This window comes from Pyxicephalus adspersus, chromosome 6 (assembly GCF_032062135.1).
Source record: "Pyxicephalus adspersus chromosome 6, UCB_Pads_2.0, whole genome shotgun sequence".
Taxonomy (NCBI): domain Eukaryota; kingdom Metazoa; phylum Chordata; class Amphibia; order Anura; family Pyxicephalidae; genus Pyxicephalus; species Pyxicephalus adspersus.
Window position 1 is genome coordinate 35678376 of NC_092863.1, and position 72089 is coordinate 35750464.

The 72089-nt window shown below is 38.2% G+C and overlaps 2 protein-coding genes and 2 long non-coding RNA genes across 5 annotated transcripts in view; 2 read left to right on the forward strand and 2 right to left on the reverse strand.

Moving 5' to 3' along the window:
- Positions 1-1139: 1139 nt before the first annotated feature.
- NDRG2 (NDRG family member 2) lies at positions 1140-33629 on the forward strand. 2 transcript variants are annotated; one of them, XM_072415241.1, is made up of 17 exons: positions 1187-1272; positions 16727-16797; positions 16883-16924; positions 17782-17887; positions 18943-19063; positions 19734-19796; positions 19886-19946; positions 22258-22344; positions 22995-23051; positions 23144-23247; positions 23645-23689; positions 23777-23828; positions 23909-23956; positions 25622-25657; positions 27480-27531; positions 29381-29414; positions 30829-33629. In XM_072415241.1, the coding sequence occupies exons 2-17, from the start codon at positions 16735-16737 to the stop codon at positions 30998-31000; spliced, it is 1143 nt and encodes a 380-aa protein (XP_072271342.1). In that variant the 5' UTR covers positions 1187-1272; positions 16727-16734; the 3' UTR covers positions 31001-33629. The 2 variants fall into 2 exon arrangements, with proteins under 2 accessions (XP_072271341.1, XP_072271342.1); XM_072415240.1 differs by lacking the exon at positions 29381-29414 and having other exon boundaries at positions 1140-1272.
- Positions 33630-44221: 10592 nt separating this feature from the next.
- LOC140333523 (uncharacterized) lies at positions 44222-56318 on the reverse strand. Its single transcript, XR_011921383.1, has 3 exons — positions 56189-56318; positions 55607-55768; positions 44222-44367 (listed from the first exon to the last, which is right to left on the reverse strand). It is a non-coding gene; the product is annotated as an uncharacterized lncRNA (long non-coding RNA).
- Positions 56319-66457: 10139 nt separating this feature from the next.
- Positions 66458-70696, reverse strand: LOC140333525 (uncharacterized). Its single transcript, XR_011921384.1, has 3 exons — positions 70570-70696; positions 67829-68017; positions 66458-66744 (listed from the first exon to the last, which is right to left on the reverse strand). It is a non-coding gene; the product is annotated as an uncharacterized lncRNA (long non-coding RNA).
- Positions 70697-70809: 113 nt separating this feature from the next.
- Positions 70810-72089, forward strand: part of ARHGEF40 (Rho guanine nucleotide exchange factor 40) — a 46995-nt gene continuing 45715 nt past the window's right edge. The window contains exon 1 of the mRNA XM_072415243.1: positions 70810-70943. Within this exon, the coding sequence (XP_072271344.1) occupies positions 70941-70943 (3 nt within the window). The 5' untranslated portion in view covers positions 70810-70940. The remainder of the gene's footprint in view (positions 70944-72089) is intronic.

The window sequence follows — 72089 nt, forward strand, 5'->3', positions numbered from 1 at the left end:
GGTAGTGATGAAGCCTAAAGACAGCTGACAGTCTGTATAAAGTGACATCCAACATTCCCAATAAGATCTGTATTTTTTATCCACAAACTGGAGCTGAAGGTGCTTGGGGCAAAGTGACAACTGATACTTACCTTGCCAGGACTCCTACACCTAGCCCTGAGCAGTGTCCCATGGCAGAGGCAGGGATGTCACTGCCCCCCTATTGTTTGACAGCAGCCATTATTAAATGTAGTGCTGGCTGCGATGGAGAAAAAAACTCTTAATCCAGTGGTTTACTGGGTTTGTGTTCCGCAGCCATTATGATTGGCCAGGCCAATAATAACATTATTCATGCCTGGCACCCAGCTATGTGGGGTTCGCATGTGCACTGTACATTTTGCAAGCAGAAAAGAAAGTTTGCATTATTTCAGAAGACATTAGGTCTGATTTATTAAAGCTCTCCAAGGCTGGGGAAAATACACTTTCATCAGTGAAGCCGGGTGATCCAGCAAACCTGGAATGGATCTAGTCCAGGATTCAAAACATTTGCTTGAAAATAGCAAATGACTTTGAAGAAATCCATTCCAGGTTTGCTGGATCACCTAACTTTACTAATGAAAGTGTACCCTGTCCAGAGAGCCTTTAATAACCTTGGAAAGCTTTAATAAATCAGACCCATAGCTGTACCCTTCAGTGATAAAGAACCCACCTGCTTGCAATTGTAAGGTTCTAATTGAGGACTTCACCAAAGCTGAGAGAACTTTTTGAATCATTATCTTATGTATCTGACCATCTGCAGCCTATATGAGTCAATTACTAGACCTGGATATGTGAATACATTTAAAAACTGAGAAAAATAATCTAAATATTGTGTAACCTGATGATATTTTGGACAATACAGCAATAAATATTTTTATTTAGAGCGCTTTACATTCATGAGGTGTTCCTGTTTACCATCAGACACAATGACAATGAGGGGTGCAGGCAGGGATTGGGGTCTCCTGAGTCACCCAGCATGTAAGTCCGGGCTATGAAGCTGCCTCAGCCTGCGGGCTGCTTGCATTTCTTCATTGACATTCCCGCCTGCACTCTCTCTGTCAGCCGTTTCTAGGCCCCCCCTCCGTCTCATAGCAGTCTCTCTCAGCCCCTCCCCTTGTAGCCCCGCCCCCGGCTGTCTCTCTCTCTGGGAGTGTCTATGTGCCTTTGTCTGGGTGTCTCTCAGATCTATCAGACAGCTGTGCAGAGAGGATCCAAGAGGACACATACAGTGTGCAGAGACAGCCCCAGAACACAGTAAGTGTCCCTCCGGGTTACATTGTGTGTGCAGGTATGTTGATGGTCTGGTGTGTGGCCCTATGATGGTGGCCCCTGGTATACACAGTGTATTGTGTGACAGATGTGTGTCTTGTTGTGATGGAGCAGATGTCTGTGCGTACATTGCATGTCCTTTCCTGTGCATTCCCTGTACGTAGAATGACATTTAGGGTGCAGGCGGCTCCTCGTCCTTGTAATGTCACTGTGTATAGGGCTCAGCCTTATCTACATAGCCTGGCATGAGAATACGGGCACCATACTGCCCCATGGATCTCCCCAGCAACACACTGCACAACCTGCACATACACCAACATAAACAATGTATATTCTAGAAAAAGAACAGCCCCGCCCACATCCACATAGCCCCGCCCACATTGCTGGAGCCACACTCACAAACAAGCTGTAGCCACGCCCACTGTACACTGTGCCCACGTGTAGTCACAACACACCTCACACATCATCCTCCATGACACACCGATTGCACCAAATACAGCACAGACTCCACTTATTATTAATAAACAGGATTTATATAGCGCCAACATATTACGCAGCGCTGTACAAAGATAGGGGTTGCAAATGACAGCCAGTGACACAGGCGGAGAAGAGGACCCTGCGCCGAAGAGCTTACAATCTAGGCAGTGGGGAAAGTCACACACAATAGGAGACACAATTATATTTCACTTACTGCAATCACAATGTATTGTACAGGTCATACTCTCTCCAAACTTGCATGAAGATTTATATATTTTCTGACATATTTTTTATAAAATCCATATAGATCAGCCATAGACAGGCAAATGTCTCACCAAGGTTGATGGGTTAGGTGCCAGTGGCCCATCATCCCTGGGATTACCAGCGCCACCAATGTGGGGTGGGTGCAAGCCACACGGTGGTAGTCTTATTAGCGGTTTCCCTTTGCATTTCTTGGAAATTGTGGTTCGTTGTTTTTCTAGTAATTATGTATAACTGGTATAAAAATGTTCTATTCTTTATATAACATTTATTGGCTTGTATTTAAAACCATTACAGGTTGCAGTGATTCTATAATATTTAGAGGTCACCTTGTTTCCTGGTTGGTCTTTGTTCTAGAATTGCTGCTAATGTATATGTGTATTTATATATATATATAATAGAGGGAGATGATCACATCTTTATAATTATTGCCTTGTTGTAAAACACATCTATTGGTGCTGCAAATCCCGGGCTATTCCTTTTCGATATTTTGGATCCTAAGGCTGAATCCATTTTGCATGCACCATAATATCAACAGATGGCTATTGTCCACCGTATTTATTATTATATACTTAATATACATAAATATTTTATATATAAATATCTGTATTTATGTATGTACGTCAGAACAACAATGAATATTCATTACTTGCCTTTATTCCTTTGGTTATGCATGAAAAGCCTGTAACGATACCATGCACAAAGCTTCCATTTCTTACCTTTTTGCATGATTGGGGATGTATGTAGGCGGTGATGTCAGCACTCCAGAAGCTCTTGGGAATAGTCTATTGATTTCTGTCTGAGCTAATTCATGAAAGGAGCTGCCCATATGACCTTGCGCTATTAGTCCTATAAAAAGGACACTGGATTGCTATTGTTTTCCAGATGATTTGTGTATACCTGCACTGAATGCAGTAGATGCCTATTAATCACAGTTAAGGGCTCGGTCAAATTAGTGTTATGTTTTGCATGGTAAATTATGCCATAGATGCCCTGTAACATGGTTTACACATTACTGTATGTATTTAGGCAATGATACTGAAATACTTATGGCATGAACGTTAACTTATTAATTATACATCAAATGCAGAAACTCCCCACCAACACACACTTTTTTTTCATCCTTCTTTTCACATGTTGAAAGACACTTTCATGTGAATGAAGAAATAGATTGTGTTAGTAAAATGTGTGAAGTCTGTATATTACCATTTAGTTTCACCCTGACAACCTCTCCGAAGGTGTGTAAAAGAAGACGAGAAAACAGGGATTGATGTAGCCATCTTACTGTTTCTGTATGCTTGGAAAAAAAATATGTTTAAAGAGTCAGTTCACCTAAATCTGTTATCTCAGTTTTTTGTGAGTTCTAAACAAGGGATCTTCAATGAACGCGCATTCGCCAAGAAGTATATATCCTCTGACGCTGCTGTACATACACCAACAATGTGATTATTCACAAAGCTCAGCATACTGATGTAGCGAACCATTTAAAGATCACAAGCCATACATGCATGGTTGTATAGCTGATCGTTCATTGTCTAATGACATCTGTACACATAATAGAGAGTGATGGATAAATCCAAAGCAAATCCATCGGGGTGGAAGCAATGCTATGGGACACGTTTTCCTTTTTTAAGAAATTCTTATGTAACGATATGTCAGTAATCATTTATTTTGAATCATGATTATCTAAGGTGTGTACAAAGCTTTAACCCTTTTACCAGAATAGCATATATGTGGCTTGATTGGCCCAGTATAGAAGATTTCTTCCTGTTGCAGAGACTCTCGCCCTATGCAATTATAATGCAAAGATGGATGGAAGAGTGTGTTCTGGGTGACCTCTGTTTCTCAAGATGATTCTAATACATATACCAAGATATATAATAAGATGTTTATAATAATAAATGTTTAGCATGTAAATAATTACAAATATAGGCTTTAGAAACAATGTTCAGGGTATTTTCCATGCTTTCATTAGGAACAGCATGAGAACGATGACATGAAATTCCCCCTGCAGCATGCTTTCCCTTGTTACATGCCAGCCGTAATGCTGGGCAGAATTCAGTGACAGAGGCGAGGCTGGGTTAGATATGTGTGCCGCCTGAAGCAAATTGTGTATTTATTCGAGATTCATGTACAGTTTGTTCTAGATAAGACCAGTCCTGGTTTGAATGGCTGCATACCATAATCAGTCTTGTTACACTTGTTTTACTTCATTCGCACAGCAAATTGGTGCAATTGAAGGACAAGTGCATTCTCTGAAATCAGTATGCAGTGCATATCTATTTGCACAGCGTTGTCTTGCTTAGGGAATTACAAGGAGAACCTGATTTTTATTTTCCCTGCATTCAGAGAACTAAAACTAGTTTGGTGGGTAGAACTTCAGTTTTCTAGAGGCTGTTGTGATAAAATCAGGGACTTTCTTTTCTCAAAAAAAGTAAAAAAACACTTTAGGGAGCAATGATTTCAATTTCTATTGAAATAACAGTGGTCCTCTGGTTAGAAGATACTCAAAGAAGCCCTGGAACAATAGGGAGTACTTAGCATGCAGATGAAACAAATTCTTCAAGGGCAAACACATGGATATCAGTCCCATTCGAATTGATTTTACGGGAATATGTGCACTTAATTTGAAATAGAAAATGTTTAAATGTGTCCCTATATCTTTCACAACAAAAGCTGGTTTGTCCCCACAGGATGCATTATCCTCATATATATTATTTAAAAACAAATATATGCTGCTTTTAATTACCTTACTGCTGGTTGGTATTTGATCACCTTTCTGAGTGTCTAAACTAGAACAAGCATGCAGTTCTGACAATAGGTAGGCTTTACTTGCTGCATACTACCATATTAGCCAATCAGAAACTTTGTTCCAGTTTGACCTGAGTTTGTTACTGCACTTAAAAATCGGCACTCAATAAAACTTTTTATCAGTAAAACCGTCACCCTTTCTCTCTACACTTACAAACAGGAAAAGGATCTATTGTAGCCCTGTGTAACTGTTAACAAAATATTTCTATTGGATAAATAAGCTTTTCAGCTTATCTTATTTCAACGTTTGTGTAACTCAATGTGTAATAAATCTTATGAATAAGTTACATTATGTGTAATAAGGCTCTAGTGTTCCTTTTTTAAATTCTTTGGGCTCTATTTGTAAAACAGGGCATCTGACATTCCCTCAAAAGCCCTATATGTATTATTTGCATTTGTGAAGTGGTCTCTTTTTAATGCTAAATCTTACTATCAGTTTTTTAAAATATAATTGTATTCCAGCTCCTCTTGTCCTTATAACACAAGGCAGTGTTAGCACTGTTAGTTTTCTATCACAACATACCCCAGATGTTGTGATAGAAGTACAGGTACTTTTATGTTTTATTATTAGATTGGTACTTAATGTAAATATTGTGGTTTAGCAACCTTTGAATTCTAATAATTTGGAACAAGCATAAAGACTTGGTGATTTGCACTTTTACTCTGCATTTAGTGAAGTCTGACGTTGAGGGATACTACATTTCAAACTGGAGCTGAAGGGTGCTTAGGAAGCTCAAGTGGTTGGAAGCTGGCTGAAATCTTTGCAAGTGTTTGTACATATGGGATTCAGCAAACTTTTACTAAACAAGACCTAAGCTGCGTACACACTTCCAATTTTTATCGTTCAAAATGAACGACGAACGAACGATCGATTGGGCAAAAATCGTTCGTAAAAAAAGTAACCAACGACGCAGACGAACGAGGAAAGTCGTTGGAAATGAACGACCGGACCGGCGGATCAGATTGGACGACGATCGTTGACCATCGTTCGTGTGTACGATCGTTCATTGATTGTCCATGGTCTGAGCATGCGTGATGAACGAACGTTCCTGTGGTGCACGTAACTTCCTGTATCGTTCAAACGATCGCATCTATTGTGTGTACAATATCTACGAACGATCGTGTCGTTATCTGTATGTACAGGATCGGTGCTATACGATCGTTCGCAGATATCGTGCAGGATCGTTCGTCGTTCGTTTACCAACGATAATAATTGGAAGTGTGTACGTAGCTCTACTCTACTGTTAAAAGAATCTTGCACAGAGAAGAATATGGAATTTGTTGTTGATGATCTCCTAAAATAATTCATAGTTAATTCCCTGTTAGCTTTAACATTTTCCAAGTCACTGAACCAGAACAAGTTAGTGTGAAGTCAGAACTCCTGATTTGCATACTTCTTTTGGATGCAGAAATTGCTGATACCATTGGACCAGCCTATCAGCTAGGCAGCATTGAACCATTGAGAGCTCCCTGGTAGCTGACATATTTTCCAGATAGATATGTTACTGCCCATGTTTGCTGCATTCTTCAATATATATATATATATATATATATATATATATATATATATATATATATATAACAAAATCCCAGAATCTCATGGGTGCAGCACAAACCAGTGAATAATCAAATAATGACATTGTAAGATATGTAAATGTTAAGATGTCAGTGTTGGATCAAACCTTTTAGGATAAAAATATAGGAGTTTCCTCTGCTTGCTAATTTTTAAGGTGTAGTCATCCTTACTATTACATTACTACCGTGGTAAGTCATTGACCTGGAACAAGTAAAGTACCAGGATACCCGTTCTAGGTCATTGGCTTACTGAGCAAAGAAATAAAGAAATAGGGTTGCCAGCTTTGGAGCCTACACCTTCAGCAACAAAGCAAGGATAGCAGCTACCATGTTCACTCCGGACCATTTTTTTTTAACTCCCTCTACTCCTAGTCACATGGCATGCAATGTCTGATGAGAGGTTTAGTGGGGGTTTAACCCGGCTAATTTACCCTTCAGATGAGAATATCTGACCAGGACCAAAGGAACCTGCAGCAGAAAATGTAAATAAGACCCAATAATAACAGGAACTTCCCTAGGGGGTATATTGGTGGAACCAGCATTCCATGTTTAGGTGTTTTTTATGGTTTGACAATTTAGGTGTCATTATTTAGAGATCAAAAGAGCTATCTAAGGCCCAAGGTTGTGGAAGTGTATAAGTCTGCCAAGGGGTTTAAATGTATTGACAAATTATCGAAAATCAGTCACTCCACTGTAAGAGAAATAAACTACAATTGATTAAGATTTGAAATGACCGATAATCTGCCCAGATAGGCCAGTCAAGCAAATTTAACAGCTCACACTGATAATAAAAGAAGTTTCACAAAACACTATTTAATTGCTGTAGTGTCAAAGTTTTCTTTACAATCATAGGTTGCACCAATTTAACCTGCATGGATGGTATGCCAGGTAAAAAGGCTTTGTTATTCAAGAAGCATTAAAGCAAGGCTATATTTAGGTTATATTAAGGAGAAGACGCTTATGTTAACCATAAAGCACAGTGTTGGAATTGGTATAGTTTGGGGTTACTTTGCTAAATCATGGCCTTGGCATCTTTTAGTAATCAAGTTTCTTACAGTGAATGAAAATGCAAGGCCATCTGTCCCAAGTTCAAGCTGAACTAGAAATAGATCTTTCGACATAATGATCTGAAACAAATCCAACAAGACATGGCTTTAAATCAGGAAATGGATGGTTATGGACTATCCTAGTCTAAGTTTAAATTTTATTGAAATGTTGTGAGGGATTTCAAACCAGCAGTTAATGGAAGGAAACCACAGAGACTAATGGGCAGGTTTGCAAAAGACTTACATGAAAAAAGAAGAGCAGCATCACCTTCTGAGATCAAAGATCTGCCCACTTTTTACATACTACATCATTAAATCTACAAATATTTTTTTTTTGTGTTTTCTATTTAAATATATTAGCTTTATCTGTAGGACTAGATCTAATGTTTTTCTGCTCAGGTATAATGGAAAGTCCACAATTTGTATGTGGTGTGTACCTTTCTTTTTTTTACATAACTTGTGTTTTTGTGTATAAATATTATTTTTGATGATGTTTTAATTATGTTTGATATCCCTGCATATTTCTAGGGCCAAGACTGCTTGGGTGAGCCAGCTGCATAACTTCAATGATGTTTATAGATGTCTATAAAAATGGGTATACTAGCCAACCCTTGCTACATTCTTTCCACTGGCCACCAAATTAAGAGGCCTGTTTTCCCATTGACTTTCCCTAAAAATTAGTTTTGATAAAGATTCACAGAGACCTGCAAATTATTTCAAAGATTTCTCAAGGGTGGGAAGGGTAAGTTGCCTTAAACAACTGTGGGAGAAGTAGTGTTGAAGCAGTTAATTTTTCTGTACGTAACTACCTTTTCATTAGCCATTGTAAGCATCCTGTTCCTAGCTCATAATGGCTGGAGGCATTAATCACGTGCCACAGCATATTTTATAATGACAAAAACAAATGTTTCAATGAGACCTTCACCACATGGAGCATGATGGAGAAAGGCCAAGTGTAAAATAGTTCAGTGTTGATGTAAAGTTCCTAGTGTGACCTTATCTACTGTGCCGCCACTGCTTAGATTAGGTATCACCTCCCTCGAATTACACTTGGAGTCCTCCGACCCTTAGACACAAAATGGATGGAAAAAAATAAGCAAAGGAATTCATGTTGCTTGATTATTATGTTGGTGTCCTTATACAGATGCTTGGTGTCACATTCTCCACCACTTAAGTTCTCGAAAGATGTCAATTTTTACATATATGAAAATAATGTTTTATTTAAGGGGAGGCTGCATGTCCTATTTATTCTCATAGGCTGAGCATAAACTACAGAAATGCTGGAGTGACCTATTACAGTTCCAATTAAGGCATTCAGCATGTGTGTTCCATCTGGGTCCAAATTTGCACGCATAATTGGGTAGCCCTGCCTGCAATTTACATTATGTGTCCTGGCATGACTGCTGTGCTGTAGTATTTTACAAAATGTGTGTGACATTATACACTCCAATGTGTATTTAGCTGCCTGTTTTCTCTCATGGGGTTAATCTCATTGACCTTCAAGATTTGAAGGGCAGAAGCTGCGTAACTCCTGGGAGCCTTGCCACAGACAGTGTCAGCCCATGCAGGCAGCAGCATACCATTATTTCTGGGGGAGTTCATGTGATTGTCCTTTAGTGGAAATAATAATGTAGCACGATTAAAGGGACAAAGTTGTATCACGGCCCTGTTCCATACTACTGGTTTTTACCAAATAGCAAAGGGAAGGTCTAGGGTGGAGTAAATGAAGAACATAGTGTTTGGAAATGTACAAGGCTCTGCTTATTAGCATTGTTCTAAGGTGTGGTGGGTTCACGTGCTAAAGATTTCCTCTCTGCTCCTTTTTTTTTTTTTTTTTTTAATAACTGGTTTGTATCTCTAAATAGACAAAAGAAGATCGATGACAAATACAGTTGAGGCACATGATCCTTTTTTTGTACTAAACGTTCATTTTCCTGGAGAGGTTTCAGCAATGGAGAGGTTTCGGCAATTGTTAGTGCAAATAAAGATAGTATCACTTTCAGTACTTCACACAACAATGCATTTATAGGACTAGAACTGCCTTGTGTAAAGAATAGACGTGAAATATACATGGTTTCCTTTTTAGAATGTAGATTTCTTAGCATCACATTTGTTCATGATTGTATACAAGATAGAGGGATATAGTCAAATCCAATTCTGCTAGACTGAGAAACTGAAAACAAAGATGCATGATACCACTGTACAACTGCATATAAAAAGGAAATGACAAGTTCCTTGTATCTACCATAAAGCACGTAGAGTTATAGTTATTGTAATGTATCCAGTGCATCAAGACTAGACCGCTTTCCTTCCATTAGTGTATGTTTTGCCTTTAGTTGAATATTGATTGATAGTCAAAGGTTGGCATCCCCTGCCCCCTTGTGCATATTCTTTCTGCATATATCTCTGGTATAGAACGTATCATTACTATCTTTGTAGTATAATGAGCCTCCAATTATTAATTTGAAATAAAACATTTTTATATCTGGTTGCTGGAGATTTGGGGAGAACAACCTGCAGCCTGAGAGTTGTAAGGATTTATTCTTTTGCAAAAGAAGTGCATAATACAAAATCATAGACGTAATCATATCACAAATTACATCTAATTACACTTCTAGGTATTCCTTATAGCATAGCAAATCCTCACTTTTTTAGTTTAGTCCTTCTTTAGGTAACATTGTATTTGTTGTAGTGTTAGTATACATGTGCTACATGTGCATGATGTGGAAAGCAGTGTTCTGAATGTAAACCTTATTGTAGTAATAATGAATAGATTCCCAGAATATAAAAAGACATAGAATTGCAATAAACATACAAGCAAAATGTATTTCATCCTTTTAAATTGTATGTAAACTCCAGCAATGAACTCCTACTTGCTACAGATTGATCTGGTAAGTTTGTTATTGACATCACTTTCATATAGGTCCAATAGGTGCAAATAAATATTAGTTTGTCCTTCTGGAAATCATATGTTGTTCATTGCCCCTCGCAGCCTTCTCTTCCTGCCTAGGTTCCTTTGTAGACTTTAGTACACCTTCACTCTGTGGGGAATGGGATGTTCTATAGTCTTAATGCACTGCCTTCCCTCCTACAGTAACAATGCAGCTATTCCATAGATAGAATTTAGGGAGTGAGGGGCAATACTAGGAGCCAGTTGAGCATGCATGCTAAAATTTTGACATGCTGGCTGAAGCAGAGTGAGCAGAAGGATAACCTTATCAATTGCTTCCTTTTCATTGATCAATCAGCTACATGGGTGTGTGTTTCTCACCAATTTGTGCATCTGTGGACATTAATGATCTGTGTTGTGTAGCAGGTGAAGGATGCATTCAATGTTTTCGTAAGTTTCAAAACTTTTGCTATTAGCTGTACCACTGGAGGACAGAAGAGTTCATAGTCCCCACCAACCAGAGAGATAAGTAATAACTATTTTCTGTTAAAGGGAGCAGTTGTTCACAAATTGCAAGTAAAGTGATAGTTATTTTAGGACATGTAAGAATAAAAAAAAATAATAAGGCCGAAGATGCCTGTATAATTCTAATTCATGAGCATGATGACTGTCAGATGGTTTAGCAGATATGTAGTGTGCGGATCTGCCTGACTTGGATACAAATAATAATTGGTTATGTAGGCACCAGTGCATACATTGGTCTACGTTATTTGGATCAAAGTTTGTATAGATGCACCTGAAACATTGATACAATCCTACTAATAAATTAGACATTTATTTGTTGTTTTCTGCACAGCAAATGGAAATGTGATTGGCATCAGAAAATTGAATTGTGTCTGCCATGTGCAAGCTGATCAATACAATATTCAGGATTTTGTTTCTACATGATTAGGAAATATCCTAAAGAGGCAGATGCTTTACTGCCATCATGAACAGTTTTCTATCACATGAATTATTGGACAAGTATCAGCTTGTTACTTTCCATGTACAGAAGGAGGATTTACAAGGGTGGCCACCTGTCCAACTTCGTGAAAGATTTGATCTTTCTCAGGTCTGGTTCTTGGAAATTTCTCAGCATGGTGGATGTATCATAGTTTTAAATATATATATATATATATATATATATATATATAATCCCCTTGCTTTTTCCTTGTATAAATAGCTTAATTTGACTTGGTATCAGTTCCTAGAAGTCTATTGTACAATATGACAGCAGAATTTAGAGAGAGGAGAATGAGCCCAAAGAGCCAGTTATGCTACAGGAACATGGTGATAGGTGGGGAGCAGAGAGATAAGTTTATCAGTGTCCTGCTTTCCTTTAATTGTCCAGTCACAGGATGGTAGTAGGGAGGGAACCTGTAAGTCAAAGTGAACATGCAACAATGAAAGACTAGGTCATATTCCCTTCTAGACGGGGCTTTGCTTTGGGCAGAGCTATACAGATATCAGGAATAGATGATACAACAATACAAATCATTTGGCAGAATGAACAGCTCTTGCATATATCAACCTGTTTGCCTGGAGTTCAAGGTTTTTCTGTCCATGTGAATTTAATTTGCGCTTATTGCATCTTGGATTTGAACACGTAGACACTTTTGACGGAGCCCAGGTGACACAGTGAAAAGCCTGATGGTGGCATGTTTAGGAATGAAGATTGGGAAACAGTGACACATTGTGTATTGTGCTGGCACTGTTTGTTAGTCTAAAGTACTAGTTCCACCACATGACCGGCTGAATGTATGTAGATACTGAAGGTATAAAAGGACAGCCTTTGTTCTCAAAGGTAATATAAGCGTATGATTTCACAAGACATCTGTGTAACAGATCTCTAAATTAGTAGTTTTTAAGTGTATTCTGTGCTGAAAGTAGACCATACAAGAACCCAATTAAACGTTTTCAAAGCATGATTGCAGGCTTTGGCATAAAGCTAACACTTAGTAACCCATCATAAGATTTGTGCATTAGTCAGTTGTGTTAATTTCTTTCCACACGTTTGAAGATCATTGTGTTTTGTACCAACTCATGCCAGACTTGTTCAGTAGGGCCATTGTTGATGAGCTTTAGTGTTTTGCATTTCCCTTCTCTTACAATACAAGTTAATCAGAATTCAAACTCCTGATCTAGCTTAGGAGGGCAACTACACACATGCACCTGTTACCTGACTGTGAATTATCCCAAAATGTCTCAAACTCATTTCAGATTCAAGCTGAATGGACCCCCCAAAAATGCTGCTTTTGTCTATTGTCTATTGACAAGTCCAAAGCCCACCAACACAATCCTTAAAGCTGGCTTTTGGAATTACCAATACAATGCATTCATTAACATTTATTAAGACATGCTATCCATTTATATACTGTAATTTTACTGCATTATAAACTTTATTTCTACTAAATATTTTTTTTCCGTGTTTGTATTACACAACAGATGGTTCGCTTCTGTGCATTGCAGTGTACTAAAACGCATGTACATATTTCTGCACATCACATCCCTTCATCACTGAAACCTAGAATACCTAGAGACCAATTTCAGATTTTATGGAGATAACTGTGTCCTTCCTGATGATGGAGAAATTAAAAATGTATGACTGTATAGGAGAAGCTGTCGAGTCTTTGCCTGTACCTTCTATAGGTTTCTGTGTCTGGTAAATCCAGCTTTGTATATAAATACCATGTCAAGTTCCTGAACTATCAAGGTTGGTTTCTGTTGGTGTAAAAAGGACAACTTTGATGTTGGGTAAAATCAATATCCGTTTATTGTGCTTTTGTACAAGGTGAAAGTATATCACTGGCATTGTATGACTGACACGACTGTCATTTCATATATTTTCCTGCCAGACACTGCATTCTCCTTCTTAGAAAACCTTTTCTGTATAGCACTATTCTCCTGTATTGAGGTTAGGTACAGATTCATTTTTCTTGAGCATTCCATTAGGTATATTTAATTCCGACATAGTAACAGTCACTGAAAGGGAAAAATCTGCACTTTCCACATGTTGATTATATACGACAAGCATTAAGTAAGGGAAGTGTAGCAGATGGCTCTTCCTGAGGGATATGTGTCATTCATATTGAACCATATTACCAGTCTCCTAAATACAGCTTTGCATTATAATGTCTGTACACTCAGGGACTCATATGCACTAGAAATAAAGAGAAAACAACAAATGTTTGTCCTCTGGTGCTTTCAGTCTTGTTCAATATGGTAAATGCTGCTCCAGCAGCTCTTATAATGATAATTATCTATCTGGTGAGCACATCATCTGTGCTTTTTGCAGCACTAGATAGGCCAGAAGCATGGCCTGTGTTTCGATAGTGTGTTTTACTGTATAAAAAAAAAATCAATGATCTCTGATAACAGCAGTCTGAGCTCACCATGTGCTCGCCAAAGCTAAAAGCCCTTGAGAGTGTCCTTATTCTAGAAGGTTTATCGAAGTATAAATACTAACAAAAGAGAACATGTGGGCACGTAGCCTCCAAATGTTTCAGTATGTGCTTCTACTTTTTTATTATAAAAATGTTTGGTCATATAGGAAGCAAAGGTTAAAGAGGGTGCAAGCACTTACCTTGCACATGTTCTTGTGCCGCATCTACCCTTTATTGTAGAAGGTTTAGCCATGTATGGTACCAAGGTTAAAGGGGCATGTGTGTGCCAACTTCTACCTTTTATTAGAGTGGTTTAGTCAACTACAATGACAAGATTAAGGGGGTTCAAGTACTTACTCAAAACACATTCCAATGCCCGCTACCTTCAATCATCAAGTATGACACCAAGGTTGTGTGCTTACCCTTATGTTCTACAACACACCATAAAAGAATATAACTGGCTGATGTAGCACCACTTTTTTGGAGATATTTTATTGTTTCTATCCTTTTTATTTCCTGTGATGCTACTGTCCCGTCCTGGATTTATTTAGTAATTTACTGCAAGGTTTATTACCCTATAAAAACACTTGTAATTTGTAAATGTATAACTAACTCCAGGTAAGGAAAAGATACACAGATAAAAAACCTGTCTCAGGATTCATTTTACTGGAGCTTAGTGCAGAACCCTCCCCATCCTGTTATTCCGAGCATGCTGCACACTAATGAGGTTATCTTTGTGCTTTCTTCTCCTGCTCCTTGTGCTAGAGTTACTTCTCTGTGCAAAGCAATAGTCTAAAATGACGCTTAGTATTGATGTGCAAAGGACAAAGGAAGGCTAATATAGTATTGTCATTGTATTGAGTTGTACAGTACTTAGTTGATTTGCTAGTTGCCTGATTATAATACTTTTCTGCTTTTCTTGGCCTGGGACTATTGTGCAGGCTACGTACAACAACTGTCTGTGTTGTGGGAAGTAGTGTCTTGATTTAACAATACCAAAAAAGGTCAGCAACTATTTTATCACTTCCCTCTACAATCCCATTCCCTGGTGCTGAATCAAGGTTGACAATTACACAAATGGGCTAATTTCAGTAATGACATTCTCAATATTTAAAACATTTCCCATACCTACTACTATCTACCTTACATTATATTAGTCAACAAGAGTCATCTGACTTGGACTAATGCCTTTCAATATATTAGAATTTCAGCAGGACTTGTTTACAGTGTTCTATAAATATAGGGCCTGATTTATTAAAGCGCTCCAAGACTAGAGAAGAAAGACTTATCGTGGAAGAACCAGCGTGGTCAAGCAATCTGCGAATTAGTTTCTTAAAAAGCATTTGCTATAAGTTGGCAAATGGTTTCAGTCCTTAACGAGATCCATCCCAGATTTGCTGGATCACCCAGGTTTACCTGTGAGAGTTTATATTTTCCAGTCTTGAAGAACTTTAATAAATTGGGTCCATAGTGTGTTGAATATACCAAAAAATAAATACATTTTTACCCAGCACTAGAAAATGCAACTTGATGAATTGCTTGGTTTAAGCCTTAAACAGTTTAAAAACGCATGTCCTATAGATTTCTTATTTTTATGCTACCACTAACTACATTTAAACCCCCCCCCCCCTTTTTGCCAGTAAGGGACAGACCACTATTTTTATTCATTTTTTATTTTCTGTAGGTAGAATATCATTATTTTCTTAATTTGCTGTAGTTCTAGAATTATATGGGAATAATGGAAATGTTTCATTTTTTAATAATGAAAACAAAATTATGTAGTGTCAAATCATTATTCTGACATTCCAGATAAATAGCGGACACTCCCAATTGCCTGTTCTGTTCTCACTGTTCCTAATCTCTTTTGGGTAGTCTGTGATGCCTAATATAAAAAGAGCATTTAGCCCCCTGGTAAATGGCTTCAGACCACCCCTTCTCCCATACATCACACTTTGTTACAGTGATGGGCCAAGGCTTTAGGCTGGAGATAGATGGACCAGAGTCATCCACCAGAAAGTTAGGATTTTGCTGAACGCTGCCCTTCTTCAGCTGCACATTTATAAAAGTGGGGGTTAATTTCATTGTACTTGAATTAACAGCTTTTCCTGTTGTGTATAACAGAGGATAGACCTTTATGGGTTAAATAATCCTAATTTGGGGAAAAAACATTCAGAGGTGTTTAGTTTTGGCACTATCATTGTATGTGATAACATGTCTGTATGTTGGACTGTATCCAAAAGATCCCCCCAGTTCTTCGCTATGACTTCCAAGGTTATAGTTGGTCTACCCTTCTAGTACAGTTGAATTATTTTGGACCATTTCAAAAATTTGTTTTCAAAAGTCAATTTTAAGCCCATGTCCTGCCAAGCACTCTTTTGTTTGGCTCAGTCTCACAGCAGATGCCAAGCGGACTATGACGATAAAGACATGGGTAGTTGTTGGAACTGACTTTCCTGCATCCTAGTCAAAGGAACACATGCCCAGATTTTGTTTTTGAGGCTTCCATTGACGTTGGGTTAGTTGTAAACCATCCAAACTCTTGCAAGCTTATAACTTTGCTGCATAATAAAGCTGTTCCTTTCTTTTTTTAGACATGCCAAAATGATTTAGTTTATGGGCCTACCTTTTTCGATAGAGATTTATTGGATTGTGTTGGTGGAAGGGTGTGTGGCCAGCAGAGGTGTAATTGATAAAAAAAAAACTCTGCGCTTTGTTTTCAAGCAGACTGTTTATTTTATTTCTTTTGTGCAATGCTGCTGTTGAATACTGATATATGCTATTTAAGGTTATAAGAGGTGAGTTTGTGGAGGAGGACCTGCTGTGTCTAAAAATAGGCAGAAGTTTGAGTATCGTGTTCTGTAGTAAGAACATGGCCTTTATTTCTTTTCTCTTCTAAATAAACAGCAATTACTCTAATGTACCACTGAAGTAAACAATTTACATGTTCTTTGTTAAAGATCTGGAGATGTCGGAGTTACAAGAAGTTCAGATTACGGAAGACAATACTCTTCTGCAAGACCCTTTAAAGGTAATGCCAAGTCTTTTCTTTTGAATTTATTGGAAAGCGCCACAATTTGGATCGCTCATCTTTCATTTATTTTTTTAATTTTCAGGCAGCTGAGTTAGCTGCAAAATTACTGCAAGTACAAGAACAGGTATGCAATGTTTTGTGTTTTCTGTACCCTAATATGTTACTGTGTACATGGAGGTACATAAATGTGTCTTGTATTCTGGTGCTCAGATTACCATAACTTTACAATTATATACAGTATATGGCCAAATTTAAAGTGAACAAAAGCATGCATTCTTGCCTTCCTGGCAGCCAGTGTCTTCAAACTTGGCCATTTTGCAGGTCCCTTGCTTCCGTAGGTGTTCAGCACTTCTGTGTTTGTCAAATACCTTCTCCTCCTGCCGCTTGCTGTGGTACCGCCCTATGTCTTGTACGTCCTGTAGTGACGTATGAGTCAGCAAGAGGAAACCCACATGTGGGTGATTTGTTACACTGGAGTGTATATGCTGCCATAAATACTATTGGTGCATAGGATTCCTTTAATGCTTTTGTTGCAGGATCCTATTTTGAGTCTTGTTTCAGTGTGTTACCCACACATGTTAATGTGCTGAATTTGTGTGTGTTAGCCCCCATTGTAATAATTTTTAATGCCAGTGCCAAAGCAGATTTTGACTGACGTGCACCATTGTTGTCAATTTGTGTCCGATTGGTTCACATCTGTGTGCGTATTATTGTGCACGTGTTAGATATATTAGGGTGCTATTGTTGTTTACTGGTGGCTTGAAGACTAGGTATGTTTGTGGTTGCTTGTATTTTGCTGTTTTATGGCAATAAAAATTTAGAAATGTATTTGAGCGATTCATGGACAATGATTTTTTTAATTTGGTGTGAAATGCGTAAACTTTATGGGACCATGTCAAGTCCTGTTCCATGAGTTTGTCATTGGTGATGGTATTCCAGTATATACTGAACCTGTCTTCCTCTCTGTATCTCGTGGTGTAGAAGCACTCTATTGAGACTCCCTATGGGATGGTGACGGTTACAATTCAGGGCTCCCCCAAACCCAAGCGTCCAGCGATAGTAACATTCCATGATGTGGGGATGGACCGTGAGTATGAGGGCTGTCCGTGTTCTCTGTACCTGCTGTGTGTCTGTCTCTTGTGCCATGTACTGTGTACTACTTCAGCTGACCTTGCCTTTCCATTCCTACCTATTTTAATTTTATCTAACACCTCTTCTGTGGTTGTCGTGTTCCATCTGTATTCTAGATTGTTGTCTACTTGTCTATTTTAAACGTCTTTCTATTTTATGGGCTCCCACCTATTATTCTCCGTAGTAATTATACACTCGTCGTAGTAACCAGTAGTAATTGGTATGGAAACAATCATAGTGCCTATACACACATACAGATAATTGTTGGCTATAACATATGTAAGAGAAAAAAAAAATATCTCAAGGACTTAAAATTCAACCTTCAATGCTACTGACTATCCTCCCAAATGTTCTGGTGCAGCACTGATTGTACAGAAATTTTCCATAATGTTGGATGGTTCATGTGACACTAGTTTTCCCCATTCCTTTTCATTTTTGGATTGGGTCATATGATGGTGGATTCTCGCCTGTTGCAAAATATTGACAAAAATCACATTGTGTGGTCAACATCAAACCGTTTGTATACAGTTCACTCCTAAAACAAGACAACACCAGACAACAAGTTCAGATATCAATTTAAACTTAAGTTAGGTTGATTGTGTACATTATAGGATCAGTGCACCTGTGTGTCTGCTAGAGCTAGTCTGGTGGATTGTATCTATGTACACATCTACCTCTTTTCAGTGTTACAGACAGATTTATGGATGAGCCTAAATTTGATATCTGACTGATTCTGGTAATAGTTTTTATCTTTATTTCTTTAGTTTTACCTCTCAGTTTGCAGCTCTAAAACAGCATGTACATATTTTGCTTAGTCACATGTCTAATTTGCAAGCTCTCTACAATGAAACCATATATATAAAAAAATATTAGGGCTTTTCATCATCCATTTCTGAAATGGCAGAGACTTCCTCTTCCTTTTTATGTTCTGCTGCCTCTGCTCTGATGTCTATTAAAATGATTTGCTTTTTTCTGCCTAGTCATCACTTTCCTCCTTTTGCCATCCACCAGATAAAATGTGTTTTGAAACACTATTTAAAAACGAGGACATGTATGAGATAGTGAAGAATTTCGTTGTGTGCCACATTGATGCTCCAGGGCAAGAGGAGGGGGCAGCCGTGTACCCTGTTGGGTAAGTGTCCTCTATTAGTTGGAAGGAATGTACAGATATGATAACTGCAACAAAAGCTTTATGCTGATAGTTTTTCAAAACTGCCAATCAGAATAGTGCCCATTGCTAAAGATCTATAATGGGGTAAAAAAAAAGTGTGTCGGAAGTAAAAATGTCTTGGCGTCCAATTCCCTTTCCAGTGATTTGCAATCCAAGTCTAAAAATGAAAGCAAAAATTCTGGTGGGTTTATCTGGGCAACAAGAAATGTTAAGACAGAGCTCCTATGCTCCTATGTATTCCCATACATTTGGTGATTAGATTTTTCATGGGAACTGCACATTTTATTAAACTGCTTAAGCTACAAATAAAAAAAAAAGCTGTGCTATATACAAAAAGCAGACTTGGGTAAACCACTTCATTGCATATTTATTACTACATTCTATATCCACAAGACATTTTAATTTTACAGTTGGTTTGTAGCTTTGAATCAAAGAGAGGAGGTGCTACCACACCAGACAGTTGAATTTTAATTGATTATTTTAAGCAACAGCAATATTTTATTTCTAAAGGCAATTGCTGATAATTGACTCCTCCACTTTAGTATATTATCCATGTGAAAACGATATACTATGGTATATTCTATTTACTTTACCTCTTTACTATTTATCCTCTTACGTTGTGTCCAATCAGGTATCAATACCCATCACTTGATCAGTTGGCAGAAACCATCCCATGTGTGCTGCAGTACCTAAAGTGAGTAAACTTGCATACAAATCTGAACCCTAAACTATTATGATCAATCTTTGTAACTTTGCTCTGTGTTTTTTTTTTTTTGCATGCAGCTTCCCCAGTATTATTGGAATTGGTGTTGGTGCTGGAGCCTACGTCTTTGCCAGATACACGGTAACTATATTTGACTAGAATTATTCAAAGATATAGAGGAGGTTAAATACAAAATAAAACTTAACCCTGGTGTAGATGTTATTACTTTGTGATAGAAGTCATGAATGTTTTAATATGGAACCCAGAATTGGTTGTTTAGTTGTGGCAAGGATGGAAACACTGCTGCCCCATAGATACAATATTGTCCTCGAGTGTTGCCACCCTAGGACAGAAAGTGTGGTAAGCTACAATGGTATATTTTTATTTTTGGGCTCACGTGCTTTAAACAGAACCAACTTAAGTCTATGGGCAGAATTGTGAATTCATCTCAATTCGGATGAAGTCTTCGGTCCCCTAATATTATCCTCCGTTGGTGGCCAAGAACAGCTTGTGTACAGCAAAGCAGATACAAAACACATAGCCAGGGTTTTCTTTTTAGTTTTCCTTTTGGCTATATAGCTGAAAGAATCAAGGATTGGTCTCTGTGTGCAATACGGACTAAAACAGATCTTATAATTTGCTAAAGCATTTTATTGAAGAATTCCACTTTTTTTCATCGCCTAGCTATTCTTAATAACTATCACACTAATTTAATATTATGCTTTTTTGCCTATTTATAAATTATGGTTCACCCTTCACTATCCCTGGTAAATGGAGATTTAGCAAGTTGTAACAGCAAGGTTCTGCTGGAGCGCTGTTTATTGTTTAATAAGTGTCTGTTTATTGGGGAGCCACGTGCTGGTTTGCTGGCATTGGATAAGCAATGGCCAGTCCAATCTCCTAGTAACTTCCATTGTCATCTTTTATCAGACATGAGGTCTTCATAACTTTTACTTACAAAACCTGGAGTACTAAAATTCCCCAAAAGTTAAATTATATAGGAAGCTGGTATTTTATTAAAATATGTATGCATTTTAGTACCTTACAGCATTTAGGTGTGTTTAATATCAGCAGCAGAACTGTTCAAACCGTTTTCTTCTAAAGTTAAGCTACTGGTCTATTTTTAGGGTATGATACAGAAGGAGGCACATTTTATGGTGAAGGTCATTGGGAGAAGTCTGGTTTTCTTACAGAGCTTCTGCAAGATTTTTCAAGGCTTAGTCCACTCAAAGTAGATATTTCATTTATGGGCAGACACCAGACAGCTAGGGCACATGCAGATGTCTTATATATTACTATGGCACACACAGATGTCTTAAATATTTTACGGGCACCTGTAGTGAAGTCTCTTCAGCACACTTCCACACCACCTGATAACACCTGAGATTCAGCTACATGTCCCCAAGGTATCTATGTAGCGAGTGGGCATCCACAAAAATGCAATATTTTTGTTAGAGGTTCTGTGCAGCTTATTGATAGGAGTAATTTGTAGTCCTGGAAGCATTTTCTACATCCTCAAGAGATTTAGGTATGCACCCATTTATGTAGCAAGCCATATACAAGTGGGGATATGATAACCACAAGCATAAACAGATGTAATCCCTGTATGATGGGATTTTTGGGAATGTTTAATGGTAAAACTGAAACTTTTGCCAAATCTGAGATCAACACAGCTCTACCAAACAGCAGTAGGATGGTTAGGATGGCAACCTGATTTCTAGCCCACAACTCTGTCCCCTCGCTGCTCCCAGCATGTGATTGGACATTGAAGAAGCAGCAAGAGATTAATCCATCATGCTCCTGGTCATTCTGCTTTCTTTTCTGCAGAATATTTCTTGGGATTACATTGCAGTACATTAAATTGGTCTTAAACATGTTTTTATTCTATCCCATCCAGATGTATAAAGGATTATGAGAAGTAGAAACAATACAAATCAAATTTAAGTTACACTACTTTGATTAAAAAACACATTAAATTATTTGTATTTGTTTTTTTTACCCACCTAAGTTACCTGCAGAATAGCCCAAATATCTGTTTTGCATTTCTCTTTGCTGTATACAAGCTGTTTATGGCCACCAAATGAGGATGCTGTTTGTGGACAAAAAACTTAATCTGCATTGGGTTGAATGTATGAGCTCTATATACATATAAGCCAAGGGCTACTCTTGGTATTGCTGGAAAGATGTATTTTTTGTTTTGTTTTTTAAATCAAGCAATTCTTTTATGTTCTTGTTCACGCTGTGTTAAGGATACAACATATTAGCTCAGTCCCTGGTTCATTTCTGATTCTTGGCATTTGTTTGAGACTGTTACCTGCATATATTACTTTCTTCTTCTTTTTTTACTCTGTTCCCTTGTATTTGTATGTTCCTGTATTGTTTCTAATAATGTGCTATTCAACAATATGTAAAGAGATGTTTGATCCTTAATTGTCTTTCTTCTTCCCTACAGCTTCAACACCCTAATACAGTGGAAGGTCTAGTTCTCATAAATATTGACCCAAATGCCAAAGGCTGGATGGACTGGGCAGCACATAAGGTAAGGTCTAATTGTTTTTGTTTTTTAAAATAATAACTGTAGTTTCTGTATCACCAGTTCACATTTTTATTCATTTTAAAACTTTTTTTCTTGCCTGACATTTTTTTAGACTGCTATCTGTGTTGTTCCTCACACCCCTTACCCACTGCTCTCAAATTTTTCTCTTCTTGAAAGTGCTGTGTCTATTTCCTGACTGATATTCCAAGTACTATGCAGATCTTTTAAAAAGTGTGGGGTTAAAATAGCAAACCTGGACTACAAAGCATACTCTGGGCAGACTCCAGCTGCGGGGAGGATACAAGGGAGAGCAGATGGGGGAGTATTGCTTGCTTGGAAGAGGAGGACACTGTCACTTCCCCTCTGTCTTTATAAATTAGTGAAATTCATCAATCAGTATGATTGTTAAGACTTTTGTTTTAAAGTTACAATGTTGTAGCAGACAAGAATCATGAATACCAGCATTATACATATTCAGAACTGTTAATTTAAATGAAATAAGGTTTGACAACCCTGAAATTTTGTAGTTAAATTTCCCATTTATTTCCCTCTCCTGCTGTCTAAAAAACCTAGGCTATTTGCTTGTGTTTAATTTGAAGAACTTCTGTTTTAAATGTATTTCTGACCATATGGTGTGTCTTTGCCTACTCCAGCTTACAGGCTTGACATCCTCTATCCCGGAAATGATTCTGTCTCATCTCTTCAGTGCAGTAAGTAGAAGAACACTCCTGCTAATATTGGATTCATAGTTATGCATCTGGGTAGGAGATGATTAACTCTGTATCATGTTTTGTTTGTGCAGGAAGAGATTTCGGGTAACTCAGATACTGTCCGTCAGTATAAAACGGCCATCCTAAACTCCCCTATCATCAGCAACAATCAACTGTACTGGAACAGTTACAATAGGTAAGAAAATGCAAGATAATGCTAGTTTTCATATCTTCTGGTTCTAACCAGGAACATTAGGCTGCACGTTCACCAATGTAGTTTTTATCAAGCCAAAGCTATTCAATTTTAGTGTAGTTTTTTAGAGTAGGGAAGGCTAATATCAGATTTTCGTGCTATCCAGGGCTGCAGGAAAAAGATTTTCCCCTATATCCTGTCTCCTATCCTAAAGTGAATGAAATCTTACAACTGCACCACACACAGAGATTCTAATCATTCCCAAAATAACACTAAAATACATATGATTTACTTATATATTTTTGACTTACTGAGTTTGAATATAGGCACTAATCATATTTAGCTATCGTGTCTGTTCCTATTGTTTATATTTAATCCATCCTTTTTTCTTTTTCTACAGCCGCAGAGATTTGAACTTGGAACGTGGTGGAGATGTCACCTTAAAGTAAGTGTCCTTCTTATACCAGGTTACTTGCAGAATCTATTCCTTGTGTACCTAACTGTGTCTAACTTTCCTAATACTTGTTTGCAGATGTCCTGTGATGCTAGTAGTTGGTGACCAGGCTCCTCATGAGGATGCAGTGGTAAGTCTTCGTAGATTTAGATGTGTGCACCAGAACTTCAGTGTGATTGTGTTCTAGTCTGACCACTCATGTTCTTGCAGGTTGAGTGCAACTCAAAACTGGATCCAACACAGACCTCATTTTTGAAGGTAAGTAGACTGGGGAAGGATGTGTAATGCAAAATAATTCAGGGCTCCTAAATGCATCATGACTCTTAGTAGACAACTGTAGCTATAGAAAGATTAAACATACAAACAAATTAATATTGACAGCTACTATATGAAGTGCTGGTATATGATATGATCATTTCAGTAGGATGTGGTTGTGGCCTCCAATATATCAAATTATAACAACGTTTCTTTGATTCTGTTTGTCTTGGGAAATGAACAGCCCAGAAAAGCCCAAATCCAGCTCAAACATTTAGTTGATAATGCAGGAAGAGTTAGAGCCTCTGTCAGTTTTTTTTACCCTATTGGGGAGATACTTACTCACAAACTGGGTCGATGAGGTCAGAAAATCATTTACTGTTTTGGGGATTATAGGTAATTGTTAGGCCAAAAAAATGGGGGGGGGAAGGGGCACTGGGACTGAAACAGTTAATGAAAGCTTTTGCAGCCACAAAGCATCACATTATGATTTTATGACAATAAATAATTTGGTTAGTCATGTCTGTGTGCTGGTACCACTCTGCAACCGCAACAGATTACTTGATAATGGTGCCATTAATCTATTGTCAGCACGACGCCCGAAATATCAAGGTTGAGAGGCTGTAAAATGTTCACTGCATTATAGTTTTTTTTTTTGTTTTTTTTCTTGCTGTCCCCAGTGAGATCAAACACAAAAGCAAAAACACATTTTGGTGAGTTGATGCAGGGTCAAAACATCTTACATTGTTTTTGTTTTTGTCTGTGTCCTTCGGCCCAGTGACAACTACTAATAGCTATCATAGGGATAGGAAATGAGGCAAGTTCTCCCCTATAGAAAGAAAATATCTCAGTGTGATTAGTCTTAATGTAATAAAGACCTTAAGACTCGGTTCATAGTATGTAACAGGATATCTACATGGAGAAGCTATATTTGCTCACCACATTATCCTTCTTAGTAATGACATTTTTCACTTTACCTTTCCTCTATCTCAATACAAGTCTACCAGTCTAGTTATTACAGTCATTCTGTAACTACAAAGGAATTGGGGGGAAATCTTTACAGTGGGAATACGGACTGCTGTAAATCCTGACAGAGGTTCTAACCCTAGTCAGTGCAATTAAAAGCTAAATTCCCTGTTTAAGTCCACTCACACCCCTGTAAATAGTGTCAATGCACCTGCAGCACATAGATACTACAATATATATGCATGTGCTAAAAATGAGCACTGCTCACCTATATTAAATAAATAGCCTTCTCCCCTTTAAAATTCAATCCACTTACTTTTAAGGTAAAGTACCCTAAATGAAAATTTTCTGTTATAACTGTCATACATATAAACAGCCACTAGAGGGAGCATCCAATCGCTGCATCACATCCTATCATAATAATGGGAAATGCCACAAAGTGAATACAAATATAGTAGTAGCACAAAAAATGAATTTAGGAAAGCGTGATATTTACTAAACTTTACTTCTTTAGCATTATCAGCAAATGTTTGCATTCATTACATGAATGAAAAGGTCTAAGATCATAAAGGTAGGTATAATATACATTTTGGTCAACTAGAAAATAATCCAACACTGTATGTAGTTCAGCAATAGGGAAAGGTACAAATACAAGCTTATGTTGAATGTTAACTGTGCTTCTAAAATTATTTTGTTTTGTAGATGGCGGATTCTGGTGGCCAGCCACAGATCACACAGGTAAAAAAAAAGGAAAAGCAATATAAATTCAAGATGCTGTTATAAAACTCAGTTAGCTGCCTCTATGATCAAATCTTATAAACAGAAGCATCATGTTGTTGATGCTTCTGTTTATAAGATTTGATCATGGAGGCAGCTAACTGAGCATTGCTGTCCTGGAATTACAGTAAAATGGCTGCATTGAAAGAAATTGATTTAAATCTAGAGCCTATTGGAAATATCATCAGTTTTAATTCAAACCAGGAACGGAGGTTTGTGAAACAGACTGTGTCTTAGAGGAAAGAGACTCATGCCAAAATGTGTTTGAGGAAAGGCCAGTTATTATCTCCAGAGTCTTCAGTTTATTTTGCCATATGGCACTAACAATCTTGGTGGAGCTTAGGCATGTGTGCCTGTAAGTGTGTTGTAGAATGCAATTCTCAACCAATCGGCTGTCATTTCTACAGTCCAGGTTAGAAATTGAGTCGGAGAATCTAGCTGCTTAAGGCAAGACCAAATCTTCCTATTTTTTCCTTGTTACACAAAGTCTGGGAGACATGCAAAGACAGTAATGTAAAGAGATGGCAGATATTTAGAATTGTAAACCAAATTGCATAGCAGGATAATGTTACATAACAGGTAAGGTTTTCAAATAATATATAAAAAGGGGGAAAGGAAGCAGGGCTAATGGTGTTGTCTTCACATGGCTGGGGGGCAAGTGGCATTGTGATGTTAGTTGAATCACCAAAAAGAAAATGCAGAGGTTGAGTCAAGATTTGGGTTCTTTGAAAGGGATGATTTGCTATGAAATTGATTTAAGGTGACAGTATTCCATTTTGGTACAACCTGCAGGTTTTCTGAAGAGCAATGTTTCCAACATATATGTATAGAATAGAGTTTGCTCTTTGGGTATTCCCACTAAATATGTGTAAAGGTGCCTTTGGTGGTAACAGCTCCTTAAACGGTGGGGAGAATACCCTGGCACTAGAATTGCAATGGCTGCCTATTAGCACACTTTTCATATATTAATCCTATTCCTAAAATATCATTAGGTACAGTATACGGTCCAGTGCTTTGATTGTGGATAGAAATTAGTACTAATTTTTATATTTGAAAGTATGCAAACCCTGCAGGCATTTGGAAAGGTTACATATAACTTTTCTGTGTATTTTCCCAACTTAGTAGTTGTTTGTATTGCATTATAGAACACTGCATTGTACACCAACTCTAATATGGTGAGGAAGTGACTCTTTTTCTTTATTTAGGCAACTTTTAATAATGTTGTATTCTTTTTATCTCCTTCTGTTTCAAACTTTTGACATTATTTTCTGGTGTAAAAACAACAATAACAATGAATGAAGTATAACTGCATTTGTATTTCATAAAAGTACATGAATGCAGGCCTAGTAAATACATGGGTTATACCCATCTCATTACTTGTTCCATTTTTTATTATGGTTACAAAGGGGGAGCACCCTGGGAGCTGGGCCATTGTTCTGTATAAAAAATAAATGTGCTGCATTTCCTGTCTCTCTGATCTATAGGGAAAGGCATATTGTGCCCTAAAGGCAATCTATTATGTTAGCTTAGTTGCTGTACACTAAACAGATAAGGCTTTGCAGCCCTAAATCAGAGCTCTCCTGTATTTATTGCAATTTCTAATTTTGATCATTTAACTGAAGAGTGCTTTAGGTTCTGCTTAACTGTTTGTTGGTTTGGAGCATGTAAGTCATCAAAGAGTTTAACATGGGACAAATAAAACAAACTTCTCTGTCATGTTTGCATACATGATTAAAAATGTTAAAATAATTATTCTCATTATTCTCTCCTCTTCCTCTTCTAGCCTGGGAAACTTGCTGAAGCATTCAAATACTTTGTACAAGGAATGGGATACAGTGAGTATTGTTGTAGATGTTATTCGCTCTCACAGACACAGGCTTATTAAATAAAATGGTTCAAGGTGTGCATTAACCATAGTAACCAATGAGAAGGCACTTTCAATTGTTGTGATTGGTTGCTGTGGTACTGCACTTTCCAATTTACTCCTTACATAATACATGTATTAGTTACTCGTTATCACCGTTTTATTTGTCTGTGCTTTACTTTATTCACTGTCATAGCATATGAAATATACAAATTCTGTTCTTGCCTCTGTATTCACATTGACCAGATTGTGTCACTTTATTGGACAGTGCTTAACAACACAACACTGGGTAAAGAATATCAGCATTAAATACATTTCCTGGCAAAAAAAAAGTCACCCAACCTAATATTTAATTGGCTCCCCTTTAGCTTTGATTACAGCATGCATTTTCATATAGCATTTTCATTTGCAATATCACAACATTCATTTCCATCCAGAGTGGGTAAGTCAGACCTCTGTGTAAAGTCTTCTCCAGCACATCCCAAAGATTCTCTGTGGCATTAAGGTCTGGACTATGTGGTGGCCAATCTATGTGTAAAAATTATGTTCCATGCTCCATAAACCATCGTTTGAAAGTCTGAGCCCCAAGAACCCTGTCATGTTCATCCCAGGCATTATGCCTATGTCATGAGGGCAGAACATACCCATTGATAGGAAAAACCTGGCCATTCAGGTAGTCAGCTGACCTTGTTTTTTGGGCACATCACTTAAAGCCAGCAGGGCTTCCTTTTCTGAGCATTGGATATTATTATTAAAATGGAACACTGGCATTAACAGGCTCTTTTGGAAAAATATTATGTTAAATAGTTTTTTGTCACCCTGATGTGTACTGACGTTAGTGTATGGCAGCCAGAACTCTTCTTTGGTTTCATGTCTCATAAGTTTTGTTAATGTCCATATCCATTTAAATATTTGTATTGTATTGTCTTTTCTCTAACAGCTGTATTACTGTCTGTTACACTGAAAAGAGTTTGCACATATTAGCTTGAAACTGTTTTAAAAAAAGGTTTCTTAAACTACTGTTTCTTTTGTATATTTTATGTTGGCTATAACCAGATAAACATGCCTTGTCTCCTCTTAATTCTCCTGTCTCCTACCTGCCATAAATCATTTCAGAGTCACCCTTTTTTTCTTTTTCATGTGCAGTCATCATTTCTATGAATGACTGTTCCCAATATGTCTCAAATTCATTCCTTCCTTAAAAATAGGAGGTCTATTAGCTATAAATGTATAGTTAAAATCCATGCAATCAATGCATTAAAAAACAGATACAATAGAGAACAGATATAAGAGAATAGTGACCCAATTTCCCACTCTCATGTGATGATGGATTATAAGATGTCCACAATACCTAATTGTATTTAGGGGAAATTTAATGGTGACAACTCCACCAGTACTCATTTAGAAATGTTCAATATGATTTCATGATAGATGCCTATGCCTAGGTTGCATCAACTATTGCATATTTGTGGGTCTAGATAGTGATCACTGTAGCTGGACTAATCTGTTCTGTTATAATTATAAATATACAGGACAGATAAATAGTATATTTGAATGGAATACTATAATAATCTTATAAATATAATATGATACTGCTCTGGCACAAAGAGGGCCATCTATAAAATGGTTAGCTTTTTAGTGGTTCTTTTTTATTCACTCTTAGTTCTATACTGTGGATGCAGAATGATTACTGTAAATGTCAGAGGGTATTATGTCTAGTGTCCATCCCTCTGTGTTCTTGTACTATAGGTCCTCTCCACCCTGTCGCTCTTCTCAGTAGTTCCAGAGTTTTCATTTCTTTTGCTATTTCTTCTCCCCAGTCCCCCACATCCTGGATAAGAAGCGCAGTACGGGGTGAAGTATCTTTTGAAGATCTTGTCAATCCTTTCCCATCCTCTTTCACTGCTCTTGGTCCTTTGCACCCTTGCTGTCACTTCTCACCCAGCTTCTGTTCAGGTGCTTAGGCATGAGACACTTACCTCACCTACTGTGTGTCTGACATTTATGTAAAGAACTGGTATTTGTTTTAACTGACACCCAATTTCCTAGCTATACCTTTAGTGTCAAAGAAGCCAGCAATGTGATACTTGGTGAACATTGAAGCTTCTTTAGGCATTGAAGGATTATTGGCATATGTTTTCCTCATAACCTTTCACCTATTACCTGTTAGCATGGCTAGCCTACATTAGATTGCTGAAGTGTGATTTCCAAGTTGCCAGCAACCCCACTTACCTTTCACCTTTATGTCAAATGTCACTGTGTTATCACACCCTAACAACATGCTTTATCTGATAATTCCGTGCTGTGATTTGTTACAAAGAGCCTGAAGCACAGTATACAGTATCAAATAAAATAAGATTTCTCAAAGCTCTCTGACTATTTGTTTTTGGTTAGTGGATCCTTTTTACTTGCTAAATATGAAGTTGGCCATCTATAGACAGATAGTCTATCAAATGAGAGCCTGAAGCTGGCCATACTCGGCAAAACTTTTCTTATCTCAAAACTATTTTTCTAAACAACACTGAGGGTCATTGGTGGATTGTCTTTAAATAAATCCTGTAAGATATCCTGTTACTGGTAAATTGTTGAATTGACCGCATAAAAACCTTGAGGTGTATAGTCAGCTTTATTGCACTCAAAAGAATTTGTTCCCTGCAAAAGTATTTAGCGGTAAAGCTGTCGGTATAAATCATGTTACAATTATATGTGCAAGTGTAGTGATCAAGTAACTGGAAAATATCAGATTTTTAGACTTATTTGATTACGTCTTGTTTGTGCATGGTCAGTATTATGCACTGCTTTTAATATAATTATAAAATATAAGAGAAGTTGATGAATAGACAACAATTCAACAATGAAGGTAGAAGTTTTCAGTTTACTGTTAAATGCAAAGAAGTAGCAAGGTGTTCTATACTGGCATTCTTTACAAACCCCCCCCCCCCCCCCCCCCCCCTTTTCCCAACCTGGTCATCACCATCTTTTACAGTCTATAGGCATGAATGTATTTGGAATTCTATGAGGAGCAGGAGTAAGTTGGCATAAATTTATAGTGAAAGAGGCTGCGGTAAATAGGAAACTTTTATCTGCAGTCAAAGAGAGATAACCAGTTTGTGTGCATTGTTAATTAGCTTCAACCCAATGCTGAAATTTCAGTTTTTGTGTTGGTCTTTAAGTTGCACCTGATACAAACTTTTACCCAACTTGTTATTGTAGGTTTGTGTTATCCAGCTACTATTTCTCATTTTTGTTTTTTTTTATTTATTTGCAGTGGCTTCCTCCTGTATGACTCGTCTGTCTCGCTCCCGCACCGCCTCTCTGTCCAGCGAGGGGAATCGCTCACGCTCTCGTACCCTCTCCCAGAGCAGCGAGTCGGGGGGAGGACCAACAGGAACGTTCACGGAGGTGACCTGCTGAGAAGTCGTGACGCGGGGGACATGTGATCTCCTCCACTCTGCTGAGGGGGGAACAGCATTTTAGCAGAGCTAACTATGCTACTTAGAAAACTAAAAACATACCCAGACTTCACATGGGAGATAACAAGATGTCTGTACCTGTCTTTCTCTCTTTCCTATCTCCAGATTTTTACTGTCCTTTGTTTTCTGATCACTTTGCCTTTTCTTATTTTATACTTACAATTCATATAACTATGTAAACAAAAAACAAAAACATGCAGGATTTGCTAACCTTGGATAAAGCTTACTTGTTGGGTAGATTAACCTGTGTTCCAAAGGGTTATTTAGATTTTAAGGCTTACTTCCTTACCATATACTGTTTTCTGTATGTAATTCCTTACCCTTTATTTCTAGTTTTCTCCTTGGTCAGGCAGATTACAGGACAGCTTTTTATAGTTCCACCTCCATGTGTCTGTATAAATCATTTTATTACCCTAACAGGCTTCTTTGTTCCCCTCGTTTGCACATAATAGTAGGTTGTAATATGGGGTAACATCTCCTCCTAATACTTTATGCCCAGGTGAAGAGGGGGGAGTTAGGGACTTGTGAGGAGAGATCTTGAAGGTCCAACCACTGGAATATTTTCATGTTTGATTTTTTGGAGGTCACTGTAAAGATTGCAGCACAATGGAGAATTCCCAGCACGAGAATAACAAAGATCTTTATGCTACTAAAAATCTTAGGGCTGTCTTCTGTTACTAAATCAGATATCTTTGTACTGGCAGTTGTACTAGTATAGCAGTAGTAGTGTGGTTGATTTTTTTTTCTTTTTTTACTTTGTGGTTATCTATTCCCCACCGCCACCCCGGTTGCCACTTGCTCAGGGTAATTTCCATGAGTCTTAGGGGGAGGATTTTAGAAGAACAGACCTTTCAGAGCTTTTTCAGTTGTAAAGACCTGTAGATACACATATACTAGATGCTTTTTTTATTATTACTAAATCAGGGTGTAGTTTAATTAAAAATATAAATAGTATTCATATTGTCCCATGCTTCTTTTTTTTTTTGTTTCCTAATGGCATCCTGCCAGTCCCTCCCTGGTTGTAAATTATAGCTGGTGATGGCACAAGTTGCGGTGATTTCTGGGCATAAGACCAATGGCTTTTGTTACAGAACTAACGTTAGGGCATTTAGGATGTCTCACGGCACATTTAATTGTGGCTTAAAGCCCTAATTTTTTTTTAAGGTCCGGATACAATGCATTTTTTTTTAGCTATGAAAGTAAGCTGTCAGAAGGTTAATTCGCTTGCTGTACACTAAAAATATTTTCAGCAATTAAGTTTGCCTGCTAATGCCTCAAATCCTGCTATTTTAAGGTGGAATTGTCAAGTTAAAACATGACTAAGAATTGATTTATAAGGTATTCTTTACTGTGTTAAGTGGAAATATTGTGCCAACCACACATTTAGATTAGTTCATTTTGCTGAGTTTTGTGTACTTATATCATGATGATTTCAAAGCACATAAATCTGTGTATTGCACACAAATGAAATTATCATGCAGATAATCCATATACATTTATTAAAGCACATTCTTCTCTTAGGCAATGTATTTGAAAAGTAAAAACCTTTACAGCTGAAAGTACATGGATTCAGAGAATGTGAAATGTAAAGATTGGACAAGGCTTTGTCCAACAGATGATAGTAAAAAATGCATTTGGTCACAACTAGAGTGGTGAAAGCAGGATTGTTTCCACTATGCAATGGAATTGAGTAGCAGCATTAAAAATGGTCAGTACTATTGCTGCTGCCCAAGTTAGTTCCTCCTCCTGTACAGTGATGGTTTCCTATACTTATTTTTTCAGCTTTCGATTGCAGAGAGCAGAGCAACAATAATAAATGTATGGAGGAGACATAATGCACAATGAGCTTTTAGATGAGGGTAATGAATAATAAACACCATTCACCTCCATATATCTGATCCATTGGTGTATGCATTGATCCTGAATTGTGCATCTCCTGATCGTGTTATCAACCTTGCAGCTCCATGTGTAATATTGGTAACACCCAGGAAAAAGGATCTGTATGACATGACACAGGACTTTAAGCCAATAAGTGAAATTTATGCACTATATTTTACTTGAGCTCTTCCTATTTTAGCTTTTAGTAAGCTTTTTTTAAATTTGCCAAATAGTTTTGTTTGCTGTAACACCAATATTCATATAGATAACCCCATGTATCCTCCTAAAATGTATTAATAGAGATCCACAACATACGGGCAGAGTGTGCTAATCAAATCTAGTACAGAGTAGAGGGAAAAGCAGTGTGTGGGTGTTGTGTTACTTTTGCACATTTGTAAATATACAGTATGTATCTCTTCTCAGTATGTAAATTGGGTGCAGAAGTGAGGCAATTACCCCATTGTCTGCTTAAGTGTTGTGTCTATATTGCCAAAGCTTACATAGCAGAGTGTGTTCTCCATTTATGTAGTGACCTATCCAGCTTCATGTGTTGTGGACAGATGAAATGAGCTCCACCATAGTTTCAGTATGGATATTCAGAAAGGTGGATGTATAGAAGGGGGCGTTCTGTATGGGATCCATTTTGTTGTTCTCTTTATATTTTTCTGTTAGTTTTTTTTCCTTACACTGAAAAAAAATAAAATATTAAACAAATAAATGGTGAATTGTTCTTTTTTTTTTGTTGAAATAATACTTGTTTTGCACCTTCTTATGTATTGCAGGTATAGTATGTTATTCACAAAAACTGTAAAAGAATAAGATTTGTTGCCTTCCTGTGTAAAGTTTAGTTACACACCTCCAATCAGCAGGAATCATACGAGGGGGTGCTGAGAAGTTCATTGCTTTGTCCAGAAAGAACAGAGCCAGAGTTAAGAAATAACACTTTTATTCAACATATTCCCCCCTGAGGCTGATGCACTTGGTACAGTGTAGGTGCAGGTTTTCTAGACCATTCAAATAAAAGTCCTGTGGTTGGGCCGCAAACCAGCTCCCAGTAGCATCTTTGACGCCAGAAATGTCCTCAAAATCTTTCTCCTTCAGGTGTTTCTTCAAATTTGGTAACAGATAATAGTCCAAAGGGGCCAGGTCAGGTGAGTAGGGGGGATGGTGGACCAATTGGAAACCCAGGGTGTTCAATTTGGCAGCCACAACGTTGGACGTGTGCGCAGGTGCATTGTCCTGCAAAAAAAAGGATCCTTTTGGTCAACTTTTTTGCGGCGTTTCGTCTTAATTGCCTCCTTCAGCTGGTCCAGGAGGTTAGCATAATACTGTCCGGTGATACTAGAGGCCTGAGGTAGTTAGGCCACCAACAGCATACCGTCTTTGTCCCAGAAAACGAACGCCATGACTTTTTTGGCCTATTTCTGGGTTCGGAACTTCTTTGGCCGAAGGGACCTGCTGTGGTGCCATTCCTTTGACTGTTCCTTGGTTTCAGGATCATAGATGTGGAGCCAGGTTTCATCCTCAGTCACTAACCTAGCCAAAAAGTCCTGTGCAGCTTCAAAATGGGCCAAAACTGCTTTGGATGCTTCAACTCCTTCCTTTCTTCTGATCACTGCTAAAACATTTAGGCACCCACTTCGCTGAAAGCTTGCGCATGTCTAGGATAGTGGTGATAACAAACCCAACACCCTCCCGTGAGATGTCAAGTATCTAGGCTTTTTTGCGGATATTCGCTGATCCTCAATAATCAGCTCATAAACAGCATCGCAGGTTGCTGGGTCAGTTGAGGCTGGGGGTGCCCACTGTAGGGCTCATCGTTAACGGTAAAATGCCCAGTCTTGAAACGAGATATCCAGGTTTTGACAGTGGTATAGAAAGGACACTTCTCCCCCAGTGTTTTGTGACCTCTCGGTGTGAATGTCCTTTGCTGACTTTGGAGAAACAAAAAGTTCATGACGGCCCGTACCTCCAACGACATGAAACTTGCTTGTGCCTCTGCCATCACAGCTTCCCACTAAAAGAAAAAACAGTTTTAAGAATCGCAAAGACCTCATATTTTCACAGTTACATACGAAGATCTTAGGCTGTCATATGCCCCCACACTCATTTTTCTATTTCATCTGGAAGGGGGCAAAGACAGGAACTTCTCAGCACCCCCTCGTAAGTGTTAGGTAAGAAGGCATGTGAGACATATGCAGGGAGCCCTCTGCTTTCACATAGACCGTAAGGATTTTTCTCTGACGTATTCTGCAGGGATCATAGTTCAATACTGATTTCTAAATCAACTGCTAGACTGTTCACAACTGTTTTGGTGCATTCAAGATGTACACAGAGAACATCACAGAGCAAAAGCAACCAGAAGTGATTTTGCTCAAATTGGACTAGGCCAGAAAGAATTGTGATTGTTTTGGATACTTTGCACTTTTAAATGGGTGTCAGATTATTGCTAAAAACATTATAACTTGCTGATCCATGATTATACCATAATTCCAACATAGCTACAACAGGCATATAAACTATTTTACCTGCTAATAACTTTGTAGGGGAATGCAGATTCTGGTACATTTTTCTTATTTAAAATGTGTTCTATAACTGTGTAGCATAAAGAGGGTGAGATCCCTGTTGAGTGCTTGCAGTAATGAGGGTTGATGAGTATTTTGCCTCATATTAGCCAACAGAAGGTAAAAAAAAATCTCAAATGATTAACCTATTGCTTATCCACCTTACCAGCTGTTCTTTGAATTTGTTAATTACCAGCTGTCATTTTTACAGTCGGTAGTTCTTTTACGTCACAGTAACAGATCTGCTTCAGATCGATCAGAAGTTGATTTGCCAATTAGAGGTATACATATTAAAGAAAAAAGTTATCAAAAATAGTTCTAATAATTTTAAGGCTTGGTTTGTTTCCCCTCCTACTCCTAGCTACTGGTCTATGTGTGCCAATATGGTAAACAAAGCCCTGGCATAAAATATAATTAGTATAATAGCAGGAAAATACAATACAAAGCTGTACAGCAACTTTTTACTTGCTTGTACTTTTGTATTGACCCAATACAATATTACAAATCAGGAAAAAATTGTCTATTCCTGGCAAGATAAACTAGTACCTCCCTACTCTAATTTGTTCAATTTAACTCTGCATGGTTAGTGCACTAGGTATACACTTTATTAGGCTTTCAAATTATGGCGTAAGACCCAGTGTAAACCCAAAATGTTTCTAATGTCTAAGCGTCTATTGACTACATAAGCATCTACAAGCATCCATCTAGTGACGTTTAAAGAATCTATATAGATAAAATTGTATGTATAATTGTATATATGTTCCACCAGAACTCGAAAACGCATGGAGACATTTCAACCAAACTTGCCATACATATATGACTGGGACTCATGTGAGTGCACCAGTACAGCGCTGTGCAATATGTCAGAGCTATATTTCGATGTATGTGTGTATGTCATCACTAGGAAATGCATGGAGACATTTCTACCAAACTTGCTATGTTCCACCATCACTTGGAAACGCTTTGACAGATTTCAAACTTGATAGACATAGATAGACACTCAGACTCATGTGACTGCACCGCTGATCTTAAGGCAATTGACCGAGTGCAATCAAAGGCAAAAAAAATGAAACAACACTGTAGACAAGAAAATCCTGAGGACAGGAATTCTGCATGAAAGAGCTACTATATCTAGAGCTTCAGAGACAGTACAACAGTGTGAGACCTGACTACAGGTAATGGGAAACAGAGCTACTACATTTAGAGCTTCAGAGACAGTACAACAGCCTGACACCCTACTACAGGATAAGAAAGATAGAGCTACTACATTTAGAGCTTCAGAGACAGTACAACAGCATGAGGCCCGACTACAGGATAAGAGAGAGGGAGCTACTACATCTAGAGCTTCAGAGACGGTACAACAGTGTGACACCCTATTACATCAAGAGCTTTAGAGACAGTACAACAGCGTGAGACCCGAGTACAGGAAATGAGAGAAAGAGCTACTGCAGTGGCTGGCGGTGGACCTGGTACATCAACTGTCACAATGATAGGCCCACTCAGCAGAGAATCCTGCAATCTTGCGTAATGGGGCCATTTCCAGTCTTCCAGCAGACTGGTCCAACCCTATATGCAACCTACTTTCAGATGCATTCAGCTTACATTTCAGGAAATTTTGAGATGCTGAAATTAAATCTAAAAGCCAAAACTTCAAAACTCTGTCAGTTTTTTTTTGTGTCTTATGAAATATGAATATATAGGGCTGTTTGACAAGTAGTGAGCCTAACATATAATTAATAAAAATATTTGTAAAACTCTGTAAATTAGGAAAATATAAAGCTTTAGATTAAATTTGACCAAAAAGTATAGGTATATCTATTATATATATTTTTAAACAAATTTTTAAAAAATTGTAGGTTGGTGATTTTTTTTCGGATGGAGAAAATCGAGCAAAGAGTGGTCATCCTTCACTTCCTTCACTTGAAGGGCCTAAACACTAAGGAAAACCATAAAGGGATGCAGTGGAAGTGGAATGCAAGTGGAAAAGATGATACTACTTCTTATTCCACTATCAAAAGATTGGTTGTTGAGATCAAACAAGGTCGAAAAAGCCTTTGTGCTAAAGAAAGGCCTGGAAGGCCTGGAACACCCAAAGTTGTCACAATCCAGGAAATGATTAACAGAATTCATGGTATTGTCCTCCAAGACAGAAGACTGACCACCAGAAGCATTGCTAAGAGTGTGGGGATTTCAAATGAAAAAGGTTACCACATTCTTACTGAAGAACTTGGAATAAGGAAACTTTCTTCAAGATGGATTCTAAAACTTCTGACTCCTGACCAAAAGAGAGAATGGGTGAGATGCTCTAGTCTTTCTCAAACATTTCAACAAAAATGAGCAGCAATTTCTTGAAAAAATTATAACAATGGATGAGAATTGGATCTATCACTTTGATCCAGAGACAAAACAGCAGTCCCAACAATGAAAACACAAAGGTTCTCCTACCCCAAAGAAGGCAAGGATCACAAAGTCCTCAATGAAGGTCATGGCCTCTGTCTTCTGGGATATTCATGGTGTATTGATTATTGACTTTCTTGAAAAGGGTCAAACAATCACAGGGTCTTATTATTCCACATTAATATGAACGTTAAAGGAGGAATTGAAGGTGAAAAGATGAGGAAAGTTGACAAAAGGTGTTTTGTTTCATCAGGACAAGTCAGCACACAAGTCACCAGCACACAAGTCAGCTGTTGCAATGGCCACAATTCATGAATGCAGCTTTGATTTGTTAGAACACCCACCTTATTCACTGGATATGGCTCCATCAGACTATTATCTATTTGGAATTTTAAAGAAATACCTAAAAGGAAAGAAATTAGACTCTGATGAAGATGTCATCAAGGCTGTTGAGGACTTCCTTGAGGGCCAAGATGTTGCGTTTTATAAAAAGTGTATTAAGGCCTTAAAAGAAAGACCTGAAAGGTGCATTCTTCTTCATGGAGATTATATTGAAAATGTATAGAAAATAAATATTCTAGCTTTTCTCTTAATGGTAGAGGCTCATTATTGTCAAACAGCCCATATATATCATATATATATATATATATATATATAAAGATATATATATATATATACAGACTTTTTAAAATGGCAAATGCAATATCTTAGAACTTGCAGGAAATATTTAAAGCAGTATATGACATTTAGTATATAGAGAGACATCAGAGGAAGAATGAGGGACATAGGGAGTTAGTTCCACAATAGGGGACTCTGCTTTGTCAAAATAAAACTTTTTTTTTATTCCCAGTAAAATTGGACAATTAGAGAGAATGAGTCAGCAATAGGATCCTAACTTCAGTTTTGCTTTTAGATATATGTGGCTTTGAAATTGGCATCTAGATTTATTTGTCATCATACATTTTAAAAAAGTCACAAGTCTTCAAATACAGAAGCTTAGAGAGTAAAAAAAACACGTTCTGGTGATCTCTGGTAAATGCTCCAGACAATACTGTACGTTATGGATGAATATTTACACAGAAGCAAGAAATACCATTATAAATGTTATACTACTGTTAAATATATTTATCAGTTAGGTGTAATTCTCAAGTTTGATCAGGAGGTGGCAGTATTACTGTGGCATAGTATAACAGAAGCTCTACCACCAGAGTTGCAGAAATCCTGCAAGACTGAGATAAGACATGTAGTTTACAAAAGCTATAGAATGTACACCTAAAAAAATAAGAATATAGGACTTAAAGGATAAAACTTTAATTTCATGAGAGAGATGTTTGATATTTCATAAATAAGTAACAGGAAATGCATGCTAACAAACCCTGGATCCAGAGAAATGGATCTTTATTCTTTATTAAATGTTTTTAATGTACAGCAACATTTTCTGATTTATAGGCATTTATATAACCAGGATCTGATGATACTGAATTATGCTTGATGTCTTATGCAGAGATGTCTTTTTTACCAGCATTTTGCTCATATTCTTATTTCTACCAGCATTATGCAAAGGTTAACCAATATTAGAAATCCCAGCAGGATCCATATCTAAATAACAACCTGGTCCTGTAAACTTGACAGCCCACCTACATTCTTCAAACCCTGTCCATGCATTCTACCAACATTTAGTCTGTAATAGGGCAGATAAAAGAAGTGGCGGCTACAGACAGGGGCAATATCTTGCTCAAAACTTTCATGGCAACAGAGTTTGATCTGTTATTTCCCTGTAGAGCCGTCTGGGGGATTACCTGGGTGGATCATTTTCTGATTCTTCCCCTTCCTCTTTACAATAGTACCAGTCTTCACTGACATCATTATGGCATACCTGTTCCCTCCTCAATACGACATGCTCAGGCACTGCCAAGCTATCATTCATGTAGGTGAGAGAAGACACACTACTGGTGAGTTGCTTTCCACCATGAAAATACAAATCACACACCGGCTCTCCCCCTGCTACCTCTCTATTTTCAATGTGGTTGTTAACAATGGCACAAATATTTTGACTGACCTGCGCCTGGGCAAAGTCACTCATACATATTCTTTGCTTTGTATGTGCTGATTATGGTGATCAACAGATTTCTGAAGAGCAACCCAGGCAAGATGTCTTGGCCATGGCCAGAAAAGCCAGAAAACCCTACACTGTAAAAATTCTTGTAGAAACAGAATGGTCTCCTATACTAAAAATTGATCTGTGACATGCCCATCTGTTGGAATTCCACATTACATATGCTGGTTTGGCTATACAAGCAGAGACTCACTATCTTCTGTATCAGTATGCAAAGGCAGGGAGCATGAACTTCTTTCACTTAGGGCAATGGCAACTTTATTAGGGACATGTGTCATGTCTTGAAGCAACTAAATTTGTCAGGTGGGATATTGCATTATAAATAATGCCATCACATGTTGTCATGTTAGAAACCATGCTGTATTTGATGCAGCATAGGGGAGAGAAGGAAGACTGTCATCCTTTGAGAAAGAGGACTCCCAAAACACATGGAAGAAGATTCTCTGGTCATTTTAGACTAAAGTGTAACTATCTGGCCATCATAAGAAACACAATGCACTCCATGCAAGGCACAAATACAACACCATCCACCGTTCGTCTCATGAACAATATTCTCAGAATCAAACATGATGGTGGCAGCTCCATGCTGTCTGGATATTTTTCATTGGCAGCGACAGAACAGATAGTCAGGATTAAAGAAAAGATGGATGGCTGTGGTTACAGGGCAATTCTTGAGGAAAACTTGTTTTAGTCTGCCAGTGATTTGACACTGGCATAAAGGCTTACCTTCTAGCAGGACAATGACCATACACACACTGATAAATCTACACTACAGTGGTCATAAGCGAAACGTTTACATTTCTTGGAATGGCCTAGTCGGAGTCCAGACCTTAATCCAATTGAGAATCTGTGGAATGTTTTGAAGATTGTTGTACACCAACTTAGTTCATCTAACTTGAAGGATTTAGATCAGTTTTGCCTTTAGGAATTGATGAAAATCCCAATAGCTAGATGTGCTAAACTAATGGGGGCATACACCAAGAGATTTGCAGTTGTACTTTTGGCAAGTGCTGGCTCTAAAAAGTATTGTCTATGGTGAGGGTGGGAATACATGTACACTCACAAGTCCATTTATTCCTAACTATTGTTTAGGAAACACAAAAATTTTTGCACCTTTAAACTGGCATGTCATACATAAAGTGAATGTAAACCTCAACAACAAACTAACCTTACATACTTCCTTTTGGTCTTTTAAATATATTGCAATACATCTGAGTATTATTTGTTTTAAAAATGCAAAAAAGAACAGAAATCTAGTAATCCGACAACACATTGCAGAGGCAGATGTGTTCTGTAGTTCCTTCATTTTTCTTTCCCTAGATTGACCATCATAAATACGATGTCACCCCTCTACAGAAATATATTACTGACAAGGTCATCAGGGAAAAATCCAAAATGGCAAATAAATGGCATAAATGAAAACTAATAAGCTACCACATCTGTTCTTGGCTTTAGATACATTTTTTTGTGATCAGACAACTACATGTTACCCAACAACAAAGACACCTTTTTTCATAATAATACTATAAACAAGTCTGGCATTTAAGTAGCAGATTTAATGACACCCAGGGCCACGATTTATGCATTTAAAACCTCAGGCATGAGTGCTTTTTACATAGTTTAATTAACAATGTGAGTAAGATCACAACTGAAATAAAATGGTCCACAAAACATCAGAGGGATATTAACCCACTGTGGACAAATGGTCATAAAAACAGCACAACACCGACTTTTAACTCACTAATTACATCCAACATGTGAATGAGGTTTTTCTTTTTTTAGGGTATTCACTTTTTTTCTCTTATCTGAACGCAGCTGATGTTAGTCAGCTGTTTCACAATAAACATCACAAGGGCAAGCTTTGTGCCAGATAAATAAATCAGATTTGCAGCAAGAATGTATGACTTCATTGCATTTAAAGGGCTTTTGCAGACCTAACTAAATGTGGCCATGGCATTTGCTACCTAACGTAGATAGAACCAAGCACTGCCCTGCCATTACACCAACAGCCCTCTTCTAAGCAACAAGATTCCTACAGGAATTTTGTTTATTTCCCAAAACCATTGTGTTGCAAGTTCATTTTTAAATTCCCCCTTAGGAGACATAAAAAGATATAGGAAAAGGGATGTAAAGGATATAGTACAAGGACATGGTCAATAAAGAGAACCATTGTAGTAAAAGACAGGATAATTGTTCCAGGACAGAGGTATTGCATATATGTAAGATCATAAGGACCATGAAGCTTTGATACTTTTGCTTTGGAAGCAACCATTACTGTTTTTTATGGGAAAAGCAATGCTGCCTAGATGTCACATTGTTTAAATACTTTGAACCACTTTAGAAGGTATATTTAAAAATTATTGCCATCAATTTGTCTGAAAGTTTGCAGACAGCATTTTAAATCCTTTTAGAGTTGTCTTTTTTTACTATATAAAAGGGTGTCTAACATCCATGATGTAGATATCCATAACATGGATAACTACATCACGTATCCGAAGCCAAGTTTAGCTTGTGTAGAAAAAGCTTTCCCACAATGTAAAAAAAGTCCTGATCTCACGCATGAGCATACATGAAATTGGCACTTTTTCTTCTTAAATTTTCGGGAAGGTGCATCACCTGATCCCATGCCTCTGCACTGCAAGATCGGGTATTGTCAGCAGAAGAAGGAAAAAAACTGAAGAAGATGGTGGCATCCAGTGTCCAGCCTGTGATGGAATGAAGGAAAATGGGGTGGCGTGGGTCCAAATGGGCCGGGATTGTGGACAGATCGATGGCTTTCCTGTAAAGATAAGTGGTATTCTTTTTTTCTAATAGTTCCACCTATTACCTGGCAACCCTTTTGTTTAACAGGATGTAAAAAACCTCTTTTTGTATTATTACATTTGATACTTTTAAAAGCTAAAAGAAGAAAAATCAACATCGCTTCTGGGTTTATCCAATCATTTTTTGTATCTTATTTCTTCATAGCCTGCGTAAGTAAAGGCACAGCAGGGGTATGTCATTTTCTTACATACATCAAAACTTAGGATCAAAAACTTTCCAGTTTTTAACCCAGAAACCCAGTTTGTTCTAATTAGGGTGCTGCAATCATATGTCTAACACAGCAAAAAGAAGGTGAAAAACCATTAAAAATACAGTCTTTTCTCTGACAGTCATATGCCACAGCTTTTGTACATCATTCCTCAGGAAAAAGAACTTAGAGATGGAGATAAGGGCTTAGCAGTCAAATGTTGACAAGAATGTTACATTTTACATGAATAAGAACTTTAATCTGAAGGTTTTTGTGAAAAAAAGCTGTTGGAGCATATTACCGTATGAAAGTACCAATGTGTTCATGTGTTTAGATAATAGAAAGGTTCACTTTAAAGCATGTAAACTAGCATAATAGCCAGACAACCTAATTTTTAAAAGAAAATTTAAAGTAGCATCCTGTGTATAGATTTCCCATCTCAAGTAGGTATTGTTTTTTTAGGTATACATTGTTTTTATACCGTTTTCCTGTTTGGTAGATTCACCCTCTCTATTTGGCTTGGTGATTAAATCCAACATTCCAACATTTTGGCAAGGTGAGGCTAAATCTTACAATCTGGGCACCTCTCCCAAAAACTCCAAGGTCCTGTGCTTTTTTTAGCAAGGTGACATATTATGTACAATTTAAATGCAGTTAAATGTAAAATGGCTTTCTACAAGTCCAAGTCCAAAGAAAGCATCTGTTCATCTGAGCAACTAAGTAAACTTATGTCAGTTCCTGAATAACAGGTGACATCTAATAAATTCCCTTTACCAAACAGCATGTGTACTTTATAAGCATTGTGTCAGCCTTTCATCCAGTAGCAGGGCCTCATATATCAGAGAGAGAATGATGGAGTCTCAGTCAGTTCCCATCTATATAAACTTGTGTAAGATGTGGACTAGAGGCTATATCCCACCCAAAGTTCTAGGCACCAGGATCCCGATCAGAACTTAATAAGATCTGAGAAAACAAACTTTGTAAAGGTGAATAACTTGGTGACAGGTATACAACCTTCACAATGTCACAAGCCAGTACCACCAGTAGAATTCATTATTTGCAGTGTACAGAACTGTGTGGCCACAAAGAGAGAGACATAATAAAGTTGATCTGGAAAGGCACAGAATTACAATATGGCTCTATTTGTTGTGTTTTTCAATTATTGAATCTTTAAAATTCTTACTTACTAAGTTGAGTCTAAAAAATAGGAGGCACTACAGATATGCACAGATTTAATCTTTATTCTTCAGACAGGAAAACGGAAATCAAATGATAGATCTTTTGTTAGATGTTGTCAAATTTTGGATCTGCTGATGCCTATGCTCAAGATCACATAATCTAGATATTCCACTACAGTCAATGAAGTCACCTGCAAACAAATAACAAAATTAAAGCAAAACACCATAAAGGTCTGGGTTAAAGTGTTACAAACATACATAACATCTTTAAAGTTTATGGGAACAGAAGGAATGAATCTTATATCATCTTATCCTATTGCTATATGAGTGGAAAATTTAGATCATATTTTAGTTTTCAGCTTCGGGTCTCCTGCAAACCAGAGATAAAAGACTATAAATTATCACCTCATCCAAAACAGAACTCGCCAAGATATAAAAGAAGCAAATAATGCAGCTCCGGGTTATTCAATACATTGTTTAAAATGTTTTTTTTTTTAAATGCAAGCTGTATGGTTCCCAAATCTGACTTAGAATCAAAATGTACTTGAACAAAAAGTGAGCCAAAACTCTTTTACTTTAGAATTATCCCATAATGGCTATATATTTTATTTAATTTGAAGAACATGAAAGTGCACTATATCCCATATATTCTTGTACCCTGTAAGCACCATATATTGGTTAAACTGCATGTGTTTGCCTGTTTAGGTAACTCCTGAACTGAGTGAAAACGTACAACATTAAACCTGACAGGGGCCCCTTTTGCGGCTTGCTGCTGATGGTCAATCTTTCTTTCAAAAAAGATCCCTCTGAAGTTCCAATTACATGGCTGTATGTTCTTTCTCCCTTCCGTCTTTGGACTAATATAGACATATGTCTATTATTTACTCCTTACCAAACTTTGAGCTAAATTCTTCTTTTGGGATAAAGTTTCAAGGATAACTCGAATACAACATCTTACATCAGTCCCTAAAGGATATAGTTGTTTCAACTAATCATCTAGATATTTGTCTGATCATTCCTGGAAGATTTTGCAACAGCATTATTAATAGAAAAACCTTTGCTGCCATCATTGGTGAACAAACTAAAAACAATCTAACAGTTATGTGGAGGAACAGCCAAACTAATAGTTTTGTACTTCAGATCACGACTTAACCACTAAGAAGAATAAGCTCTGATAAGTATCTCAATTTATCTCACTTTTCAACATGGTGTTTAGGAGACAATTATCAACAGACACAACTCTGAATTTCCAAATCCCCTGAGGAAGCCCTATTTGAGCGAAACGAGTTGGAAATTGGAGAACAATTTTATTTTTTGTTTACATTTGTTTACAAATCACGCTGTTTAGCATAGTAGGACTGTGTTAGCAGAAGATTCTAGCACAGTGGAGTTTTGTCTAGATTAGAATAAAAACCTGTACTAAATAAATAACACATACACAATCAAACTATTGTGCCACTAAAAGCCTGTCTTTCTCTACTTCTTTACTTACATTTAACAAGAGGAGAGCGACAGAAAAGAAAAAGGGAGGGGAAGGGCAGGGGGTGCTTAACACTGTAAAAAAAATCTTATACAGCCATACAATAACAACAGAATAACATACTTATACATTTTAACCATAGAAACAGTATGAACGATGCAATATTATCGCTATTATTGAGTTTCTGCACAGTAACCCCAATTACTATACCTAAAGAGCAGAAGCAACGCGCAGCTACCAGTCCCCGGAAGGTTGACCTCGAACATCGTGTCTTCAACCCTGAATGGACTGACGAACTATTCTTCGTCAAACGCCGCAACAAAGCCCTGTGTTTAGTGTGCAACAACACCAACAGCATTTTCAAGCGGTCAAATCTCAAGGGGCATTTCGATGCCAAGCATGCGCTCGCTTGCAGTCACGCTTGGAAAAATACTTTCCTTGTTTCTTCTGGCCTAGTGTGCCTTATTGACCTCCTGAAATGGCCTAGTTGACCAAAAAGTTTGCCAACCCCTGGTCTAATGCATGCACAAGGGTTACATTGTCTCCTGTATGTGGCACAGAGCTCTACACTACACATTGAATGTCTCTTCTGTCAATCCTGGTGACTTTGTTTTTAGGTCGGCTTTAAATACTCAGTGACATTACTATTCACACATAAGACGCATACAGGTGCTAGATTTTGGCCACATGGACAATCATTTGTGCTTGACAATACAGATGTCCCACAATGCCATGTAGTAATCTGCCATATGTGATTACTAAATGACTGACTACTAACAAGAACTATTTTAGTCCCTCCCTTTCCCATAAAACAGAACATGCTGATTCACAGTAGCTGAATCGCCTGTCTATACAGCATTTAATCATTCCTTTAGATAATGACTGCTTAAGATGACAGGTATTACATTTCTGGCTTTCAACCTGTATGAATAAATCTATCACCATCTCTATACAAAGTTCTACACAACGATGCAAATGTTTCAATAACCTTGTAAAAATCAGCTTTTTAGCTCCTAATTGAAAAGTAATTTTAGTTCTTTTAGTTCAGAAAAAGCTTTTAGTTCAGAAAAAGTGTACATGAAACTATTACTGAACCTCACAGCACATTCAGTGCTGGAGACAAAACAGAACTCTTCCTCTTTGTTTCCATTAATGGAATTATTTCATTCACAGCAGTTCTATATGCATCAATGAATTATCTTCAGTCGATGCAAGGCACTGGTGATTTGTCTTTCTGGAATTGTAAGCTGCCCAAGTTCCTTCTAATTATCACAAGTGGATTTGTTGTACTGTTGGCCTGTTGCTATCATTCCATTACAAGGGGGATCTCCCAGGCCTACTTTCTAAATTTTTGACCCTGAATGAGCCCACATATTTGAGCCCCATATTGGTAAGCACAAAGAACAATAAACAATTTCCAAAAACGTTTAACATTGTTTTCCTTTCTTTTGCTTAATACCATAAGTGGTATTTGGTACCAGTTGACCTACTACAGCACACCATGGACCATGACTCCTACATCTTCCCACTGGAATGTCCCTGTAATCACCAAGCCAATATTATGATATTCCATTTTGAAAGAAAAGTCCCCTCTAAAATTTCTATTCTAGTTTTATTTTCTTTCCCTGGTGCTTTTGTAAAATAGCAGCTACAGTAACTTATTTATACGATTTCTGCCCTTCTAGTTTTTAGTTCTTAGTTTTCTATCTAAAATTAGAATAGTGCCAGGTGTTCGGAGTGGCCCAGTAATGTTGAACACCTTGGTCCTACTTGTCCAGGATGGTATAGGCACCCACATTATTCAGCCTCTGCAGACGCACAGATTTTAGGTGACAGTTTTAAAAAAACTGCATCTAAAGTGGGAAAATCTGAAGTGGGAAAATCTTATGCAGCATAGCAAATCAATTTCACACACATAAATAGAAAGGAATATATAAATTTTTTTGCATATTGCAAAGTGATTTGCTTAAGGCTGAGCTTCAGCCTTGCCTTTCTGTACCTAAATTGCCTATTCTGATTTCATTGCACACTGTAAACTTCTTACAGTGTGTTTGGGAAGTTGCAGCAAATCGGAGCACCACCTCATGCCCAGCATTATTTATCCCTTTCCTCTCCAGCAGCCTCATAAAGTGCCCGCTATTCAATCAGTTTCAATCATGGAGGCTCAGCATTTCACATGGTCATTATCATAGTGCCTAACCTAAAGCTGGGTACACATGTGCAATAATTCTCGCTGGAAAAGATCCTTCAGGATCCTTTCCAACTACTAAGGACTGCACGATGCATGAACAAGTGCTGTACATACAGCAAAGTTCTGCTCTATGCAGAGGGGGAGAACGAGGCAGCGGCACCCTGCTACGCGCGCTCTCCCTTCGTTTCCATTACTATGGTTTATCGTCCATTGTCCATGGATCCACCAGGACGGTCAGCAACAGAAAAAGGTGAACCTGTTAGGTTACATAAAAAATAAAAATCACTAGAAAAAGATATGCATATAAATAAATATAAGCAGTGGAGGGGTGCATGGAATTGGGGAGGGGGGATTATTCTGGACCTTAATTTTAATGTGGTGTACGGTGTATACAAATCTTGATTCTATTTCCATAACTATACATGCTACTCATACCTGCCATATTTGCTTATTGCATGTACAAGCTTCCTTCTTAGTAGTACAGTCACAGTACATTGTCACTGATTTACTGCTTCTCATATGGGAGAGAAAAGACCAAATAATAGGTGTTGGGGTAGGCAATCATGTGACTTCACTTTCTCTGTATGACATTGCCCAGTAGAATTTGTAGAACAATTTTGCCCAGCCAAGATGCAGAAGAACCACAATGCTCGGCAGAGGATGTGTGAGAACAATAGTGCCTAGCAGGTGGGGTAGAACAACATTGCACAGCAAAGATGTGTTGGGTAATAATAATGCCTAAAAAGGAGTCTGGGAAACTTATGGTGCACAGTGGAAGGGGAGTATGATGGTGATGGTGAATGGAAAACACCTTGCTCTAAAGTGTGTGTCCCACAGAACACACGTCCTGCATCCTGATTTATGGTGCCTCGCAGTCAATCAGAGGGTGGGGCTTTTCTGTGCCAAGTGACAGGGAACAAATGGAAGAGCTTGGCAGGCTTTGGTTTAGGTAGTCTAGCTAATCATAATTCAGCAACACACAGTATGGGGGTTCAAAGTATAGAGTTGGTGCAGCTTTGGGTGTGAGGGGGGAAAACCTGACCGCATACTGCATGTAAAGGATATGTAAATACTTGAATCTATACACTCAACCACAGCTCAAAATTAGGCTAATTCCCTGAATAATAAAGTTTTTTTTGCATCTATATATTAAATTTCATAACAGTTAAACATGCATGACATGGAAACAAGATTACATTAATAAAATATCCCATTACAAGTTACACATTGTTTCCTTGCATTTTAGTATAGAAATAAAATAATATAAATGCAATTAGATAACACTGCAAACAAACCACCTTTTGCTACTTCCAGCCAATCCTCTCCTTCACAATCAGATTTATGTATTCTATAGTTCCCTGTACACATGTACAAGATCTAATATTTATTGTAGAAAACACAGTGCAAGTGCCTAAAGAACCATGGACCGCGGACATTGAACTTGGCACACCCAATCTGGCCGCTAACCATATCTTCAAATACCCAGCACCTATAGCCCCATGGGCTCTCTGAGCAGCTATATCGTTAAAGAGAATCACCGTCAACAGGTTTCTAACCCCTCAGAAAAGAATATACTATAATTATAACACATCCAATTCCCCTAGTGTGCCTTTCAATTTTTTTGTGTCATACCATTCCGTGTGTTTGAACAGTTGCATTACCTCTATCTAAACTCTGTTTAATTCCTTCACCAGGATTTTCTTCCATGTGGCAAAGTGTTTGTTTTTTTGATCTTTATTTCTTACTGGGTTGAGCCTATCTATAATCATAAGCTTGTGTATGAGTAAGGTGAATACCATCAGTGTCAGGGGGTTTCTTCATTCCCAGTGCTGTAGTATAGGCTTCCTAATAGCCAATAGTTCTAATATCTTGCATCCAGTTGGCATGTCCATTTGCAGGGACGTTTCCTTAGCCCTGACATGGGATAGGCAGAAGGAGGGACCAGCCTCACGTTGGTTGCCTGTCCATTGAGCCAGGTCGTGCAACACCACTATCCAAAAATCACGAATGGCCAGGCAAGACCATATGAGAGTAATGAGATTAGGTCTCTCCATGCCACATTTTGGACAGACTGTCAACATATGGGAAGAACATATAGGTATTCTGGGTGACACGGGACCTGAAGAACCCAGTAGCTTGTTTGTATTTTGCTATGCTATGATCATGTCTCGTATGACTATGTTCTGTTTCATTAGGAAAGGCAGGGCTTGAAAAGGGCCATGGAGCACCCTTAGATGTGTAAAAATTGATCCCCAACACCTAGTTTCTTGCAAAGTATTTTAATATAAAATGGGGAACATGTGTTTTAGTTAAACCAAGTGATTAGTAGTTTAGTCTCCATTTTCATATCTCTCCTTCTTTAACCTTATTCAGAAAAAAAAAATAGATGCAGCACATGCATCTACAATACATCCATGAAGAAAGCTCTTGTCCTCTTATACTGTCAAACTTACATTTATTTGGTCTGAGCAAGGTTGACAGAGTTGACAAGGTAAGCAGCATTTGGGGGGCCTGAATTTGGACAGTTGGCATCCACTACTGTATGTGGACAATGTACTGTAAGCCTCTTGTCAATGTAAAGGGTGGTGAGCACTTTGTCAGGCTTTGGATCATCAGAGGGGTCACCTTGGTACCAGAAAACTACTATTCTTTATCTCTAATGCAACATTCAGAAAAAAGACTGGTATTTTTGTGGTTCCTGTACAGGTGTCCAAGGAATGTCACAGGGATGTTTCTAGAAACAATCTTTCCTGATCATTTCCAGTGATAGATGAATGAATAAGCGCTGTTCTTGTCAATGAAAAGGAAACAGGGGAGGATGAGCAAGCTTCACCCCATAGGACATAGCTTCACTCCCTATGTCCTCCATAGGAGTGAATTGTTTCTGATCAATCGAATATAGCGCGGCCGACATGGACAACATGTATTGTTGCATAAATAGATGTAACAAAACACTTTTATTGGTATATTAAACAGACTAAATGGGAATTTATTTCTAGCATTTACTTACACTCCAGCCTTCAGCAACTGCATAATAAAAAAAAGTTCTTTTTAGGACACAATGAAATAAGCTATTTAGCTGCGGGGGAAATGGGCAGTACAGGGAGTGCCGCATCTTAAATGAAATTGCAATACACTTAAATAACAGACACATAGACACATGGATACAGTCTCATACACACCCCAGCGACAGACGTAATAATTCTACTCCTGTCCTGACATGATTGGAAAGTTGGAGCAAAGCCTTTTATTGTGATGTGAGGAAGTGATATTAAAGGAAATGAGGAGCACAACAGGATACTTGGCTGGGTTAGTTCCCTTATACATTGCATACCTGGAGCCCCCAAACTGTGAGTGTATTACAGCCTGATTACTACTGTTTCCATTTCTGTTATGAGCAGTGTCATGTATATATATCAGTTCTCAGTTGTTTTTTTAAATATGTCTGTAGGGCCATACTATGGGCAGGTGGCACAACTATGGGGCTGATTTATTAAAGAATTTGTGCTGTTCACATTGCAAAGTGAATTATCTCCTTGCAACAGATAGTTCACTTAGTTTAGTGAATCTGGGTATAGTTCACTTTGCAAAGAATACCCAATCATCTGCAAGAAAATCTAAAATAAAATGAGTTTAGCTAGAACATAATTGGATGGTTAGCAGTCAGAAGAGTTTTATCTCATTTACCAAGCTAAGTGAAATATCCCTTGCAAGCTGATAACTTAGTCTACTATGTGAACAGTGTATATTCTTTTAGTTATTAAACCCCTATGTCTAATCTTCTCTTCTATTTAGATGTTTTCTACTAAGCAGTCTGTACCAACCCATTCCCCACCTCCTCTCTCCAAAACATCCCCCTCTAATAGGTTTTATCTGTCCTCTTCCTTCCTCTGGCTGCTCTCTTCATTATGTCCCTGCTGGACCTGGCTCATGTGTGGCCCCTGAACAGGAGACTCATATGTCTATGTTTCCTCTCCATCATTCACAACTTTCCCTTCTTTCATGTCTAATAACTTTTCCTCTACATCCCCGGACCTGCTTCAGAATGGTGAGCTGGCTCATTCTATTTGAAATTATAGTTGTACTGCTATTACTGTTCATTCAGAATCATAAAGGAATTATTAACTATTGTGTAAAGTGCTGTAACTCAGCAATCAGCACTACATTTTACACAATATTGCTGGCATTTGTCATGCTTTATTTAATAGAAATGTAATTTAATAATACTATTTATAATATAAGTATATTATATATAATATAGTAATATACTGCATTTTACAATGATTTGTTAGAGAATCAGGTGGGGATAACAGTGTATTAAGCAGCCCTAGTACTTGGGGATTGCCTGGAATCCCCCTGGGAACTTATAGTAACTTTTTAACACATGACATTAAATTATTATATAACCATAATAATACTTCTTATAAGTATTATCATTTTTATCTTTTATTTATAAAGTGCCAACATGTTATGCAGCACTGTATAATAAATGGGGGTTTGCAAATGACAAACCCTGCTCAATAGAAATTAGGATCTAAGTGTAAATATCTTCTAATCATGCTTTTCAGCAATCACTAGATATTCAATATGCTGGCTGAGCATCAGTGTTTTGCCAGAAATTATTTTAGGTGAAACCCAGTATAGAAAATATGGAAGGTTTCATGACTGCCTTTTTGTATGGATTCAGGACAAGTGTCCCAACATTTCTCTGTCTGTATGTTTTAGATCAATTGTCAGCAGTAAAGCAAAAGTAAGAGTAACAGCCTTGATGAGTGAGATCCAAGAACCACTGACCTGGTCAACAACTGTTGTGCACTCCTATGGAGGAGAGCACAGGGGGTGCCACTTATTTGTCCTGCCCCCTCCCCTCTCCATTTACCAGAACGGTGCTGTGTGCTCAGTGCTCATTCTACCTATTGCATCAGCCTAGATGAAATTCTACCTATTAAACCTATTGTACAGATAGGTACCACTACGTTGCATGCGAAATGTTAAATTTTTTACATTTCATGTGAGCATGATGATCCACTTTACACTTGTTAAAGTGCATTGACATGGTCTTCAATGGAAGGTGCAGCATTAAAGGTAAATGTTGTGGGGCTACACCTGCCCCTTTATTCTGTATAATTTAGGAAGCTTTGCTCTGGTAAGAAATGTATTACAGAGGACGGGTATACTTAGTTCCATAGTCTTCAGTACAAACATACAAAAATAACCTATTAAGCAGAATTTGTCAGGTAACACATTGTCGTTGTCATGTTTGTTGCTGAAGCTGAATTGTTATAATAGTGATAAAGCCAGCTGGGACCAGAAGGCAGGACAACCCAGAATAGTCGGCAGCTATGCACCTGGAAGCCCCTTAATTTTATCCATTTATAATAATTACAAGCAGCCCACTGGTGTTACTTTTCAGCACACACATGAAAATAAGGATGTGTAAGCCATTTACATCGTATTTATAGACAGGTGAGAGAAAATAAATTGGTAAAAATACACTGCCAGACTGACATATGATTGGCTTGGTATCATATTAATTCAATGCTTTTTACATAGCAATATGAAGTAACTCTGGCTTTGGTTACATGACATCTTCCTGGTTAAATGGTGTCACTTTATAACTGTTAAAAAACAATAGGCTCTCCGCATCAAAAAAAAAAAAAGTTGTAGCCAGAGATCATGTAATTTGGGTTGGTAACTGAAGAGGAGCAGTTTTCTATAGTCATGGGTAGACAGAGGTACTTTTTATGATTTGATTATGCTGGTGCGTTCATACTGGATTTGTGTTAAGTGTGATTTTTAGGATAGGCCTTTCAACTCATGCGAAAATTGAAAATTGTTGCAAAAAAATTCAGCTGTCGACAAGAAGTTAAGCAATGATGGCAGAAAATGTGCTATTTCCCATCATCAACCTAATATGTTGGATGGCTCAGTTCTGATTCCCTCCTGAACCCCATGTACAATCCTCTCCTCGACCTTGGCCTTACATAATCACTATTGCTCATTGTTGTGATTCCTTTTTTTCAATGACCCTATTAACAATATACATAAAAACTCATGTGAACTACAAAGAACTATGGCAGACCTCTTGGATTCTTTGGGGAAGAAATATTGTGAACGGTAGCACTTGACAATGGAAGTGCTGTGTAGATTTTGGCACAACCTTGGATAAACTACACAGGGTCATGACGCTAAGACAAATGTTTGATTTTTTTACATTCACAATTAGTTTTTATGATTACACAAAGGAATATACATGTAGAAACAAATATGGGTGTGGGTTTAACTCTGTATTTTATTTTTGTTCCTAGAACTGACTTGCCAATCAATGTTTCCAAGTTGGGAACATCCACCTTATTAGGACTCCCACACCTTTTCCACCAAGAGACATATGATATAACTCCCCATCATTACTGCCTAGTAAACCTGTCGCCTGATGTAATATTCGACTGGGTGAAGCCTGATCCATTCCCAGAAGCCAGCAATGAGTTGTAGCTGTCTGCGCCCAGAGACTGACTCAGAGGATGAAGTGAGTTTATCTGTCGACTTAGAATTGCAATCCCACAGTGCTGGTCAGCCACCACACAATAGAAAGTGTGTTGTACCTGATCACATGAGCATGAACAAACCGATCGTCATATAATGGAATTTCATGAATCCAATGCAATCTTCATTCAGCAAAGATAATGTAATCCTTATTGTTACATGTAAAAAGTATGAAACATGAATCCAGAAGAAAACCTGTCAGTAAAAAATAATTGAGGCCACTGTTGCTGAGCTCTCCTTCTCAGAATACTAATTTAATGTGCTGTCATGCAAATTTTTTGGCTTCAACGAGTCACTGACCTTAAACAAGCAGTTCTGACACTCATTTACAGCATTCTTATTACAGGTCTTAAAAAAGCTTAGGTTAGACAAAGTCAGGCAAATAACATTGTGTTCTAGAGACAAGCATATTATCAGCCCCTTCATTACATCACAAGTCCCGGGGGACTAATTACTTCATTATGCACAGTAGTACATGCTTAATATGAACCTATTTTAGATGGCCTGAGTGTCTGATAGTGAGGAAAATGAGGCATAAGGGGCTGGGGTCATATGTAATTTTAGCAATTCAAGATCATAAAAAGTTATAAGTATAAAAAAAAGTTATAAGTATCTGAACTGCAAATAAAGTATGAAAGATATGTTCACCTGTCACTAAACAGGCATATTGGTTACTAAGACTTAAATGGGATGTTAGGTCCACCTTACAACGGTTTATCTGCAGGTAAAGTTTTCTCTAACTCCACAAACCTGTTAAGCCTGGTATTAAAATGCAGCTTCCTTTGATTGGGTCACAACAATGATGCACTGCTCTTGAATTCAAGGCAGTGGTGCCAATCTTATGTAGGCTGCGTTTGCTTTTAGTACAGTGGGATGAACAAATGTTGCAGGAGTTGTGGGTACTGTCATTATCAATGACTATTTACAAGTTTTAAGCTTGGCCATCAACACCTGACCGTACCTTCTTCTGCCAATTGTATTTTGGATTACCAACACTGCTTCTGTTACTGAAGCCCTCCCACTGTGATCTGCAGTGTCTGGGAAGGAGAACATATATGAAGGAAAATCTGGCTCAGTCTGGAAGGGTAAATAAAGTTTTCTGTTTAATTTAAAAGTTTCATACATTCAACTCTTAATTCTGATTTCTGGGTAAAACTATTATTTACCGTTGTAGTTGGTTCCACTCCCGTGTAGATAGGTTAGGAGTAAAACTTACTTGTCTTTTGCAGCAAGTGGTGCTCTTCTTCATTGCCCGACACTCCAGACTGTGAGCAGGGTCATAGCATCATCTTGAACAATGCACGATTAATGGGCCAGCATTGAAGGGGATGAAGTCAGCAGTCAGAACACTGGTGTTGCAACATTTGTAGGGGGCATGCTAGTGTAGAGAAAAAGAGTGCTTAATGGTTCAGGACCAAGGGATAAGCTACCAATTCTCCTAAATTATCCTTGTATAGACAAAACAATTATTACCTTTTGTTGTTGGAAGGGTTTAAACTAGTAAGGCCAATAAAAGTTTAAGCCAGAGTTTAGTCTTAAGCCAAACCTGAACCTATCAATAATCACTTTTTCTTTTATGCCGATTCCCATTACCACTTCAACTACAACTATATTTTTAGTTAAAACAATAAACAATACATTTTAGATACACTACTACTATAAATTAGCTCATATTGGTTATTCCCTGTTTTACACTTTTAATCAATCCATATACTCTGTATGCTAGCTCCATTTTAAAGTAAAAGAAACATGTAATAGGACCAGTGATATGTGTTCATTATGTAGAACAAATGCAAACCTGATGTTACACTAACTATTCATATTTCTCCGCAGTACAGGGAGAGCACAGAGAAAGAGCAAAAGGAAGAGATAACTGACAAAGTAGATGGAGAGATGATCTTTACTGCAGCCATCGTGGGTGGTGTACACAAAGCACAAAGCAACCAACGGGAACGTGAAAAGGAACGCCAGAAAATCAGAGAGCGAGAACGAAAAAGAGAACATGAAAAACAAAAAGAAAAAGAGAAAAATGTGGAGAGAGAAAAGGAGAGGAGACGGCAAAGAGAAAGGCAGAGACAGGCCGAGAAACAGAGACAGAGACAAGCCGACAAACAAAGACAGAGACAAGCAGAGAAGCAAAGGCAGAAAAAAAAGAAATAATTCTTTGTGTACATACCATCACAGTAGTGCCAAAATATATGAGCATGACCTTTAAATAGTTATGCAATCTGCAGTGATTGGGCTTTCATTAAAAGGAATTTGTATCATCATAACACAATTTCATCTAGGCTGATGCAAGTTTAACTCTTCTATGGCTAGCAGTCTTTGTGGTTTCATAGAACCACAAAAATAAAATAAGTACTGCAAGCGAAATGAAAAATTCCTATCTTTTGTTCGTACATGCAAATTAAATTATTTTAAATAATGAAATGAGGGAAAACCTGACATTTAAAATGTAAGCTGTGGCCTGTGCATAATTTTTTTTAGATCTCGGCTTGCATGCATTTAACCTTTGTAAGATAGATGGCAGGCACCATTGCTGTCTCTATTCTGGACATTCTAGTTCTCAGGCTGGAGTACTAATGCAGGCTGTAATGCTGAATCTTATCCAGAACAAGAGCTTTATTTCCTAATAGATACATTCATTCCACATATGGTATTAAAGACAGTGGGTCAACAGAAATTAAGGCAACTAGCATTATCAGAATGAGATTAGCAACGGCAGTCTATATAATTCTTTCTATTAGTGTAAAATGTATGTACAGACAGGAAGTATTTTTAGAATTTGGATAATATAGGTCTGGTTGAAGTATCTTGCAGGTTTTTAACGCTGCCCTGTTTGAGGGGATTCAACCTGTCCATTTGTCCTTGTGACCATTGTACCATGAACAAAAGACTATGGGAAATCCAAAAATGTTACCATTATCCTAAAAATTAGTGGATACCAGTTTTAGTGACATTTGTCTAAGAAGGGACTTCTTCCAAATTCCTGCTGCTTTTCCAGGGGCCAGCAGTGAAAGAACAATGATGAATCTAACAATTCCTTGCTCTAAAACAAAACAAAAAGGTTTTAGCTAGTGATATATTTTTGATATGTATAAGTAAACTTTTACGCAATCAACAACGTGCCATTGTGAAAGGCCATTGATTACTGATGCCACTGATAAAAATTCTCTCCCTTCACACACAGGTTTTTGGAGCTGAAACATGTCAACTCTGTGCTGTACATGTTGCTGTCTGGTGACCTATAGGAGCAAAGATCCTCAGTGTTAATGGTTCACTGTTTTTTTATGAGAGACTGTTTCTTAAGGACAATCGTATGTCAACTAAAGGGTTATCATTAATAAAGCGGGAACAGTATTCTTCCCTATTTCCCTTACTGATAAGAACATGTAAACATAATATTATGTGAAGTGTTATAGAGGAAAGGGAGCTGCATCTAAGAACCTTGAAATTCTAGCTGGTTTCCCAGCTCTGTTTTAAATTGTTTTACTGTATATGGTGGCAGAATCAATGCAGTTATTGTCTGGTTTATAGAGAGGTCCCCTACAGCAAGTCCTGCACCTCCCAAAGACAAAGACCTCAGTGATACACATCCCAGGGTTTTCACAACAGCACCAAGGATATAGCCAGTTACTCTACAAAGAAAATGGCTATGTAGAGACTAAGTAAATTATTCAAAGAAATATACTATTTAATATACAGAACATATCTAGGCAGGAGGGCAATGTTTTAGAGCAGTGATGCTGGACTTTCCTGGTCTAGACTCAGTAATGTGTGGCTCCTGACAACATCTGATACAGGAGAAGGTCAGAGACTGAAAATGTTATAGGAGTTGGGGACAGGAAACACATTACACAAGACTGCTAAAAATCCTAGGGCTAAAACCTAGCCTAGAGAAAATGTAAGAAACACAGATTATTATTATTTTTAATATTATTATTAATAATATTAATAACAGTAATAACCTTTATTTATAAAGCTCCATCATATTACACATGCTGTACAATGCAGATGACAAACCGGCATACTTGACAAGCACAATGACAAAGAAGGAGGCGAGAACCCTACCCAATAAAGCTTACAATCGAAGATTTGGGCAGTGTAGTATACAATAAGAGGTGGGGTTGGAATTATGGCTAATTAGTGATGGATTTTGAGGCAACTGAAGTTTGAAAAGGTGGTTTTTGTGGTGTTTTGAAATACAGCGAAAGGCTTCCAAGGGTCACAGGTTGGACACCAGGGTTTAAGAGTGATTTAGTTTAATTAAAAATTAAGTGTGTCATTCTGAGGTCATTAAAATTCACTGTGTTAAGGCAGCCTATTTGTTTTTTAAATGTTGGCAGCATATCCTAAGACATGAAAAAAAAATTCCTGCAACAAGTTTAGCAACACAGCACACAAAAAACATATTCTAAAGGCTCAACTAACAAAATCTGCATACACAGTAATTTTTCGTTGCTGGAAACAAGCTTTCAGGATCATTTCCAGTGACAGGGAGGGACAGAAGAACAAACGAGCACTGTTCACACAGCAATGTTCTGTTCTATGAAGGGAAGGGGGGGGGGGGACAAGTGAGCATCACCCCGATGTGTTCTCCTACCTTGACTTGTATAGCAGGCGACCACTGTACACATGTCTGATTCTCGCCCGAAATAAGCACACCCAATGGTCTTGAGCGATGGTCATCTAAAAAGGCCAGTAATGATCAGTACCATGTTTTAAAATGGTGCAGCCAGTCATAAATCAGATTTTTGTGGTCTGAGTAAAGAGAGAGATACTCTCTACTTTTGGTAAAAAGTGTTACCAGCATATCTTTAGAAAGAATTCCCAGCGTTGCGTCAGAATCTAATCAGAAAATGCCCAGACATTTATGATAATGTGCATGCATTTTCCATGGCATCCTGCATGAACAGGCTCTACAAAATCTTACAGAATACAGGAAGTTTTTTATTTTTAAATAATGGTATTACATATGACAATCGTTGGATGTCATGGGCCCAGTCTCACATATGAGCTGCAAGAACTCCATTCGTGTGTCCTCAGGATGTGTGATATTGTGCATTTAATTAAACAGCCTATTCACTAAAATAAGTTCTAATGCACCAAAACACAGGGTGCATTTACATCTATGAAAGTGTGCTGAAAAAGGTGCATTGGAGTGACGTTAAGAGTGAAAGGCCCTGCCCATTATTCTGTGTGAACAAGCTCTTTGATGGTGGCTTGGGTTTTTTTCAGGCTATATCCATTTATTGCAAGTACAGAAAATACTGGTTTATCATGCTAGAATTCAAGTGTTCCTGGACACGGAACTCCTAAGCAATGCTATCATCCTATCCAGTTCTTTTCTGTGAACTGCAGAACACCTCCCATCCAAGTTATAAAGCAGAGGAGAGCAATATGCTCATCTTGGAGAAAAGGATCCTGAAGGAAATCTCGCAGTAACTTTTATTACATTTATAACACTGAAACAATCCATGGTGGAGAATCAAGTACTGCTATTGAAACAAATGGATCTGGAAGATTGTCCACCAGGTAATGTTTCAGTAAATGTCAGATTCACGGCTTTATAAATAGACTCCCGGTTTGCCCACTTGTCTTGGCAACGTTTACATGACAACTTTGCAATAGAGATTTTATGGTGAAGAATTTAGCAGTGACAGCCTACATAGATTTTTCAGCAAAGAATGGTGGAGAAAATGAAAAATGACTTCCCTATGCCTTTAGAAAACTAGTAAACTAATTACTGCTTACTGCAACTAATTCACTGTAATAAATAATAGACCCTAAGAACTATCTACGAAGCCCCTCATGCTTATTTCCTCTCATTTACAAGCACATTTAACATACTCCATATAAAGAGTTAAGCCTAGAATTCCTTTTGGTATAAGGTACCATTTTTTTAATCTCCACCAACTAGAAAACCACTTTATAATTATTGTAATTCATAATGGTTAATATTAGTAAATGGGGAGTAAATATGGTCAGATCAAGGTATGAAATTTGCCTGACATTGTCATTTTTAATAACTATGCTGTAAGGTGCTAGTATCTGAAACAGTGATACACTTTAACCCTCTTTAATTGCACACTATAATCATGATTATGTCATTCAACGTAATAAACATGTTCATGTTAAATACTGGAAAATTTTTCCCCACTGTGAAGCATATAACAATTTAGTGGGAATAAATATTCCTAGCAAGGAATGACCACACGAGGGCGCCAGAGTAACTGTTATGTTGTTGGGAGTCTGATACAGAAGCAGGTGATAATGATTAGAGTTTTGGGCTGCATTTCATTGGTCATATGAAGATTAAAGCACAATCCAGGGAAAGATCTGCAAGCACTGCATAAACTGCACTTTACCCAAAATATTACTTTACCAACAACTTCTCAGTCTAAAAATTTAAAGATGTGATATGGTGATTTCTAGTTATAAAGCTGACATAATGATAAACACCGAACATTAAATGAGTGTAAGAATTAAGAATTCAAATCAAGGCAAACAGTATAGCCACATAATGCATTTCATGTACTCAACTTTCATTATGAGTAGGGGGGCACATTAAAGGCTACAGAATAAAACTGACTCACTACAGCAGATCATTATAGAAGACAAATAAGGAGCACAGAAGATCTGCAGGATTCCACTATACATTAACCAACAGACTTATGATTAAAATTAGGCTATCCACAGCCACTTTGTTTCCAATGGTTAGTTTATACAATTTCTTTTTTGCTTTATAAAATTTACATTTTTCCTAAATACCAACTAGCTAAACTTGAATACACCTCCAGGGTGGCATCCCAAAGGCATCAATGTTTGCTATGAGCCTCTAATTTCCGTTTGTGAACAAAGGATACTGATCAGCAAGTGTTCCAACACACACTCAAAGCCAAGAAATTCCCCACAGTTCTAACACAAACACCATGAGCCTCACTCCTCTCATCTGCCACAGAAAATCCAACTAGATTCAAACTTGTATTGGAATGTGACATCTGGCAAACTAGGTTCTATTGATACTAAACATTGCACAGGTATATATAATGAGTTGGAGGGGCATGGAAAAAGGGAGAATACCCTTTTTTTTAATGCCACACTGCACAAAATATACACTGGTTTGCTGCACTGTTGTCCACAATAATGCTATGCAGGGGTGGACAAAGGGAGGTGCAAAGTGGGCCCCAGGTCAGTTTGGCAGAGGAGCCCCAAGTCAGCTCTGCACAGGGGTTGGCTATGTCTGCCACTGGTGCTGTGTGCAATTCATAGTGAATGGGACTGTAAATCCCTGCATGTCAATGCATACGTTTGGAATATTCCAATCTGAAGTTTTATTGTTGAACACAACTTGCTAGATATTAGAAAATAGCTATTTATTTTACATATTAACACACAAATGGAGTTGTTCTTTAATATTAAAAAATGTTTTTAAGACAGTTTATCAATATTATATTAAATGTTTGCTGAATAGAAAGGACTTTTATAAAGCTTTTACCCAGGGCTGGCTTAAGGCTTCACAACCCCCTGTGTGAAATTAGACTTTGAGCACAGTAAAGAAAAATTAACAATTTGAAAATGACTAGCTATATTAACTGAAGGCCAGGACTGGGCTTGATTCCTTTTGGACCCTAGGTCCAGTCATTCTTACTGATACCTATGGGTAGTCTTTTTCATTGTTCTCACTGCACTGTGCTCCCCACAATCCCATTTATTCCACAATTCCATGTACCAAGCAGCCATTATTGGATGGTATAGTGCTTGCTATGTATTTGCTGAGCCTAACTAGTAGATCTACATCATAGTAAGAAATAGTCTGTAGCTAAGTCTAAACCAGCGTCCAAACTGGAAAAACTGCAATGAAAAAAGGTTTCAGCATTCTCTGCAAATTGGGGCATCTGTAACTCCAAGCAAATAAACTATAGTGGTCTATAGCCATGACTACACCCATACCCAGCAGCCAATAAAGAGTACAATAATGAAGAGAAAGTCCTGTTGGTAAGGGAGCAGAGGGGATATTAAAAATAGAAAGTTTTCTGATGTGATTTTGCCAATAAAATGTAGAAGGGTGTGGATAACTGCAAATTATATTATTTTCCCCTTATTTTGGACTCTAGAAAGTGTGATCTCCAGGCACGGTGCCTGCATCTTCCTAATGAGATTTGCAGCCCTGCTTCATGAGTGTCAGCTGACCTCTTACAAGTGTGCCGCTGCAATGTCTGCCTGGAGGGGAAGAGCTCAGCTTTAGAGTTTTTCTAAACTTGTGTTTTTAATATTAGGGCACCCACAGGTGATATTAGTCTAATAAATAATCATCATCAACATTAATCAAATCATCACTGGCCTATACCATAATTGACAGAATAACACAGAATAAACTGTCCAGTTGATTACACCTGCATTTCACACAGACATTTCAGGATCTGTACTTCCTTTGAACTCAATAGAAAAGTCTCCAGAATATTTTTTAATGGATGTTATTTTTAGGTGCCAGGTTAAAGGGTGTAGTCCTTCATAACAACACAAATGTAATGCATTAGAGAATATTTTTTTTTGATTTATGCTTTCTATGGCCCTCAAAGACAGAGCCACCATTCACCTATTGCTATAATGTAGCGGCTAGGATAATACCTTTTTCTGGCTGTTGAAAAGAACAAGTAATAAACTTTTACATTTGCTGATATATGGTCCAGAAATAGATCTTCATTCAATAATCAATAAACCTTCCCCTAGAATGCATGCCCTAATATATGTTTCATTTTTAAAAGATTCCACTGACTGAATATGGAAATACTCCTAAACTAACTTTTTAACATAACTGCTAAATGACAGAAGAAAGACCCCTAGATTAATTAAATGCTTTACAAAAATGTTTTTTGGTACATCGCAAGTTTTTGGTTTACTCGAATATGTTAAAAGGATTTTGTTCTACAAGAAAATGATCAACCCCAGAAATTAAAAGCCATACACAGCATGGAATGTGCATATAGTCTGGCAGATCAAAATGTGTGATTCCTGGAAAAAAAGTACCCTAGATTTGCTCTGAATTCCCAGTGTTTTGGCTGAGCCATCAAAGTGTGCATATTCTCAGTTCCTAGAGAAAGGAAACAGGAATGGAGACAAGCTGAATAAAAAACCACATGAAAAAATGGCACCTATGATCAAATGTTCATCTACACAAATGTGGGCTGCTGGCATGGCACGTATCTACAACTGGAAGGGTGCCTGCAACGTGTGTGACATCAATGGTCCTCTGCCATGGGGGATCCAAAGCCATATGCCTGTGTTTGGAGAGTCTCCCAGCCCTGTTTAGAACACATGCAGGGGCTGAAAACCTGCATATCAGTAACATTGTTGCTGGTGATACCATACTGCAAACATTTATCATACCCTGGTATGCATTACTCTCAGAGTACTGCATCAGATTATTCATTTTACAGTTATAGAAAAACAGTATTATGTGCCCAGGGTAGAAGAAGTGTTTAAGGGGTGTGAGTAGGCTGGGGACTCCTCCTTTCCACCCACACCCGTTAATGCTAACACAATTACCCCATTCTTTGCACAAAGAGGCTCATTTACCAGTTAAAGTGACGCAGGAAGCCGCTTTTCTCTGCATGCTCACTCTGTGTGTTGTCTTTGAAGAACTTTCATTCAATCAGGATAACCCTTTAGCTGCCAGAAACAAATCTGCATGAAATACATTTAAAACTGAGTTATACAAAAAATTGAGCACAGGGTATAGATCATAGCACATAGGCTCGTCAGTGTTCTGCTTTTTAGAAATATAACAGTCCAGTAACTACAAACTGTTCATCCTTAGGTTGTGTGTTTAATATACAGCAGTAGCCAAGCTAGCTAGAGGCCCATGGACAAAGATAAGAGGGAACTGGGAGGTAATCAGGACAAAGTCACACACTATATGTTGTTTTTCTTGCTCTGACCACATGCAAGTTGATCCAGATTCTTTCTGCATGTGCAAGTCACAATGAAGCTTTGCCTAAGACACATCCCTGGGAACTCTGGGATTCTAGGAAGCATTGTAGACACAATATGAACTCATTTAGAACTTCTACAAAGATCTTTAACCGCTGCAGAAATAATTGGTCATCAAAGTTAGCAAATTGTTAGTAGTACATCATTATACACAAGTAGGTTACAGTAATCCTCTCTATTAAATACTATGCAGGGTATTCATGGCATCTGCAAATGATTCTAATTAAGACTCATTCTAAATTGATTTAGTACTGGAAGCTAAAAGTCTCATGTCTGACTTTGGTATGTTTCAGCCACAGTCCCAAAACAAGCAGGCTAATGTGTCACCAAAAGCATCTACTCATCACTATACTTGTTCAAGGTCAGCAGCTAAGACAGCATTGAAGTTAAAACATAAGAAAACCAAAGCGGCGTTCAGTATTGGTGGCCCATGAATTTATCATGACAGTGTCCCTTTAAACAGGCCTCCCTCAGATATGTGCTGTGTAACTTTCATTTCTTCCTCTGTTTGTTCCTCAAAACAATAAGGCATGGTGAGCAACAGTCGTACATTGTAAGCAGAGATTTAGGATTTTTGTAAGGTTCCCCTTTAACAATTGAACCTAAGGTGAAGTTCTCCCAACATGAACATCATAGAGTGGAATTTTGAGCGCTCTTTTGGTTAACTCCTGTTTTTGAGGGGGAGCAGTCTGTGCCCCCCTTTCCCAGGATAAAGAACAGGAAATAAAAGATCCAAAAGAATGTTTTGAGTGCTTTTTTACATGATATAAAAAGGAGAGACGCAGACACAGCCACAGCCAGCATGAGTGTTGTAAGTTCAATGCTGTTAAACATATTGCTGAGTTAAAAATCCTTGTGCCAAAACAAAAAAACTTTTTAAAATTAAAAGTAATCTAATATTTCTGTTTAAGCATTATGATATATATTAAACTTATTTATTTATTGTGGGAAAAATGATTGTAAGTGTGTGTCATGAAGAGAACCAGTGTTGTGAATGTCCCAAATAGTAAGGGCTTGACAAATCAGTTGGGAGTTTAAAGGGCTTTGGCCAGTAGCGCTTGTACACCAGGGGGGTATTTGTGTCCCTCTGGGAGACCTTGCATTTGGCCCAGGGAACAGACAAGGGAATGTTAACCAGCTGACCCTGGAGGTATGAAGGGCCCCAGGTTATGGGGACTGGTTCGCAGCACTTTAGTAAATTCATCAGAATGGTTATGGAGGTTTTTAAAATGTGCTGGCAGCTCTTCTTTATAAAAGACATGCTTAGATGTGATTGGTGGCTGGGAGAAACATAATACTTTTTTTTAACATCAGTATGCCAGTATGCCATACTTCTGCTGACAGTGAAAGGTATTAGTAATATATAAAGGGAAAGTAAATAATACAAATTTAAATACCATACATATAGATTGGCCAGAATAGGCTTTGAGCTTTAGTGTCTCGGCAACTAGAAAGCCATACATTTGCAGACTGCATTCTATCTTACAATAAATACTTGTCATTAACCTATTAATGGCATTTGAATACAACTTACTGCATATTTTTTTCTGCAAAAAAAGGGAAATACAAATTCTTTGAAATAGAAAATGCTTTACAAAGAAGCATCCACCGACTACCCAGTGAAGATGTAGGAATTTTGCATGATGTACAGTTTTTTAACTTTCTATTAAATATAGCCTTATATAAATTCCTTATTTCCATTCACACTATACCTCACATGGTTTCTTAAGCACCAGGCATTGCACAGAAAGTAATATCTAATGTTCTCTCTATATGTGATGAAGTGCAGTGGTTCTTTTGATGCAGTCTATCACTAGCAGCATTTTTTTTTTGTTTTTTTTTCTGAGTCCCCCCCTCCATAATATAGTTTTATGACTTTATGATCCTACTAAGAAATCTATTGGTTTTCCATGTAACAGGCTAAGCTGTCCAGCAAAGTGTCAGACAGAGAGAGAGAAACCAGATATTACAGTCAGCTTTTATGTGGCTTAAAGACCAACTCCAGACACAGTCATTGTTATGTTTTTTTTTAATCAATATATAGAGCAAGACTTTTACTATTCTATGAGCTTACTAAACTTCTCTGAGATGTGATGTATAATGTGGGGGCCAATCTTCCTGCCTTCATTTTTCGGGGGGGAGGGCATACTGAGTCCCAGCTTCTCCAGGGCTCCAACAGCCAGAATAGGAGGGGGGAATGCAGTGCATTTGGGATCTTCTTCAAAGAAAGCTGAAAATGTCATGATTTCAGATTGAGCAAAAGCTACAATACTTTGAGCAATTTTCACACTATTGTGCTGTTTTTACTTTTAGTTGGTACCCATTTGGTGATTTTCTCTTAGTGCTCAGGATTTGCAGCAGCTGTAAAAAAATAAGAAATAATTATAAAAAATGCCCCAAAACAAGACACAATGGTTTGTTTTTAGCAAATATATGATATTCAATGACTGTGACAATATGACAATTTCCAGCCAGGATGAAAGTTGGGTCCCAGCTTCCAAGCATGCCTCTTCTACCGCCTATTAGTCAGTCAGACTGATTGTTGTCTAAACCTGTCAAATTTGCCATCAGGAGACTTGTGTCTAATATATTTCTTCTTGTATCTTATAACAGTAAACTGGTCAAACAATAGGAGATCTGATCCTTCTGAAATGAATGATTACACCCTCAGGCAGTGAGTTCTTCATCTGTCACACACATTCACTATTCACTGTGCATAAGACAGAGTGCCCTCTGCTGCCAATTTCAGTTGCTTCAAAAGATGAAAGTCAGTATATATATATATATATTATTATTATTATTATTATTATTAATAAACAGTATTTATATAGCGCCAACATATTATGCAGTGCTGTATATTAAATAGGGGTTGCAAATTACAGACAGACAGACAGTGACACAAGATGAGGAGAGAACCCTGCCCGAAAAAGCTAGCCGAATGGGACATGGGCCATAAGTCAGGGCAGCTCTAGAAAAGTCTTGGAGCCTTGCGTGTGATGAGGTTATGAGTGAAGAAGTCAATAGTAGGTCATTGGAGGAGTGAAGAGAATGGCTAGGGGTGTATTTGTATCAAGTCAGAAAGGTAAGTGGGACAAAAAATGTGTAGGGATTTGAAGGAAAAGCACAGGAACTTGAATTTGAATCTAAAGTGAAATAGAAGCCAATGAAAAGAACTACAAGGAGATGCAGCAGAAGAGGAGCGGTGGGAAGGATAGATAAGTCTGGCCGCAGCATTCATAATAGATTGCAGAGGAGAGAGTTGTGTTTGTGGAATACCAGAGAGGAGGAGGTTACAGTAGTCCAGATGAGAGATGATAAAAGATGATATATATATATATATATATATATATATATATATATATATATACTGTATATACATAGTGTAAGAGTGTAAGTTGGGTCTGAGAAAAAAGTCACATTAGGAAGGGAGAGCAGTTGGACATACCTGCACAATCGGACTGCCTAAAATTAGGTGAATCTCTCTTTATGATCACTCTTCATACCAATCACATCTTGTGTATATTCTTCCAAAACATGTAGCTGAAGTGTTTATGTGAGGTGTAGGAGGCAATCTCTATTCCAAGTAATGGAGATCCAGTAAATGGCAGAGGACACAATGCTGTGCGGGTCCCCACTAGAAAGAAAACAATGAAAACTAGGCATTACTAAATCAGAAATTTTCTTTTAGGGAGCTTTCAGTTCAGTTTTGTATTAAAGGACACGTGTACTGAGGATACTATGGAGCTTACTATTTCTGACCTGCTATTAAAGAAATCTAGTTGTCACTGTCCCCAGTAATTTGAGCCTTGGAACAAGCACGCAGAAGATGAGTAAAATCAGAATTCTTTTCCTGGTGGAATCTTCCACGTCTGTATGTTTCAATGACAATAACTGATTCTCCACCAAGGAATGTTTCAGTAATCTGCCTACTTCTTTTTTTTTTTAAATATTAAAACCAATGAATCAGCATGACAGCCAAGCAATGGACATTTTTAAAATGAAGTTAGAAGTGGCAGTCTAAATAGATTTCTTAGCAACAGATGGAGGAAAAAAGACTTCCCTATACCTGTAACTGACTTTGTGACATCTCAGCCTAGGCAAAGTCACTGGGCAGGAGTCCCAAGAATGCTTTTTGTAATGGTAACATTTACATTGTTTTGAGAAATGATAGTGCTGCTGTATATTGTAACATGAGTGCATTAGTGCACCCCCTCTAAATTAGTTACAGGACACTAAAAGTGACAAATCAGCAATGATCTCTGTAATACAAACTTATGAGGCATGTATTAGGATTCACATAGACATCACAGAACACAGTTATCAGTGCAGGAACCTGAGGGAGCATCTGGCTGCAGTTTGGGGCTGACCAGTTTTCACACAGCAGCTTGGCTGGATCTAGAGAGGACTGCAGTGTCAGGAGCTCAGTGTGGGATTCTCAGTGTCCAGTGGCAATCTAGTTATCAGTGTCAGTGTGGACCCATCAGAATTATATTATCAGTGTGGAAGCTTATGTCAATATGGATTCACCAATGTCATCAGATTTGTGTGGACTTCCTATTGTCAATGTGAACTCAATGTCAGTGCAGATTCACTTCTAACATCAAATAAATGTGAACTTATGGCCCCTTTCAGACTTGGGGTCAAACATTGGCTGTGTTGTTATGTTCCCACGAGTGACAAACTACACCGAAGGTTACACGTTTGCATGTATTGCCCTTGTGTTTGAAGTGGCACTGTGCTTCTTCTGGAGGAGGAAAAGCAACCACACAATCAGAAACAACAAGATACTTCCAGAAACTGTGCCGCAACCCCAACACAACTCAAACACAACTAAATGCAAACCCCTGTACAAACTGGTCCCCAACTGTTCCCATATAGGTGAATGGTAGGTACAAAGCTTTGTTTTACCACAAGGCTGAAAGGGGCTTATCAGTGTCATTGTGGATTTGTATTGTCAGTGTGGTCTTATCAGTGTCATTGTGGATTTGTATTGTCAGTGTGGTCTTATCATCGTCATTGTGGATTTGTAGTGTCATTGTGGTCTTATCAGTGTCATTAGTGGATTTGTAGTGTCAGTGTGGTCTTATCAGTGTCATTGTGGATTTGTAGAGTCAGTGTGGTGTTATCAGTGTCATTGTGGACTTGTAGTGTCAAAGTTGTGTTATTAGTGTTATTAGTGGTGGATTTGTACAAGTGTCAGTGAGGACTCCAGTGTCCACAGTGTGGATTAGTGTCAGTAGTACATCATCCAAATACACTCATGCAGGAGCTTTTCTCCCCACTGAATAGATCACTGATCTGTAATATTGGTGCAGAGGGGACTCCTCACCCAGTTAGACACAAAGGGGAGAAGAAAAGGTACTCTCATAGGACACAGCAAGGAAAAGAAAGGGGACCTGCAGCATATTATACATGGGGGGGGGGGGGGGGGAGAGGGGACCCTCATGTTAAAGACACAGGGGGAGAGGATTGGAGATCCTCACCTAATCGGGCAAGGTGGGGAGAAAAGAGAGGACCCTTAACTAATAGGATATGGGGGGAGAAAAGACATGGAGAGGAAACGAGAGAGGGGGCCCACAGGAAATTAGACACAAAGTGATGAAAAGTAGGGACTGACAACTAATAGGACACAGGGGAGAGAAGAGAGAGGAACCTCATAAAATAAAACATGGCAATGGAAGAGAGGGGACTTTCACCTAAATAGACACAAAGGGAAGAAGAAAGGGGCCCCAAACTAATAAGTCACAGGGGAAAAGAGAACATCCTCACCTAATGAGTCACTGTGGAAGGGGGAGAGAGGGGACCCTCACCTAGAAGACATAGGGAAGGATTTGAGGACCCTCACTGGATGAGACACAGGGGGGAGAAGAGAGGGGACCCTCAGTAGGACAACAATGGTAGAACAGAGGGGACCCTCACCTAGAAGACAGGGGGAAGGATTGGGAACCCTCATTGGATGATACACAAGGGGAGGGGGGGGAGAGAGAGGGGACCCTCAACTAGAAGACAAGGGGAAGGATTGGGGACCTTCGCCTAACTAGACAAGAGGGAGAAGAAAGGAGACCCCAAACTAATAAGACACAGAGGACAGGGGGTAAAAGAGAGACACCTAATGAGACACTGGGGGAGGGGGAGAGAGGGGGCCCTCACCTAGAAGACAAGATGGAGAAGATTGGGGACCCTCACCTGATGAGACACAGCCATAGGCATGCCATGACTGCAGTGCTAGGACAGTGCAGGGGACACAGTGACAGAAGAAGGTGAAGTCAGAGGGAAGTCAGACCTGAGGGAAAAGCAGAACTGGGAAGTGTGGGAAAAGTCTGGCATTTTGGACAGAACTATAACCCCCTCCCCTTGAGGTAGTATAAAAGGCAGGAGACTGGGAACAAATCAGAGCTGCAGAGAGGAGTGCAGGAGGGGGTGCTACAGCTCACCCCCCTTACAGGTCCCCCAGTGTGAGCCGGGGAGGCGGAGATGCCGCCAGCACCCGACACAGCACTGCAGGACGAGCAGACACACCGCCGCATCGCTATGTGACTCCACACCCGCTACAAGACATGGTGAGCGCTGCCTCCACTCTGCCTGCCATGGCAGCTTCTCTCTCACATCTATTCCTTTGTGTCTGTCCCCTAACATTCACTCTGTTTCCAATTAGCAGCTCACAAATGCTTACTTCAGGGGACCGAGTCCCCCGTCACATGCTTTGCCAGTACTATGAGGGGTGAGAAGGGGGCAATGCACGGGGTCTGTACCAGGGCAACCCCTCACTGCCAGCCACTGGGAGCTGGTACATAAAGACGTCCAATCAGAACCTTTCTTTTATGTCCAACTCTGGAGTTCAGACCTGGCAGCTGGAAGCTGATTGGTTGCCATTGGTGACAAGTTTTTGTTCTGGTTACCGGCGTTTTCACACATTTAATGGCAACTTGCAGCCTATGGATTCCCCGGTCATTTGTACATCGGTGTATCGTGCTTTCATCTCTCCTCCTCATCTCTTCTCAGTCTCCTGCAGGAAGCAGTGAGCTCACACATTTAATGATTTGCAGCTGGTGTTATGGCTGGGAGAGGACACATACACAGTGCAGGCTTCCCATGTACAGCACATGTTTTGTGTAACACTTCACCCAGGTAGATAAATAATAATATAAATATAAAGTGACATCATTGTGTCATAGCACACATTCCCTGTACAAGTCTGTTTTCTGTCTATACACACTTGTATGTTGTGTCTGGAGCCAGCATCAGATTTTGTCCTAAATGTACACAGACATGTATTACCTCCCATAGTTCATTGAACCCTTATCACAACACTTGTATGATCTGTTCATTCTAAGGACCGCTCCATCTTTGTCTGGGGATCACCCAGGGTCAGCATCTATTTCAGGTCAGAGATTCTGGTACAGTGATGGCACCGGCATATAAATCTTGTTGTCAGTGTTATTCTCCTCTGTGTGTATGAATGTCATAGGGCCCATTCACATTCTCATCTGTGTGTATGAATGTCATAGGACCCATTCACATTCTCTTCTGTGTGTATGAATGTCATAGGACCCATTCACATTCTTTTCTGTGTGTATGAATGTCATAGGACCCATTCACATTCTCTTCTGTGTGTATGAATGTCATAGGGCCCATTCACATTCTCTTCTGTGTGTATGAATGTCATAGGGCCCATTCACATTCTCTTCTGTGTGTATGAATGTCAG

Bases quoted from the DNA above. Each gene is read 5' to 3' on its own strand.
- NDRG2 (XM_072415241.1), top strand. From the start codon at position 16,735: ATGTCGGAGTTACAAGAAGTTCAGATTACGGAAGACAATACTCTTCTG. The intron at 19,064-19,733 runs GTAAGTGTCCTC...GTGTCCAATCAG, and splicing joins GCAGCCGTGTACCCTGTTGG to GTATCAATACCCATCACTTG. The intron at 23,052-23,143 runs GTAAGTAGAAGA...TTGTTTGTGCAG, and splicing joins TGTCTCATCTCTTCAGTGCA to GAAGAGATTTCGGGTAACTC.